Here is a 72089-nt window from a genome sequence, read left to right on the forward strand (position 1 = left end):
TTTTCGTACCATCCGAACGACTAGACAGCTGTCCTTGTCAGCTATAATTATTCAAAAATAAATGACAAAAAAAGAAAATTTTGAAAATTTCAGTCAAATTACTTTATTCTACGACAATTGCCGATCGTTTGATTGACAGACGATAACGCCACCCACATATTCTCGATTATCAAGTAACATCCTCAATGGCTACGGTACCCGCGATTGGTAAGCTTTCATCGGCGGTCTCCGGTAGTGAAGCCAGTGATTAACAGTAAATGTTAGCTTGGTCAGCCATCCAAGGGGCTACAGGGTTGATTTTGAGCTTGTCATGTAAAAAAAGGTCTAATTAATATTTTGTATTACATCTGAAGCCTAAATAAAGACTTGCAATAGGCAGATTTAGCTCTTTCATAATATATATTTAATAAGCTATATGGAATTTTTTGCAATCCTAGTGATTCTATGTTGTTTTTTTCCCTTATTTCGTTGGCTATTAGTGGCTATGACTTATCTAATTAAATTCAAAATAGACAGCAAGACCAATTAGTCACTCAGATACGATTACATGTTTTCACACAGGGTTGCCAGCAAACGAAGAAACACCAACCAGCAACATTTTAAACGTTGGCTGTTAAAGCCACTGGTCTTCATTTGGAGGGGAAACTAGACACAGACAGGCCCGTAGCCAGCTTGCTAGCTTCGGAGGGGAAGTGAAGTTGTCGGGGGGGGGGGGGGGGGCACACCCCGCACAGTCTACAGTAGGTATTTTAGAGCTATCGTCGGCAATTTTATTTTCGGGGGGGGGGGCAAAACATTTTTTCGGGGGGGGGGGGGGCTACGGGCCTGGACACTGACCAGGTCATTTCGGGACTAACGTATGGTTAGGCAACCCTACTCATTGTCACCACGCCAGTTAACTCAATGATAGACATTTTGATACAAATGACCATATTTGGAATCTCTTAATGGAATAGCATATAAACGGCTAATGGTCAAACTAACACGGTCAAATATTTGGTTATCATTAAACATAAATCACAGGTATGTAAAAAAATCATTATGTGAGATTTGGGGTTTAACGTCCACTCGACACAAATCAACCTCATGGGTTTTCTCCGGGTCCTCCGGTTTCTCCCCACTGCTAAAGACCCCCTTACGCGCAAGCGATTTAATGCAATAAAATTGAACCATGTGTTAGTCCCGAAATGACTTAGTTTGTGTCGAGTGGACTTTAAACCCCATCGCTCTCTCTCCCTCTCTCTCTCTCTCTCTCTCTCTCTCTCTCACTCACACACACACATTTAATAGGAGCCGAAAAACATGACGGTTATGTGGATTGTCTCGTAGTATTTGAACTTGTCAATGAATTAGACAAAGAACAAGGGTTCAGTCCTTCGAATGGAACGACAGTTACTACAGAAAAGTAGGACATTTCATTTATTAATGGAACCGGATCTTACGATATTACGTCGGAATTTTAAAACATTTGAGAGAACTTTTTTCAAAAAATGTGGAATCAACTTTCTGGTGCCAGCAATTGACCGCACTGGCTAACCCGCCATAACTTTCAGACCATTTCAGAGAAATATTTGTCAATAAGAGTGGACTTAACTTTCTGGTGTCAGCAATTGTCCGCACCTTTTAACCCTCCATAACAGCAGTTTGTTTTAAAATGAAGTACTACGAATAATCAACAACTGGACGTCTTCCGAAATCGATTGTTTTGAGACAATTGACAGGTCAATGATATTGTTACAAGTGATTATTTATTGTCTCGTGAGTGGGAATCAATTTTGAATTATATTTACATAATCCTTGGTCTATAATTATAGGGTAACACAGTACAATAGAGGGAAAACACGCTAACAAATGAACTGTCCAATAGAGAAACAGACGCTAAAAATAACCTGTTCATTGTTTCTCAAAGAAATGCTTTGAGATGGGGTTTCGGGGGGCGGGATGTGAGAGGGGGGATGACCGAATTTTTAGCGCGTGCGCGCTGTATTATAAGGTCTGTTATTGAGTTAACTGGCGTGGTTATGATTACCAAGTTGTATGTGACAAGGAGTAGGGTCGCCTGTCCAACTTCGTGGGTTTTCTCCGAAATAAAATAAAACTATATGTTAGTCCCGAAATGGTCTATTTTTTCCCTCTCTCTGTAATGGGGTTTAAAGTCCTACTCTTCTGCTCCGACTGGGCTAATGAAGATAGACATACGCCATATAGTTTGCTATGATGGACATTTCTGCCCGGACAGTGGCGCTACAGCCTACTCTTATATCGATTTTTTTATTTTTTTAACCGGGAACTGGTTCCATGCACATGGTTTTCTAAGTCTTGTTTTTCTTCATATTCTTTGTCTTCTTTAATTCAAAAATGCACAAAATTTCAACCTTTACACCGAGGCTGTTCACAACTCTTTTTTGGAGAGGGGTGAGGGTGGGAGAGCTTTACTTGACAGAAGTATTTGCAAGGTCTTCATATAAAGGTCGCTCTCAGGGATCTGCTGGCGATACCACTTCGGGGGAAGCGGGCGTTAAATAAAGCTGTTTCTCACACATTTGGAATCGGTTTTGTCTTCACTTGAGAAAGCCTTTGCGCAAAGGTTGAAACATTGTGCATTATCAAATTAAAGAATTGCCATAAAAAGTTTTTATAGTTCGGACGTAAAGGACAATATTAGTGTCAGTCATTATCACATATGCGATAGAACTGGTTTAACACGTTCCAAATATAACGTAGTGAAGGTTTCTACAAAAGGAAGTGACGAACATAAAAGATGAACACGAGATATAACTGGACACAGGTCACCAAAAAATTCCTACTTTCCTCACCCACGACGAATGTAGTTCTGATCTAAAAATAGCCTAATTTTTCCTTATTTTTTCTCTCCCTTTTTCAGGCGTTTTTGGTTTTTTGTTTAGATGTGTAATTGTTGGGAAGGTTTTGAATTTTGAATATTTTGCCAGTTTTGGTGGGAAAAGAGGATATTTGTGCGGAAGAATAACATGGGTAAAAGGGCTAGAAAGACGTCTCACATTAAACCGGAAGTACAGAATTGACCCCAGTCTACTTTAACTTTTCCTGATTTGAGATTTTCATGGTGAACCTTATACATGCTTCGGAGGAGATGACTGCCAGGTGTTGTACTTTATGCCTTGTGAAGGAATTAGCTGAACGAATATTGTGGAAAGAGTTACAGCTTGTGACATAAGCGTGAAATAACATTGAAGTCAATGGGACAATAATTGGACAAATTATTGAATGAAGTGACGAGTGATAATAGATTCACGGGCGAACTTCTGCTCACTAATAATTCCTTCGAATTAGATTAACGTCCACGCTACACAAACTATGTCATTTTGGGTCTAACATATGGTTCAATTTAATTTCAATAATTCGCTTGGGAGGAAACCGGAGAAAACCCACGAGGTTGGACAGGCGACCCTACTCCTTGTCACGTACAACCGCTGAATCGAAACCACGCCATATGACTCAATGACAGACCTTATGATACAACGAGCACGGGCTAACCATTCGGCACCCGCGCCCCCTCCGCACGACATAAGAACTATTTTCTGGTTCCATGAAGTTCATTAAATGTCAAAGTAATGAACACACTGACTAAATTACTTACGAATTCCTTTCACTGACACAGTAAATTACTAACGCCATTTATAGAGTTCTGTGTGATAGCCGACCGGGGATATCGATGGGACCAGACTCGATTCTAGCTCTAATTATTTGGTGTAATTGTCAGGTCAGGGTTATGTACGAAACGTCTGGAATGCAATGAGACTGGAAATGAACTTGGTACTTTTTTTGCATTATTCAGGATAATTCAATCTGATTAAAGTACAGATTTATATTTCGTTTCGTTTTTTTTAGCCTTTGGATGGCTCCCACCTAGTGTAGTTTAGACAAGTAACGGGAAATTTTGCACTATAAAAAAAAAACGAAACGAAATTGGATTTGTGTTTTTCTGGATAATGAAGACGGTCATGCGCCACGCAGAGTGCTTTGAGAGAAATTATGCCTACTCTACACCGAATTCCAATCGGCAACCAGTGTCAGTTATAAAAGTTAAGCCCATGGCGAATTTGGTCAAAGGTCACGAGATGTAAACAGGACTAGCTCTGTATGACTTAAAACCTATGACTAGCACCGTAGGAGCAGAATCGTCTGCCTAACCTCGTGGGTTTACTCCGTCTTTTCCTGTTTGTGTGACTCGGATGTCCTTAGAAAGAGCAAGCACGCCTCGCGTACCATGGATAATATTCATAGATTACATTAAATGTCAATCTGAAAAACAACAATGGCCATGAATGCTATTATTTCCGTTTTACTTCCTGCTTTGTATATAAGATCCATACATTTTCTGTTATTACTCAGTTAAAAAAAAATGAATTAATGACGCGAATGGATCGATTCGTCTTAATAATTTACACAACAAAGCTAGTTATATAATAAACATATACAATATGTGACTGTAATAAGGCTAATTGTCAATTTATCTCGCTCTAGTTTCTGTGTCTTTCTGTTTTATTTTATATTAAACCCACACAATGATTTAACGTCCACTCCATAGAACTAGGTCGTTTCGGGACGGGGGAATGGGGATGTATCATAAGGTCTGTCACTGAGTCATCTGGCGTAGTTTCGATTCCCCGGTTGTACGTGACAAGGAGTAAGGTCGCCTGTCCAACCTCGTGTGTTTTCTCCGGGTCCTCCGGTTTCCTTCCACTGCTAAAGACCCCTACGCACAAGCGAATTTTTGAAATAAAATTGAACCACGTGTTAGTCCCGAAATGACCTGGTTTGTGTCGAGTGGACGTTAAACCCCATTTCTCTCTCTCTCTAAAGCCACACAATGATTTAACGTCCACTCCATAGAACTAGGTCATTTCGGGACGGGGTGGATGGGGTTGTATCATAAGGTCTGTCACTGAGTCATCTGGCGTGGTTTCGATTCCCCGGTTGTACGTGACAAGGAGTAAGGTCGCTGTCCAACCTCGTGGGTTTTCTCCGGGTCCTGCGGATTCCTCCCATTGTTAAAGACCCCTACGCGGAAGTGAAATTTTGAAATAAAATTGAACTATATGTTAGTCCCGAAATGACCTAGTTTATGTCGAGTGGACGTTAAATCCAATCTCTCTCTCTCTCTCTCTCTCTCTCTCTCTCTTAATGCATTCTTTACCTACATTGATGTATATTTTATTTAACTTTAATCAGGCACAGTAAACTTACGTCTTTGTAATCAGACAAAAAACGTCTAAAAAAGATAAAAGTCAATTTCCGCCTCGTGCTTGTTCACAGCTTAATCAATGCTGAATTAGTTTGTCTTTCTTGAATCTGAAGAAAGCCCACGAAAAAAGCAATTTGCAAACACAGGACTGAGAAATGATGTTTAACGTACATTCGACACAAACTAGGTCATTTCGGGATTAACATATGTTTTAATTGTTTTTCAATAATTTGCTTGCGTTGTGGTAGGAAACCTGAGTACCCGGAGAAACGCCACGAAGTTGGGCAGGCGGGGAGTCGAATTCAAGATAGAAATGAAATGAAATGGGGTTTAAAGTCCTACTGTTCTCCCCCGACTGGACTAATGAAGAGGGCATACGCCATACAGTGTGCTATGAGGGAAATTTTGCCCGGACTGCAGCGCTACGACCTACTTATATCGAATTCCAACTGCCAAGGGATATATTACGTGCACGCCAATATATATACGGGACCTCGGATTTTCGTCCCATCCGAACGGCTATACGTCGTCCCTTGCCAGGCCCTCGGTCCTGCATCACTGACAAGGAGGAACCACGCCGGAAAAACCCGATGAAATTTCTCGTCCAATGCAGGGATTGAACACGTGACCTCCGGGTTAGCGAGCCAACGTCTTTCTTACTGAGCCACCGTGGAATATATGGGTCACAGAGAATTACGAAAGTCTTCTAAAATCTCTGTAAAAGATGACTACATGTACCTTCAACACATGACGTTATATCACGCGGCGTCAATCACTGGCTCATTGGCGCGTGCATTGTTTACATATGACGTTACTGATTCGAGCAGAATGGAGCCTTTTACTCATTTTAATACCCATTTACACTAAAATAAGAAATAATTTTTACCTACAAATACTTCAAACGTCATTATTTATTTATTTTAATACATAAAAAAAAATGTTTTAGAATTTAATTTGTCGGAGGAAAAAAGTTAATATTTGTGGCTCAGTAAGTCGCATCGATGTCATCCTTATCAGTGATTGTCGCGGCCTCGCGAATATTCACTGTGGATCAGTGTGTACCATCTGCAGACTGTATAAACGATTTTGATTGACTGATGTCATAAGTTCAGACAGTTTATCGACCTTAGCCGATTAGTTCCACACTAGGCCAGTAGCACGTGGCTCAAGTCTACTAAACACGCCATTTTATTTATGATAAAAAAAATACGGGAGCCATGGTCTCTCGGAGGGGTCTCGGGGTCACGAAAGGTCCTTAGAACGGAGTGCCTGGCAAAGAAATGAAATGAGGTTGAACGTCTGAGTCTTCTGCTCCGACTGGGCTAATGAAGACGGATGAAATAAAAACCCACGTAAAAAAAACAACATTGACTGTAGGAATTCGACGAAAAGTAGATTGAAACTTCACTGCCCAGATTTTAGCAGAAAGTCGGACGTGAAAGATATCCATGCGCATTTCAAGATCTTCATTCAATAGTATGTCTGTTCGATTATAGATCTAATTATAAAAGGTTAAAACTAAGTGTGAAACAACAACATTTTATATGTCAGTATTCTCAATGTCTTTATTCAACAAGGAAGTATTGCGTCTGTAAACTTGAAAGGGGTTAAAGGGCTAATCCCGATATTTTTTGGAAAATAAAACTGCTTAATTTTGTGTTAAAATCCCTTAAAATCCCCTACCTAAGGGCCGAACAACTAACTTAAACCCGTCAGTCTTCATCTGGAAATGGAGATGGGTGTCCCAAGCTGTATTATGCGATGTCTGGATAAAACTAGACTTTTATTTTATAAATAATAACGTGTAGTTGAAATTTACTTTTCGTTATCAAGTACAGCACATGGGTCATTCACTACATAGATCTCTCAAGGAACGGGAATCGATTATCAGGTCACCCAACGAATAAAATGACCCGAAATCTTAAACGGGTTACGTGTCCGGATAAGCAATTTTGACACTCGCGTCCAAACGACTCAATATTTTGAGCTGGAATTTTGAGAGAAGGTAAATACCCCATTCCTCTATATTTTGGCGCTTACATTTCATACGTACTCCGACTTTTATTTTTGAGACTCTCTTGCTATCGAGATAGTTCCTTTAACATAAGGTATAATTTTATGGATACACAATTACTGAGTTTAATACTAAGCGATGTTTTGACGAGTATACTCTCATCTTTATCAAGTAAATGATACAGGTATGTGAATAGTAGACAAATATATACACAATATGCAACAAAGATAAGAATAAATTGTTACATAATCTAATATACTGTCTTGCCCTTTGATTTTACAATCTGGTTCATTAAAGGGATTTATTAAGGGAGAAAAACGGAGAAAAACCCACAAAGTTGGGCATACGATCCTATTCCTTGTCACAAACATTGTACAAGCTTCGGATTTGACAGACATTATGATCCGAAGAGCGCGCACCAGACCACTCGACCACACCCTACCCTGTTTATTATTACTGTATCAAATAATTGTAATATTATTGTTATTAAACTTATTGGCTATTACTTACTATATATATCATTATTATTATTTAAAGTAATTTTTATTACCTTATCAAATAATTGTAATATTATTGTTATTAAAACAGTTAATTAACTTGTTGACTTGTAATACTATTGTTATTAAACTTATTGGCTATTACTTACTATATATATATATCATTATTATTATTTAAAGTAATTTTTATTACTATATCAAATAATTGTAATATTATTGTTATTAAAACAGTTAATTAACTTGTTTTTTTGTAATACTATTGTTATTAAAACAGTTAATTAACTTGATCTTGAAGATGTTTATTTGATCACAAGTCTTTTTTATTTGATGGTCACTACAGATGATAAATGAAATGAAATGAAATGAAATGGGGTTTAACGTCCTACTGTTCTGTCCCGAAACTGGCTAATGAAGACGGGCATCCACCATACAGTGTGCTATGAGGGAAATTTTGCCCGGACAGCGCCGTGGGTTTACTCCGGCTTTGTATGAATCGGATGTCCTTAGAATGAGCTGCCACGCTTCTCGTACCATGGATAATAAATGAAATGAAATGAAATGGGGTTTAACGAACTTCCTACTGGTCTGCTCCTAAGCTGGGCTAATGAAGACTGACATACGCCATACAGTGTGTTATGGGGGATATTTTACCCGGACAGCGGCACTACGGTCTACTCTTATATCGAATTCCAACTGCCAAGGGATCTTTTACGTGCACGCCAATGTGTACACGGGACCTCGGTTTTTCGTCACATCCGAACGACTAAACAGCTGTCCTTGTCAGGCCCTCCGTCCTGCATCACTGAGTAGGGGAAACCACGTCGAAAATCTGGATGAACTTTCTCGGCCAATGCAGCGATCGAACACCCGACCTCCAGGCTAGCGAGTCAGCGTCTTACCCACTTAGCCACTGTGACTACCCGATAGTCGTTATGATCTAAAGCGCACCCACTTAGCCACCGTGATCCCCAGATGATAAATGAAATCTGTAGGATTTTTGTTAAATAAATAACGAAAAATATGTCAAAGTTAATCAAACATCAAAACGTCACTTGAATAATTAATTCCTGATGACAGGTGAAACGATTGTTGATTTAATCCATTAGGTAAGTAAATCTGATTAAAAAACACAGATCCTATTTCGTTTCGTTTTTATAGTTCAAAATTTCGTTTTACTTATCTTTACTACACTAGGATCTGTAAGAGTTGTTATCATTGACGTGTTCTGAATGGTGTGAGGGATTAGCCAATGAAACGCTCAGTTACGGCGAGCTTTAGGCGTGTTTTGCACGGAACTGCGGGTAATCCACTAGTAACATCAATGCTGATTGGTCAATCAAATGTTTGACGTCATAGGGTCAAAAGCCGCTAGTATGACTTCTGACGCGATCTATCGCTACAACCGGTCAGGTCTTCATGTAGTGAAGGCCATCGAATGTATAAAAAAACGAAACGAAATATAGATCTGTATTTTAATAAGATTGTAGCATCATCATAGCCATCTTAGAATTGTGACGTCATAGTATCAAAGGTGGCAAGTGGGTACGCAGTAGTCGAAGGCACATAGATGTCACGTTTCATGTCAATCGTACATGAATTGGCCGGGCCTTAGGTTTTTTTCGAAGAACATCACCCCCAAAACCACAGGGTCAGTTGCTGGGACAAACAATAAAATGAAACGGGGATTAACGTCCTACTGTTCTGTAGCAACTGATCTGATGAAAACGAGAGAGAGAGAAAGAGAGAGAGAGAGTGATTAACTGGGTTATTTCGGGACTAACACATAGTTTAATTTTATTTCTATAATTCGCTTGCGTGAAGCGGTCTTTCGCAGTGGGCGGAAACCAGAGGACCCGGAGAAAACCCTACTCCTTGCTACGTACAAGTGGGGAATCGAAATCACGTCACTTGACACAATGACGGACCTTCTGATCCAAGGCGTTAACCATTCGGTCACCCCCCCCCCTCCCCAAAGGAGAACGGACATACGCATGCAGAGTACTATGGACGACTTACTCTTATTCGCATTATAACTGTCAAGAGTTATTTTACGTGCACGGAAACGAGTACACGGTACCTCGGTTTTTCCTCCCGTTCCTACGTTGACAAATCTCGAGGAACTTTCTCGAAAACACCGGGATCGAACCCTGACCTCCTGATTAGTGAGCCAGTGTCCAACTCACCGATCCTCCGTGGATCCCTGTCATGACGACACAACCACATTCCAGATCATTCCATGCTTGATTCCTTTAGGGTCGCCTGTCCAACCTCGTGGGTTTTCTCCGGGTCCCCCGGTTTCCTACCACTGCTAAAGACCCCCTACGCGCAAGCAAATTATTGAAATAAAATTGAACCATATGTTAGTCCCGAAATGACCTAGTTTGTGTCGAGTGGAAGTTAACGCCCCCCCTCTCTCTCTCTCTCTCCCTCTCTCACACTCTCTGAACCGACTGGGGTAATGGAGACGGCTCTCTCCCTCTCTCTCCCTCTGTATGGGTGTGTGTGTGTGTGTGGGTGTGTGTGTGTGGGTGTGTGTGTGTGTGTGTGCGTGTCTCTCTCTCTCTGTCTCTCTCTGTCTCTCTCTCTCTCTCTTGATTACTTTAGACCATATCTTATTGTTATTATGGATTTTCCCCGGTTGTACGTGACAGGGAGTAGGATCGCCTGTCCAACCTCGTGGGTTTTCTCCGGGTCCTCCGGTTTCCTCTCACTGTTAAAGAATTATTGAAATAAAATAAAACCATATGTTAGTCCCGAAATGACCTAGTTTGTGTCGAGTGGACGTTAAACCCCATTTCTCTCTCTCTCACTCTTAAAGTTGTGAATCTGTACTAATCTATAGCTTTCTGCTTTAACTGTGTCGAGTGGACGTTAAACCCCATTTCTCTCTCTCTCTCTCTCTTAAAGTTGTGAATCTGTACTAATCTATAGCTTTCTGCTTTAACTGTGTCGAGTGGACGTTAAACCCCATTTCTCTCTCTCTCTCTCTCTTAAAGTTGTGAATCTGTACTAATCTATAGCTTTCTGCTTTAACTGTGTCGAGTGGACGTTAAACCCCATCTCTCTCTCTCTCTCTCTCTCTTAAAGTTGTGAATCTGTACTAATCTATAGCTTTCTGCTTTAACTGTGTCGAGTGGACGTTAAACCCCATTTCTATCTCTCTCTCTCTCTCTCTCTTTTATTGATTTATCATACAAATCTAGCGTATACTGTCAATGTTTAATTACTACAGTATACGTATAAATGACGCAAATACTACACGCTGTGATCTTAACAAATTATGATAGCAAGGCGTGTCTCTAAATAATATCATTTTAGAGAGAGAGAGAGAGAGAGAAAACCCACGAGGTTGGACAAGCGACCCTACTCCTTGTCACGTACAACTGGGGAATCGACACCAATCATTTTATATATACACACACACACATATCGTCAAATCCATATTTCTATTGTGTTGGCGACATTGTTAGAATTTATATAAGGCCAACTTCAAGTTTGGTCAAGTATCATTCATGATATGTAAACAGGGCTTGCGCTAATCCCAACCCACAACCGAACCCAGGATCTATCCCAATGCTTTCCCTAACACTAACCCACAATCTAACCAACAATCACGTGCCCTAACCGTATTTATATCTCAGCGGCCTTGTGGAAAATTGAGCTGGCCTTAATAAATAGATATAGCCATCAATACCTAGAACTTGTCGTGTTTAATTAGGATCCGAAACCACACCTCCATTAACGACCAGTCGGTTATGGATAGTCATATCTCTCACCTAATTGGCATTGATTAATAAGTATATATTGTCCCTGACAGCGATAATGAACCTAGCACTGTTTATTACTATTATGCTAATTAGTACCTAATAAACCGTTTGTTGGTTTGCAATGACATTTACCGTTATTAAATAGGACCCGGATAATGATCGAATATATAGCCAATACGTTAAGATGAGACGTGATCTATTCAGCGATCGATCCCCTGATTAAATTATGATTGGTCATCATCATAGAAGAAAATTATCGGTTATTCCTTGTCATTCTAAGCCCATCTCCAAGCAAACTCGACAGTGATCACGTGATGGATCGATGATGCCAGAATGGTGCTAGCACTGACGATTGTATGGCTCGGGTGAGTGGACGACATATTGTACTCTCCGGGGGATCTTACTGGTGTCATTATCGCTGCCACTAAACGACAATTGCTTCTCGTGACAGAGACAACCTTCGTCATAACCTCGACATTAAACAGGTACTATTCACCAGGAAAGGTAAGTAGTTATTTCATAGTTTGAATTGGTTATTGTTCATTGTATGTTATAAGATTGGATCAGTTATATATGGTACCGCCGTGGAAATCGATCTTGGCGATTCTTTCCCATTCAATCACATCTCTGGGTTAGTTTCAACCGGTGAAATGTAAATTCCCAGCTTCTACCGTTATGTTATGTCGTAATAGGGTGTGTGTGTGTGAGAAAGAAAAACATGTGGTTGGGGGTCCACTCGACACAAACTAGCTCATTTCGGGACTAACACACGCTTCAATTTTATTTCAATAATTCGCTTGCGCGTAGGGGTCTTTAGTAGTGGGGGTGGGGGCGGAGGACACGGAGAAAACCCGTAATGGAATGGGTGTGTTTGTGAGAAAAAATGGGGTTTGCGGTCTTCTCGACACAAACTAGGTCATTTCGGGACTAACGCACGGTTTAATTTTATTTCAATAAACCGTTTTTTAGCAGCAGGAGGAAAAGCGGGAATGGGACTAGCGAACCCCTATATACTTCTTGTCACGTACGAACGGGGAATCGAAACCACGCCACTTAAATCAATGACACCGAGTAAATTGTACACGTGCCTGGTGATATTTTTTTGTTTCTGTTTTTTTCTGTTTTTGTTTTTGTTTCTGTTTTTGGCGTGGAATAGAAAAAGTCACAAGGGACAAACTGCTTGCAGTTGATTGGGGGGTGGGGGACGGGGTGATGGTGGTGTTCGTTATTGGTATTGGAAGGGAGTATGGTATCGTATTTTTGGCCTGGCAAGGAATAGTGTCTAGTCCTTCGGATTGTACAAAAACTGAGACCCAATTTACACACTGACGTGCAAGTAAAAGACAGTTTGAATTCGTAATAAGAATAGGTAAAATTTCCCTCATAGCTCACTGTATGGCGTATACCCGTCTTCATTACCCCAGTCGGAGCAGAACAGTAGGACGTTAATACCCGGGGGGTTGGATGGCTGAATGGTTAGCGTGCGCGCGCTGTATCATAAAGTCTGTCATTGAGTCGACTGGCGTGGTTCCGAATCCCCGGTTGTACGTGGCAAGGAGTAGGGTCGCCTGTCCAACCTCGTGGGTTTTCTCCGGGTCCTCCGGTTTCCTCCCACTGCTAAAGACCCCTACGCGCAAGCGAATTATGTAAATAAAATTAAACCATATGTTAGTCCCGAAATGACCTAGTTTGTGTCGAGTGGACGTTAAACCCCATTTCTCTCTCTCTCTCTCTCTCTCTCTCTCTCTCACGTTAATACCCATGTCATTTCATTTTTAATACATCAACCGAGAGAGAGAGAGAGAGAGAGGGAGAGAGAGAGAAGAGAGAGAGAGAGAGAGGGCGGTAACGTCCACTCAACACAAACTAGGTCATTTCGGGACTAACGTATGGTTCAATTTTATTTCATTTACTTCCACCATCGGAGGGCCTGGCAAGCGACAACGTATAGTCGTTCAGGTGGTACGTTAAACCTCATTACAGTTCTACTAGATGTATTTCTTAAATTACATATTAATTGTCTAGCATTGAAATCAAAACTTCATTGAACAGCAATATGGAAGACCAAACAGCTCTTTATTCAGTGTTCTTAATTCTTAGTTCTTAATTCATAGTCCTTAAATCTTATTTCTTCATTTGTTGTCGTATTTTCTATATTTGTGCACTAAAATTAACATTTGAATCTTAAAATCAATATTTGTTTTACAAATCAGCCATTTGTCATATCAGATTTAGTTTTGTAAAATTGTATTTTAATTGTATTTTAATATAAATATAACATTTTTTTAAAAGAAACTAAAAAATTAGCCTACATTTACATTTCATCATAGACATACAACAAAAAACAAATCTGGAACAACAAATTTCTAAATACAATTCTCCAAATACAAATCTTACAAAACATTTCTCCAAAAACATTTCTTCAATAACATTTCTCCAAAAACATATTTCTCGAAATTCATCGAACCGGAACATTATGACGACATAAGCGGATATCAACCTGGCATACACACTGATCAGCAGTGAATATTCGCTAGGGCGCTACAATCACTGATAAGGATGACATCAATGCGACTTAATGAGTCTCAAATATTAACTTTTTTCCACAGACAAATTAAATTCTAAAACATTTTTTGGGTGTATTAGAAAAATAAATAAAGACGTTTGACGTATTTGTAGGTAAAAAGTATTTCCTATTTAGTGTAAATGGGTATTAAAATGACTAAAAGGCAGCATTCTGCCCGAAGCAGTAACGTCTTATGTAAACAATGCATGCACCATTCAGCCAATGATTGACGCCGCGTGCTGTTGCGGCACGTGTTAAAGGCAGTCATCTTTTACAGAGATATTAGAGGACTCGTAATTCTCTGTGAAAAATATTGCACTAAATAATGAGCTGTTTGGTCTTCCATACAGCAAATGGTAATTGAAACGCGTGTTCATGTAGCCATTAGTAGGCAATCATGATACCGCCATTTGATTATGTACCCAATTAAATTAAAGATAATATAAAAGGATAATAATACACTGGGAAAGCCATAATGATTTGTCTATAGGAGAAAATAAATAATGTGGCCATCATTTATAAAGCGTTAAATAATAAAAAAAAAACAAAAACAAAAAACCCAGAGGTGCTAATGGCGGATGAATATCTGATTATAATGTATCGGGGTGATTCAAATTTAAAAATAACACATCTCTCTCCATATGAATACGCGAAAAACCAATGAGAGAGAGAGAGAGAGAGAGAGAGAGAGAGAGAGAGAGAAATGGGGTTTAACGTCCACTAGGTCATTTCGGGACTAACATATGGTTTAATTTTATTTACATAATTCGCTTGCGCGTAGGGGTCTTTAGCAGAGAGAGAAATGGGGTTTAACGTCCACTCGACACAAACTAGGTCATTTCGGGACTAACATATGGTTTAATTTTATTTACATAATTCGCTTGCGCGTAGGGGTCTTTAGCAGTGGGAGGAAACCGGAGGTCCCGGAGAAAACCCACGAGGTTGGACAGGCGACCCTACTCCTTGCCACGTACAACCGGGGATTCGAAACCACGCCAGTCGACTCAATGACAGACTTTACGATACAGCGGAGAGAGAGAGAGAGAGAGAGAGAGAGTAGGACATTTCGGAACTAACATATGGTTCAATTCTATTTCTATAATTCGTTTGCGCGAAGGGGTCTTTAGCAGTGGCCGGAAACCGGAGGACCCGGAGAAAACCCACGAGGTTGGACAGGCGACCTAGGCCATTTCGGGACTAACATATGGTTCAATTTTTTTTTCAATAATTCGCTTGCGCGTAGGGGTCTTTATCAGTGGGGGAAAACCAGGGTACCCGAAGAAAACCCACGAGTTTGTATAGGCACCACTACTCCTTGTCACGTACCAGTGATGAATCGAAACCACGCTACCTGACTCAATGACCGACCTTAACCCTTTGGCCATCCCATACCCGTATATTTTAGCGATGACTAGTCACATTTGAACGATTTATAGTTATATGAAATCAAATTGTAAATATTTCTTTACTAACCGACACAGAACCCAAGAAAGCTAACACATCTTTACAAATAAAGCGTTATTACTTATTCCAAATTTCAAACTCACAGGTCATCCTAGGAAACGAGTTAATATAACCAGTCTCGTGTACGATACCCATCGCAAAGTGGTGCTATTGTGATTGTTCGGCAATAAATACGGTCTAACCCAGTCCTTCAATTCCATATAGGGGGGTTGGCTGGCCGAATGGTTAGCACGTGCGCGCTGTATCATAAGGTCTGTCATTGAGTCAACTGGCGTGGTTTCGATTCCCCGGTTGTACGTGACAGGGAGTAGGGTTGCCTGTCCAACCTCGTGGGTTTTCTCCGGGTCCTGTATCATAAGGTCTGTCATTGAGTCAACTGGCGTGGTTTCTATTACCCGGTTGTTCCTGACAAGGAGTAGGGTCGCCTGCCCAACCTTCTGGGTTTTCTCCGGATCCTCCGGTTTCCCACCACTGCTAAAGACCCCTACGCGCATGCGAATTAATGAAATAAAATTAAACCATATGTTAGTCCCTTAATGACCTAGTTTGTGTCGAGTGGACATTAAACCCCATTTTTCTCTCTCTCCCCTAGGAAACGAATTAATATAACCTGTCCCATGTACGATACCCATCGCAAAGTGGTGTTATTGTGATTGCTCGGCACGAATACGGTCTAACCCAGTCCTTCAATTCCATACATCTCTTGTTAGGAAAATTTTCCAGCGTCTTGCGTTTACAAAATTTACAATCTTGCCCATGATTACTTTGAGATCTCGGCCTACGTGATTAACTCATGAAGTTGTTCAGAATGCAAGTCTAGTAAATGACGTCTAAGGTTAATTTGTCGGTTGCCCCCGCCTTTCAGATTGTTAATGGAATTGTCTATGACGGAACTTGCTTTCGTGATGCTCAATTGTCAATTATGTACATAACTCGTAATCAGATATGAGGAAGGTTTTGTTTTTATTATCTTAGATCTTGTCGGTCTTCGCTTAATTATTTATTAAACTTACATTATCCAAGAGCTAAATCTGCCTATTATAGGTCTTTCTTTAGGCCTGAAATGTTATATAAACTATTAAACATGCATTATGTAACAGCTAAATCTGCCTATTGCAGGTCTTCCTTTAGACCTGAAATGTTATATAAACTATTAACAATGCATTATGCAAGAGCTAAATCTGCCTATTACAGGTCTTTCATTGTGCCTGAAATGTTATAATAATAATATATTTATTCGTACTCAGAGTACAATATAATACAATACACTTACAATAATAAATATATGAAATGAAATGAAATGGAGTTTAACGTCCTGCTGTTCTGCTCCTAAACTGGGCTAATGAAGACGGGCATACGCCATACAGTGTGCTATGAGGGAAGGCACTACGACCTACTCTTATATCGAATTCCAACTGGCAAGGGATCTTTTACGTGCACGCCAATGTGTGCACGGGACCTCGGTTTTTCGTCCCATCCGAACGACTAGACAGCTGTCCTTGTCAGGCCCTCCGTCCTGCATCACTGACAAGGGGTCTATAAACTTATTTTGTACACAAGTATTCTAAAATACAGTTTAGATGTTCTTTATTTTCATAACTTCTGTCATTAAGATAAATCATATCAGAAATAGTACCAGCTGTCATAGAAACATCAATGTTAGCATCATTTTCATCACATCGAACAACTTTGGACAGGATGCAATTAATGTTTGCAACAGGATATCATATTTACAGAGGTTTTATTTAAAACAGATTAAATTTAAAGTATTACAAGTGCTAGAAAAACTTCCGTTGAGGGCTAGTACATTCATTATCACTTTTGGAGATATTTTTAAAAAATTTAAGGAATCTTTTGAAGAGTTGGACATCGACGTTAGAGTCGTTACATATAAAATGTAGCAGGTTGCTGTGTGCACGGGGTGCAGTGTGTATAGGCGTTTTATTGATTTTCTCCATGCACAATAGAAATTTTCACTGCTATTGTGAGACAAGTCCCACAACTGACAACCGTACGTACAGAGGCATACAAAAAGTTTTAAACAGCTTATAACGAATATGGAAACTGGAAAACACTATGTTGAACCTGGTTAAAAACTTACTTATACATTCATTAATTTGGTCATTTTTGTTAAGAACATGAATATAGTTACCTTAATATAAACTATTAATTAGGCATCTATTAACATGAAAAAAAACGCTAATCAACTCTCGATGGCATCGTATGAGTCGGATATTCACTGGATTTGAATCCGATTTTCTGCTCAACGCTCATTGATGATTTAATCTAAAAATGGATAATAGAGACTATGATTTTTTTTATTGTACCGACTTTAGTAATGATGATCGAGGACAGGCCTAAAATTCAGATGCTAATATCTCGGTTCAGGGTGGAGCAATTTGACTGAAATTTTCAGCATATTTCCTTTACGTAATATAGTTTTTAACTATTATTGTCTAATCTTCCCTAATGCCCATTTAAATGGACACAGGACACAATTCCTGCTCTGGTTACCAGCGAAGTTAGCGCCAAAGTTATTTTTAATACCCCCCCTCCCGTTACCCTTTGGCCCCCTTTTGCAGGGCTATTTTTGTTGACACTTTGGTGTAGAATCGAAGAAAGGGGTTTGAATTCTGCCAGGTTTTGGTGAATATTCATGATTGTTTTGGCGGAAAGATAAGAGAGTTAAGATGTTGTCAACTGATTGTGCTAATTTCAGTTTGTGCATCTTAATATTTCCATGGTGAATCCTCATACATGCTTATGAGCAAGCGGTTGCCACATGTTGCTCTGTCAACGGGATTTTCCGACGTCAGTGGTGCAAAATGAAGGGTCTATCTAACCGGTTTTCTCCCTCTACTAAAGACCCCAACGCGCAAGTGAATTATTGAAATAAAATCGAATCATATTTTATGTTAGTAGCGAAACGACCTAGTTTGTGCCGTATTGACGTTAACCTTTCTCCTTTGAATATTTTAGCACTTAGAGAAATGTCAGGAGAGACAGTATACAAACTGTACCGCCAACGTGATCCCAAAGGAGTTACAGATTTGACCAGAATGATTTTATTGGTTTTGTCAGATTTCTTTTAACAGCTTTAGCTTTATTTATAATAAAACATGTTCCACCCAGTGGCTACGGATTCTGAAATCCACGTCCTAATTATACGTGTGTGTGTGGGAGGATGGGGGCGGGATTGGATGGCGGAATGCTTACCGCGTGCGCGCTGTATCATAAGGCCTGTTATTGAGTCAACTGGCGTGGTTTCTATTCCCCGGTTGTACGTGACAAGGCGTAGCGTCGTCTGTCCAACCTCGTGGGTTTTCTCTCACTGCTAAAGACCGCTATGCGCAAGCGAATTATTGAAATAATTAGCCCCGAAATGACCTAAAATCCATTTCTCACTCTCTCTCCCCAATTATGCGTACATGTAGTTCTGTTAACGACATGTAATGACACGTACCATATATTCACTGTTCTATTTCCAATTACCAAGCCTTTGTGAACATGGATGTACCTCGGTGCTATGTTCTATTCCAACGAATAGGCATCATCCCTGATTCGAACCCATTACATATTGTATATTATAGACAATGTCCTGTCCGTGGGTTTGTTTTCTACCTCTGATTCGAACCCATGTGCAGGGTGACCTCCCCAAAAAACAGAACCCATAAAATTTTTATTAAATCCTTCAATGAATTTGCTGGACTTAAACTTCAGTATGGGTACGATCATTCCCCAAAGTTTCAGTTATCGTGGCCCCTTTGCATAAACATCATGGTCTTTCCAAAATATGTTCAAAATGGCCACCGCGGCGTTGGAGCTAGCCAAACTTGCATACGTCGCGCAAAAATATCCAATACTCGAACACATTCCTCTTTGTGGATGTTCCTGGTTTTTGCTGTGATTGCTGCCTTCAGTTCACCAATCGTTTGGGTGTTGTTCTGGTAGACATTATCGTTGAGATAATCTGGCAATATTTTTAAGGGTTCTGTTATTTTGTTATGGGGTCACCCTGTATATTACTGGAAATATACGCATGTCTCTTGTCCGTCATATTCCTGAAGCAATGGCTCTAGACATCCCTCTCAGGCCATTGCTGGATTGACTTCTGATACCTAAGCTTTTGAGGGAGTTTGTCTATTCTTCAACATGACAGCCCTTCGTTTAATCTGGGTCTTCCCTAAAACTTTTGACAGTGATTTAAGGTATTAAAAACGGTGAAAGTATGTTCGTCTCCAAACAGTATTGTTTACATTGTTTTCGATTTGATAGCCTTGTTTTTCTGCAATATTTTGCTATGCACTGGTTAATTGGGCATAATAAAATCGTGAGTCATGACGTAACGTTACGTAAACATATTTGGTCCGATTTGGAGCTCTGTTCTAAGCGTGATGCTTTTGTAACGCAGTTAGCTATTTGTTGTTAATCGGACTATTGACCAGTCAAAATTTGGAACAGAAATTTGCCTTCGTTAAAGCCGTGTTTAGTGGGATTAAGTATAATCAAACAAAACACTGCTAGGAGTATGCGTGTCCGTGGGATTGTTAATGCGTGGCGGGGATCTCCTGTACTTACTTATAAGTGCGGCTGTACGTTTGCCATAGATAATGACTGGTCTGATAAACTAGTAAATAGATTATAATGTCTTCAGGATGTATAGGGATAATGATAACCAAATTATAGGCTATACGTTCAAAATTTTATGGGAATGTGATTATGTCGTCTGGCCTTTCCTGGCCAGCAGCATTGTAGCTATATGTTAAACTGCGCATGACAGATTTGTCTAGTAATTTTGTATGAGAAGGCCCAAATAGATAAAACGATTAAGCTTCTGTTACTGGTGGTATCTCTTACACGCGAATTATCTTTTGTTGATTCTTGTTTAAGCCTTTGATGGAAGTCAATATGTATAAACCAATCAACGTATGGGCGTGCGCTTAACTACTCGTCCAAATGTAATAATGAAGGTGATAGGGTATTCTCGTGCACGATAATATTATCGCTAACGAAATGGTGGGTCCAAATCCATGTTTTATATCTATCAGCCACTTTACTGTGTATGAATATTTTATGTGGTTCTATACTCTTCAGAAACAATACAAAACTGCGGATATGCACTGCTGTTTTTATTAGAGGTAACCAGTGTATGTTAATAACAGGCCAATTACCTACACATGAACACATGAACAGTTCATATGGGCGGCTTATCTGACGGCCCCATTTCACTCGCCCAAAAATACACCGTCAAAAGTGAAAATGGACGTTTTTGATTTTTGTCTTAATAATGTGTAATTGCTCCACCAATCCTCAGACATTCAGCAATTCGTCGTGGCATGCTCCTAATCAACCGTCCAATCAGGATTTGGGGCAATCTGACCGATTCCTCTTGCAGGGCCACTGCAAATTCTTGCAATGTTGTTGGTTGACGTTGACGTCGACGAACACGTCTCCCGATCAAATTAAACGTAACACACTAAAGCAAAGATACGCTAAACAGTAAATATTATACAAGAACTGATAGGAAAGCAAACATGGATAGATAAACCAGCACGCGGCAGTTTTCATCAACTCTTCATCAATTTGACATTGAACCCCTCCCACGTGTATGGCGCTATTGAGTGTCGCATGTGCAGCTCAGTGGTTCTGTTGGGCGATAAGCTCTTCATCTGCGAACATACTCTCAAAGCATGTCAAGTGTCCATGACTATTTATCATATCACAACCTGCACAGGTATTTGCATTTCAATATCCCCTTCTTTTTTGAAGAGTATATAATAGGAAGTTATATTTTATAGAGGGTCCCCTGTCCAACCTCGTGGGTTTTCTCCGGGTCCCACTGCTAAAGATCCCTACGTGCAAGCGAATTATTGAAATAAAATTAAACCATATGTTAGTCCCGAAATGACCTAGTTTGAGTCGAGTGGACATTAAATCCCATTTCTCTTTCTCTTTATATTTTACTAGCAGGATACCCGGCTTCGCTCGGGGGTCATAACTCCGAAACCGGAAGTGGTAGACTAACGCCACCTGGCCTATGTTACTCCCCGGTCCAAGCTACCCCTATACCCCAAATTTCAGACTCGGGGCAGACATAGTGTAGCCGCCAACCCAGACCGGCTTCGCTCGGGGGTCATAACTCCGAAACCGGAAGTGGTAGACTAACGCCACCTGGCCTATGTTACTCCCCGGTCCGAGCTACCCCTATACCCCAAATTTCAGACTCGGGGCAGACATAGTGTAGCCGCCAACCCAGACCGGCTTCGCTCGGGGGTCATAACTCCGAAACCGGAAGTAGTAGACTAACGCCACCTGGCCTATGTTACTCCCCGGTCCGAGCTACCCCTATACCCCAAATTTCAGACTCGGGGCAGACATAGTGTAGCCGCCAACCCAGACCGGCTTCGCTCGGGGGTCATAACTCCGAAACCGGAAGTGGTAGACTAACGCCACCTGGCCTATGTTACTCCCCGGTCCGAGCTACCCCTATACCCCAAATTTCAGACTCGGGGCAGACCTAGTGTAGCCGCCAACCCAGACCGGCTTCGCTCGGGGGTCATAACTCCGAAACCGGAAGTGGTAGACTAACGCCACCTGGCCTATGTTACTCCCCGGTCCGAGCTACCCCTATACCCCAAATTTCAGACTCGGGGCAGACCTAGTGTAGCCGCCAACCCCCAACAGACAGACAGACAAACGACAGTCACAAATATATATATAGGCAGATAGATAGTCCTCCTCTGATACAAATGTAAAAACAATTTCTATTAATTAAGTTAATTTTGCCATTCGCTTTGGTATTTGGTATTAAACATACATGTACATTATACAAGAGCTAAATCCGCCTATTGCAGGTCTTTTTTAAGGCCTGAAATGTTATATAAACTGTAACCGTGAGGTCTGTCAGATATTACAAGAGTCTGGAATGGTTCATCAAATCTTTAATACTGGAAATTTATAATAATACATACACTTACAGGACCGCGGATAACCGACTAGTACCTTATGCTACTAAGTCGGATAGACCTAATTGACTAACGTATCAAGTACAATCACATATTTATATAGAATTACTTCTAATCATTGGCTAGATCAAATGTTGACATAAATAAGCATTGATGTAATAATGTACAATATAAGAAATAAAACAATGGTAAATAAAACAATTAATAGATTAATCATACGATTGGCATGTTCACCAGACATGCCATATTGTCAGTTACTTTCTATCTATAACAGTTTTATAAACAATAAGGGATTCTAATAAATTGACATGTCATTTGAATTACGTAAGATTTCACCCTTGGCTATAGTCACCTTTCACAATGTTTTGAAGAAATAGAATAATTATTGTCCTTAGAGTTTACATGTATACAGAATTCAATTTGATGACTTTCATTTTTAAAATTAAAGTATTATCTGAAATATTCTAGATTTAAATAGACCTACTATAACCAGCACGGTTATATAAACTATTAATTAGACATTTATTAACATGAAAAAACCTTAATCAACTCTCGATGTCATCGCTACCCTGCGATATTTACTGGATTGGAATCCGATCTGCTGCTTAACGCTCCTTGATGATTAGATCAAAAAATGGATAATCGAGACTTTCGTATTTAGTAAAGATGATCGAGGCTAGGCCTAAAATTCAATCGTTAAAGTCTCGGTTCAGAGTGGATCAATTTGACTGAAATTAATGTCAAATTAATAATTTAGATAACATTTCAGGCCTAAGGAAAGACCTGCAATAGGCAGACTTAGCTCTTGCATAATGTATGTTTAAAATTATATATACATTTTTACCCAGACAAATCTCTGACTCTGTGCATCTCCTCTTTCACGGACATTAATATCACCGTGGGGATGTCTGAAAACGTTCTCGGTTAATGAAAGGCGATACCCATTAATGGAATAGTTTCAATAGCAGAGACTGGATTTAAATCTCAATCCTTTTGTCAAAGAAAATGAAAGCTCTCATACATCTTAAAATTTCGATTAAAGCCGTCAAATCTGGAGATTCTATTGGGGTATTTCTAAGCACATTAGAGAGAGAGAGAGAGAGAGAGCGAGAGAGGGAGAGTTAAACGTTCACTCGAAACAACAAAAAAATAGGTCATTTCGGGACTAACATATGGTTCAATTTGATTTCAATAATTCGCTTGCGCGTAGGGTCTTTAGCAGTGGTAGGAAACCGGAGGACCCTGAGAAAACCCAAGAGGCTGGACAGGCGACCCCACTTCTTGCCAAGTACAACCGGGGACTCAATGACAGACCGACCTTATGATACAACGCGCACGCGCTAACCACTCGGCCACCTCAAGGCTAATGACATAATAAAGTCACTGATTTGCATTTTCTAACATTTCTTGATGCAAAATGTACCCAAATAGATTATTTCACAATCTGATTAAAATACAGATCTATATTTCGTTTCTTTTTTTTTATATACTTTCGATGGCCTACACTACACGAAGATTTGACCTGTTGTACTTTAAGGTCGCGTCATGGGTCGTACGAGCGACGTTTGACCCTATGGCGTCAGCGATTTGATTAATCAATCAGCGTTGATGTTTCTAGTGGTTTACCCACAGTTCCGCGCACCTCATGCCAAAGACTCGCCGTAACAGACCGTTTGATTTGCTAACCCTTCACATCATCCAGTTTGCAAGGGATTCATATCGCTTAAAATAACGCATCGAGACTTTAAATCTAATGATATAAACTCTGTTTCATTTCTTAAACATACATAGGTTGTCCCGGAAATGGAAAACTCGATTACGTCCCTTGGATATCAAGGGAGTTAATCGACTTATCGGAAAGGGCAATTATACAAGAGCTAAATCTGCCTATTGCAGGTCTTTCTTTAGGCCTGTAATATTATATAAACTATTAATTAGATATTTATTAACATGAAAAGACCATAATCCACTCTCCATGCTATCTTATGCACGGATTTTCACTTTATTTGAATCCGATCTGCTGCTCAACGCACATTGATGATTAAATCCGAAAATGGATAATCGAGACTATGTTTTTATCGTACCGACTTTAGTAATAATGATCGAGGCTATGCCTAAAATTCAATAGCTAATATCTCGATTTAGAGTGGAGAGAGAGAAAGAGAGAAATGGGGTTTAACGTCCACTCGACACAAACTAGGTCATTTCGGGACTAACACATAGTTTAATTTTATTTACATAATTCGCTTGCGCATAGGGGTCTTTAGCAGTGGGAGGAAACCGTAGGACCCGGAGAAAACCCACGAGGTTGGACAGGCGAGTCTACTCCTTGTCACGTACAACCGGGGATTCGATTTAGAGTGGAGCAGTTCGACTGAAATGTTCAGTATATTTCAATTACATAATTTAATTTTTAAATATTTTCATGAGAACTACCAGCTCTTCATGTAATCTTACATAATGCCCCTTTAATTAGCTTCATTAACTCCTTTAAAGCCAAACTGTCACCAAGAAAATGCCAGGCAGACGTGTGGGCCTATGAAGAAGAACAAAGATGGAGGATTATATCTGAGATAAAGCGACGTGAGTTGTTTGCTAATACCCGACCTGACATGAAATCTAATACGCCATTCGGTGACAAGTTCGTTCTCTTTTGTCTTCCCAATGTACGGATGTTGAATATACCCTGAGCTATCTAAATGTTTCCCAGACACGATGACTAATTACGGATTCTGTTCATGAGAGACACGGACATCGGTAAGCTTACTGTATGTATGTTTAATGAGATAGACAGTGAATGGATTTAATATTTATGAATACAGACCAATAAAACATACAGCCTGTCAGCGTATCGAGAAGATCTATTGCGAAATACGTATACAATACTTAGCTATTAGGCCAAATTAAAAAAAATATCCGAGGTTTGTGTTTGCGGTTACTTGACAACAAAAAAAATGCGGTCGGTCGGACGGACGGACAGACGGACGTCCGGACGAGCGGTCGGTCAGGAAGTATTTTTCCTTGTTTCTCCTTTTTCTTTTATTTTTTATTTATTTATTTTTATTTTTTTGATGCAGGGCAGGCTGTCTGGCAAGGGAAAATGAAATGAAATGGGGTTTAAAGTCCTACTGTTTTGCTCCGAACAGGGCTAATGGAGACGGGCATACGCCATACAGTGTGCTATGAGGGAAATTTTGCCCGAACAACGGCACTATGACCTACTCTTATATCGAATTCCAACTGTCAAGGGATCTTTCACGTTCACGCCAATGTGTACATGGGATCTCGGTTTTTCGTACCATCCGAATGTCTAGACAGCTGTCCTTGTCAGGTCCTCCGTCCTGCATCACTGATATGCGGTTTGAAATTAGAGTAAAAACGGAAAGGATTGAATGTAAATCAGTTTATATACATTCATATTAATTACATTATTATATGCGTTGCGACCCATTTGTGTTATTTTCTAGGTCCCAAATTTTAGCGATTTAGCTCCTTTAAAGGGATTGGAAAAAGAGAGTAAAATAGTTTAAAGTCGGTTATTTGGGCCAACAAAAATTATGGTCAGTCGACTAACTATAAACAGGGATATTAATTTGTTGGCCTAAGATGAAAGTGGTATTGCGACTGAACTGATAATTGACTTGGGTGCATTGCAATGTTTTATGTATATGTGGTAATAGCGAACCGAAAGATTAATATTAAGTAACATGCTAAATTAATTAATCTGTCGGAGAAATTCCCTGAGCTTGATCAACACTTCATATAAACACTAAATCAATATCAAAGGCAATGAGCGCAATATGTCAGATCGAAATTAACGAAGAACATTACAAACAATTGCGCACTTTTTTTAATTTTTAGCTAATATACTTAAACAATGAAGGACCTACTATTCCGATCTAACCGGGCTAATGAAGACAGTCATACAGCGTGCTATGAGAGACATTTTGCCCGGACAGCACCAGAATCCCAACTATCAAGGATTTTTTACGTGAACACCAGGGTGTACATGGAACCTTAGGTTTTCATCCCATTCGCACAAGGGCGCAGGGGGGGGGGGGGTGAGAGGGCCGAATGGTTAGCACGTGCGCGCTATATCATAAGGTCTGTCATTGAGTCAACTGGTGTGGTTTCGATTCCCGTGTTGTACGTGACAAGGAGTAAGGTCACCTGTCTAATCTCGTGGGTTTTCTCCGGGTCCTCCGGTTTCTTCCCACTTCTAAAGACCCCTAAGCGCAAGCGAATTATTGAAATAAAATTGAACTATGTGTTAGTACCGAAATGACCTGGTTTGTGTCGAGTAGACGTTAAACCGCATTTCTCTCTCTCTCTCTCTTCTCTCTCTCCTCTCTCTCTCTCTCTCTCTCTTTCTCTCTCTCTCTGTTCCTTGCCAGAGCCCATGTTCCTGCTGTAAAATGCCGGATAACACGCTGGGCTAACACCGGGATGAAACCCGGACCTCCTGGTTGCTGACTGAGTCACAGCGGTTTCCGATATATTTAAAGGCTACACACCATAACTTGGAATTGTGCTCGCAACGGGCTTTTAATATATGATGGCTGGCTGAAAAGTTCTAAGCCTGACAAGGATAGATCAACTGGGTTGAAACAAAGTTTTGCCACCAACAAGCACAATCATTGAATGGATCATAGACATAAAAACTGCAACTGTAGTGTTGTTATTGTCTTTGTACCAGACCATCTTGTGAACCTACCCATTGAAGTCACCCACCAGAAATGGACAAAACTGGCTATAGGGCAGTCATCAAGTGAAAGAACTAACCCCAACACAGATACATGCTGACATGGTCTCCACTTTAGGGAATGACGCACCTTCCTTCTCCACAGTAACGAAGTGGGCTGCGGAATTTAAGCTTGGCAGAGAGAGCCTTGACGGCAATAAACAGCAACCATTCAAGAAATCATTACCCGGGTGCTTGACATGGTGATTGCTGATCGACGATTGACCACTCGACATAATGCCAGTGTTGTGGTCATCTCTAATGAGAGGTTTGAGTACATTATCGCCAACGAATTAGGAACGACAACAGTTCCTGCAAGATGAGTGCTAAATCCCTTGACTGTCAGATTCTTGACGTCCCGTGACAAGCGGGGGATCACGTGGCTAAGTGGCTTTATCGCGTGTTCTTCCAAGCTTTGGGAAAGGAATAAAGGTTATACCCCCTGTTAGTCTCTCCGGGTATCTAATGTCCCAATTAAACGAACCCCAAGCACATATCTTTGCCATTATGACCGGTTGATGGTTAACGCCTGCTGGAAATACCTTTATTTACGTCTGACGGGCCAAGTTGACGGGCACAATGGCGGATAAAATATAGCGGTTTTTTTTTCTCATTGGTTGATTTATTATTTTGATTGACAGCTGCGATCGGTCCATTCCCTACCCTGAACATAAATGCATTCTAGTGTATTTAATAACCTCATCGTCTTGTGTATGTTTCATAGAGGGTGGGGCGGGAGGGACAAATATGTCTTGCTCCTGTACAACATACTAAACTTAGGCTGCCTGGCTGCAGACACTAAGCTATGTGACCGACATTTTAATTCATAAATCGACGAGTTTAGCCGTTGTCTGTGTGCGGAATGCCTAAACACAATGCTGTTGGTTTAGGGCCATGGTGGCTAAGTGGGTAAAATGCTGGCTCGCTAGCCTGGAGGTCGGGTGTTCGATCCCTGCATTGGCCGAGAAAGTTCATCCAGATCTCCCGGCGTGGTTCTCCCTTGTCAGTGATGCAGGACGGAGGGGCTGACAAGGAAAGCTGTCTAGTTGTTCGGATGGGACAAAAAATCGAGGTCCCGTGTACACATTGGCGTGCACGTAAAAGATCCCTTGGCAGTTGGAATTCGATATAAGAGTAGGCCGTAGTGCCGCTGTCCGGGCAAAATTTCCCTCATAGCACACTGTATGGCGTATGCCCGTCTTCATTAGCCCAGGTTAGGAGCAGAACAGTAGGACGTTAAACTCCATTTCATTTCATTTCATTTCGGGACAAGCGTCGACCGAATGATCTAATGCACACGTGTTAAACCATTCGCCTGCCCCCTCTCTTAACATGGTTTCGATTCTCCGGTTGTACGTGACAAGGAGTTGGATCCCCTGTTCATCCTCGTGGATTTTCTCCGCGTCCCCAGTTTCCTCTCACTGCTAAAGACCCCTACGCGTAAGCGAGTTACTGAAATAAAATTGAACCATATGTTAGTCCCGAAATGACCTGGTTTTTATCGAGTGGGCGTTAAACCACATTCTCTCTCGCCCCGTTTCCTGTACAGAAATTCAGTTAATTGGCATTGCTAAATATTCCTGGACGCTACTTAAGATTTTAAGTCTGCACTAATTTATGTTAATAGAAATGGCGAATCTTCCGTTTTTCTTTGTATTTGTCAGTGGAGTGTGAGCTTCTAATTTCCTACAAATGACAATTACGCTGTTTGAACTTATCACGGTTGACACTTCGCCATTGTAGTCGACATTACTTAATCTAATATCCCAGCAGGGGCGGGTTGAGTAGCGCTGGACTCTCGTACCAAGAGAGAGAGAGAGAGAGAGAGAGAGAGAGAGAGAGAGAGGGGGGGCTAGATATAGTGATATACCTGAGAAGATCTACTTTTTCTAGACCAGGAACTGGTCGCTAATCTCTCAATCCGTCTTGTTCTTTCTCTTGGGGTGACGCTCTTCGAACAAGACTGAGGCTCCGTCAATTCAAGTCAATTCAAGTCCGATCGACATGGGAATTGGCATGCGTGTTCTTTGAACAATTCTGCATCGATGTTGTGTGAATTAGACTTTATAATTTCATCCAATAACATGGTCAGTTTCTGGTCCATAGTACGATCGTACTTGTTCTTCAAATCCCAACGGCTAGACGTGTTAACCTGAAAGCATCCCGAGGAAACGTCTTGGTTAACACTTGCATAGAACCCGAGGCCTAAAGGCAGGTCCAAGGAGAGGGGGTGCATCTGGTACATCATCGCTCCGGCGCCCCTGAACCCTCGTGGGGTGTATAATTATCTATCTAAATGTCGGTATTAGTGCCACAGAGTCGCCAATCCGTTATTAGTGCACACAAACAGATGTTTGGCCTTTCTGCACTCACCCCGTATCTCTTCGTTTAACTGCTCGAAAGGTTGTACCATCATACCCATCGTCTGGCTTTATCGCGTGTTCTTCCAAGCTTTGGGAAAGGAATAAAGGTTATACCCCCTGTTAGTCTCTCCGGGTATCTAATGTCCGAATTAAACGAACCCCAAGCACATATCTTTGCCATTATGACCGGTTGATGGTTAACGCCTGCTGGAAATACCTTTATTTACGTCTGACGGGCCAAGTTGACGGGCACAATGGCGGATAAAATATAGCGGGTTTTTTTTCTCATTGGTTGATTTATTATTTTGATTGACAGCTGCGATCGGTCCATTCCCTACCCTGAACATAAATGCATTCTAGTGTATTTAATAACCTCATCGTCTTGTGTATGTTTCATAGAGGGTGGGGCGGGAGGGACAAATATGTCTTGCTCCTGTACAACATACTAAACTTAGGCTGCCTGGCTGCAGACACTAAGCTATGTGACCGACATTTTAATTCATAAATCGACGAGTTTAGCCGTTGTCTGTGTGCGAAATGCCTATACACAATGCTGTTGGTTTAGGGCCATGGTGGCTAAGTGGGTAAAATGCTGGCTCGCTAGTCTTGAGGTTGCGTGTTTGATCCCTGCATTGGCTGAGAAAGTTCATCGGAATTTTCCGGCGTGGTTTTCACTTGCCAGTGATGCAGGACGGAGGGCCTGACCAGGACAGCTGCTCCATCCGTGGTAGAAAATGTTCTATCCAACGAAAATTTGGGAAAAAGTTAGAGCCGGTCAAAGAGACGAGAATTAACATTAAAGTCAATGGGAAACTCATTGTGATCTGTGGCCGTATGTTATTGAGTCAGCTCGACATCGAGCCACCATGATTCCTATATATTTATATAGTAACCCTTTATATATAACTTGTATAGCAGCTTTTCGCCCACTGACATAGCTTCCATTAATATTGGACATTGACGAGGGAAAAAAACGTTGTTTTGAGAGTATTATGATTTGAATAGCAGACTTATTTCGCAATATTTCTTTTCCGATTTGTTAAAAAAAAGAAGTATTGACATGCAACATGGTGACTCATAACTGTTATAATTAAAGTGGGTGTCTGCTCGAGGTCTGTCTACATATTGTTGTTTTTCCATTAAAGCGGAAATTGCAAATTTTAAAGTTATATTTTTAAAATTTATTAAAATAAAGCCTGAAAATAGATGGTATCCATAAACAGTCCCACCTTGTTAAAGAATAATCCTATTAATCCTATAATTCACTATTGCCAGCTGAGAAATTGGCAAAAATATCATTTTCCCCTTCATTTTCAAACGTTTGAAAAAAGCTACTCCATGGTGGAGAATAGAAAACAAGGGAGGTAATTGGGAGGTAATTGTGTTATTATTTCCTGTGTAAATGAGTTTTAAGTGTGAGAATGACACCTATGATCGTATAATTGTGAGTTGACAACCTATTGAGCAAAAGACATAGAAATAATTACGTTTTGACTTTCTTAGAAAATTTTCAATTTCCGCCTTAAAGGGGAATTATCGCAGATTAGATAAAGAGTTGACAATTCTCGCTGTAATACTTAAAAAAATAAATAATGAATGTGAAGAGGATATGTTGAAAATTTCAGTCAGATTGATCCACTCTGAACCGAGATATAAGAGATTAAATTTTAGGCCTAGCCTCGATCATCATTACTAAAGTCGGTACGATAAAATACATAGTCTCGATTATCCAGTTTTTTATGTAATCATCAATGAGCGTTAAGCAGCAGATCGGATTCAAATCCAGTGAAAATCCGACACATAGGATGACATCGAGAGTTGATGTTAATTTTAATAAATGTCTAATTAAATAGATAATGTAAAGGGAATATGTTGAAACTTTCAGTCAAATTGCTCTACTCTGAACCGAGATATTAGAGATTGAATTTTAGGCCTAGCCTCGATCGTCATTTCTAAAGTTGGAACGATAAAAAACAAAGTTAAATCATCCATCAAAAAATAGATCGCAGGCTAGTGATTATGGTTTGGATAAGTTAATTAATGTCTAATTAATAATTTAGATAACATTTCAGGCCTAAAGAAAGACTTGCAATAGGCAGATTTAGCTCTTACATAATGTCTGTTTAATATGATTAATACATGGACGTCATTATTAATGTGACGTCATAATATATGTTTAATAAGCCCAGTCGATGCAACACATTAAACTCAATTTCATTTCATTTCTTTTATATTCCTAACAAATTAAAGAAGAAGATTTCACAACATTTAAAACTTGCTCTTATTTATTTATTCAGCAAAACAGTTAGACGCCATTTAACGACCTGCTGTTCGGTCCACTCGACACAAACTAGGTCATTTCGGGACTAACATATGGTTCAATTTTATTTCCATAATTCGCTTGCGCGTAGGGGTCTTTAGCTGTGGGAGGAAACCGGAGGACCCGGAGAAAACCCACGAGGGGAATCGAAACCCCGCCAGTTGACTCAATGACAGACCGTATGATACAGCGCGAGCGTGCTAACCATTCGGCCATCCAACCCTCCGGTTCCATACAGTGAGCTATGAGGGAAATTTTTCCCGGACAGCCGCGCTGCTCTTATATCGAATTCTATCTGCTACGCCAATGTGTACACGGTACCTCGGGTTTCGTACCACCGGAACGACTAGACAGCTGTCCTTGTCACCACTTACAGGGAGAAAACAGGCCAGAAAACCACGATGAACTTTCTTGGTCGACACCGGAAGCGAATCTGCGACCTCAAGGCTAGCGAGCTGGGCTTTATAAACAATTGAACTTACTCTCGAAAATTCTCTACAAAAGTTTATGTTTACAATCTAATGTTAACTCTTTCATCATAGGCGTACGGGGAAATTTTTGACTGCGGAGGGGGGGGGGGGGGGCGGTGGTGGTTGGTGCCCAAAAAATGTAGTTAGGTTCTTAGTATGTTACATAATATTAATAATAAATTCGCTGTTAAGTTGGATACATTCAAGAACGCAATATTATTTTATACAACTTTTACAAAGTACAATTGTGGGCCCAAATTTTCCTAGCCCCCCAACCCTCCCATCTCGTACGCCTATGTCTTTCATTAAGGATGCATTATGTAAGAGCTAAACATACCTATATCAGGTCAGTCAACTGGCGTGGTTTCGATTCCCCGGTTGTACGTGACAAGGAGTAAGCTAGCCAGTCCAATATCGTGGGTTTTCTCCGGGTTCTCCACCCCCTCCCACTGCTAAAGACCCCTACGCGTAAGCGAAATATCGAAATACAATTGAACCAAATGTTAGACCTGAAATGGCCCAGTTTGTGGCTAGTGGACGTTACCCCCCCCCCCCCCTCTGTCTGCAACATCTTGTCAAAGTTTAAAACATTGATAACTTTGCTGAATGAAATTCCGAATATATTTTTGAACCATTATAACAAGAACGACCATGCATGGGGAGCCACGGTGGCTAAGTGGGTAAGACGCTGGCTTGCAGGGACGCCGGAACCCGGGTACCAGGGTATACAAATGGTACCCTGCACTTTGCTGGGGTATACATGTATACCCATGCCCTAATGATGAAAGTTTTCAACCTTTTTACTAGTCTATTCCATTTTTAAATGACAAATATGTAATTGCTCTCTGGTCGGTCGCGAACCGCTTCTAGCACTCTCATTATCAGCTATCAGTGCATGCCTTGGCCAGTTGTCTATAGATGAATTGCTCATGATACGAAAATTGTGAATAATCAGACTTTTGTCTCTTTCATTATCATGTATTTGAAAGGGTTTTGTGTTGGAATTTGGAATGCTAGAGGCGCTCTAAACAGCGTTCTCGGAATTAAAAAAATTCAAAATTTTCTAGAGGCCGGGGGGTGAGAACCCCCACCCCATTAGCCCAGTCGGAACAGAACAGTAGGACGTTAATCCAATTTCATTTACATAATGCATCGTTAAAGTGGGTTAAACGTAAGACTTTACAAGCCAATGTAATCTGTTGTTATTTGTCGACCTTCCAGACTATTTTAGAAATATTAACACTTTAAGCTCCATGTAATGCCCATTGTTCAATTTTGTAAGTCGCTTACTGTAAGCTAAAATAATTTGGGTCGCCAGCAAATTTAAGAATTAAGTTTTATTTGAGAAATTTAGAGGTTTGTTAAGCACCTACGCGCAAGTGAATTATTGAAATAAAATTGTATCATATGTTAGTCCCGAAATTACCTGGTTGGTGTCGAGTGGACGTTAACCCCCCCCCCTCTCTCTCTCTAAATCTTGCATAATATATCTTTAATGAAACATACTGGCTTTCAATATATTTGTTTTTCGCCAAAATGTATGATAAATTTTATATAACAAAATGTTCATATTTTTTTTTCGCCAACTGCAATATTTTATCTGTCCAAAATGTATTCTTTGGGAGGCTTTTAGCAATTGACATACTTAATAATCACAAAAAAAAACATAATATGGAACACAATTACTATTTTAATTAAAGCAACGCTTCGTTGAGCGTTCTCTCAACGTTTGCTTGAAAACGATGAGAGAACGCTCAACGAAACGTCGCTTTAATTAAAATAGTAATTGTGTTCCATATTATGGTTTTTTGTGTTTAATGCTAAAAATGTGTTATAAACAAGACAACAGGTAACAAATTTATGTCTCAGGTTAATATATTATAAAACAGGTAGGTATATTATAAAACTGATATATACAATAACTTAAAATATCTGAAGAGCCCCGGGGAAGAACGATCTAAGTCACTTTTTCAACGAACCTCCAGTTAATGGAGCCATCTGGTAGCAAATTGTATAAGGTTTCTGTGGAACAATCAATTTCCGGTAAAAACGATCGGAGTCATATCGAACCAAGGCCTTTCTGAAATGGCCTCCCGGACAAATCCGTCCATCGTACCCTTTATTTGACCTTAATTTGGCTGAAAAGTGGAAGTCAATTGTTGTACTGGTAATTATGATTCGTATTAAACATCATTTTGAAGTTGTAATTAAACCCACTCGTTGTTCTGTTCGCGTCAAGCATCCTCGTCCAAAAGTATGTTTGCCTTTTATGCGAAAAGACAAAAATGTGACTTAGATCGTTCTTCCCCTGGACTCTTCATCTGTCTTTACAGAATACATTAGCACAGTTTTGATTTACTACGATCAGATTTCAATGGGGCGCCCATACTGATATGGGCACGTTGGGCTTCGTATTGCGTCCAATGGAAAGGGCGCCTTGCTCCCATGGGCACGTTGGACTTCGTATTGCGTCCAATGGAAAGGGCGCCTTGCTCCCATTGCCCTCTTCCCCACTAGCTACGGACCTGCTTTGTCTGTCTCATATTATCTCTGTCGACGATCACACATTAAATTGTGCAGGGGTGGTCCTTTGGTGCGGGATAACTACAGACAATTTCACAGCCATTATCTTTAATGTGTGGAGTGAAACTGTTCGTGATAAAATCTCTGACAGACTAATCCTTTATACAAATGGAAAAAACAAACAAAAAAAATAGAACGAGAAGCCGATATTCGCCTCGGGGTATCCGAGTAACTGTCATATGATAGCAGATAATGGGAGAAAGCCGTAATGACCAGGAAGTCGTATCATCAACTAGGACACATCCATTTATAGAAGTACGAAGGGTTACGAATGTATTTTCAGATTAAAATGAAGTAGACAAATGGCTTGTATGGAAAGCAATGAAATGGGGTTAACTGTTCTGCTGCGACTGGGTTAATGAAGACGTGCATACGCCATACATTGTGCCATGAGGGACATTTTGTCCGGACAGCGATGCTACGGTTTACTCTTATATCGAATTCTAAATGCGTACACGGGACCTGGGTTTTCGTACCATACGAAGTACTAGACAGCCCTGCAACACTGACAAGCGGAAACAAGGCCGAAATCACGATGACCTATCTCGGCCAACACCGAGGTCGAACCCGCGATCTCTAGGCTAGCGAGCAAACATCTTACTAACTTAGCCACCGTGGCTCCAGATGAATGACTTGTAATAACTGATGATCAAACTCTACCACTCTCCCTTTCCTTGCAATACTAGGGTGCCCCGTGCAGCGAAAATTGTCCCTACAGAAAGTTTAACTCGACAGCTTTAGAAATTACGTTCTTTTTATTTTTTAAATTGCTTTATCATTAACTGTACGGGGGGTTGGGTGGCCGAATTGTTAGCACGCGCGCGCTGTATCATACGGTCTGTCATTGAGTCAACTGGCGGGGTTTCGATTCTCCGGTTGTACGTGACAAGGAGTAGGGTCGCCTGTCCAACCTCGTGGGCATCTTTCGGTTTAGTACAATAGTATCTCTGAAACACTCGGATTATGCAAGAACGTGATACTAGCAGTAGTTTCATTTTATTTTTACAAGATTCTTAAATCAATGGTTGAGTGGCCTAACGTGTGGGTTTCTAAATGCAATTTCTTGTTCCAGCTTTCTGTTATGTTTCGTAAAAAAGTAATCTGTCAATTAGACGTAGAATGGTCAGTAGACTGGTTAAATGACTAATTTCAAAACAAGGGCACGTAACCTATTTTTTTCTCAAAAGTGTCGGGATGTTATGGCTGACGCTCGTAACCATCTTTCAGTGTATTATTTATGGATGGTTAAATGGTCATAGCTTATTAAGATCAGCATGACCGTTTACTTGGTGACTATAAATGTGCGAAACTGATTAAAAGCTTGGTGTATATATAAATATTGTCGTGTAATTGTCGAGATATTTATTTATGGTGGGGCACCCTATCAATACAAATATAGGCATCTTTGAAATGACGTCGGGCATACGCCATTCTGTCGTCTATGCGGCACCTCCTTTATTCGTCCCATCCGAACAATGCTATTTCCAGCTTGAACGTGACAATGGGTATGGTCGTCTGTCCAACCTGTTGGAATTTCGGTGGGTCCTCCGGTCCCTCCCCTTCCCACTGCTAAAGACCACTTCGCGCAATCGAATTATTGAAATAAAATCTTTCATTATGGAGGGGGGGGGGGGAATTGCTGAATGGTTAGCACATGCGCGCTGTATCATAAAGCCTGTCATTGATTCAACTGGCGTGGTTTCGAATCCCCCGTTGTACGTGACAAGGAGTAAGGGTCGCCTGTCCAACCTCGTGGGTTTATTGAAATAAAATTAAACCACATGTTAGTCCCCAAATGACCTAGTTTGTGTCAAGTGGACTTTAAACCCCATTTCTCTCTCTCTCTCTCTCTCTCTCTCATTATGAAAGAGCCTAGTAGGTATTTATTAGGCCTTATATTAGGCTAATATCTTAGCTTTCGTTAGATCTATTTCTTTGTACAGAAAACTGAACCGTGGAAACTGTCTATTTATTTTATATTATTAATATTTATCTAAAGAAGTTAAAGATGCAAATGTTGTTGTGTAATCAGTCCTGAAAAAATAATCCGATTTCTGTATTATCACGCGATTTTATATAATCTGCTTTCTATTGACAGGTGAAGATGACTAGATGATGTAACCTATAGTCTTATATATCCAGTGCAGATTAATTAAGCCAATAGAAGCCAGCGACTATTGTTGAACGAGTGTTGTGGATACACGATTTTCTATTGATACGTTTCTCAGTTGTATTGGCGGGGCTTCAATCGCCTTCATATCATTGACCGACCCCGTCTAACAAGTTTCTTTTGCGCGATCAATAGTCGCTCCGTTACAAAAAGAATGCGGACTATCCTTCGCGTAGTCAACGACTTTGGTTTACAACACGAGGAACCGGTGTAAGTCGGGAGTGATAAGAATATTGGAAGCGCTGTAATCTGCTCTAATTGATCGAGCATTCTGAAAACAAGTGTATTGTCTGGATGACGTTGTCAAGTCATTCTGTCCAGTAGCCACACTCCAAGTCTTATCCAAGACATTAATTATGAAGATATGATGGAACCGGGAACAAATTGAAATTCAATAGTTTCTCTGTTGACATAGTTTCTTCCTACGACTTCCAGGCAAAGGTTAATAATATCATAATGTTTTTCCCTTAGATCAATAGCCGTCATTGTTGCCATGTGTTTTAAACTTCTTTGGTGAAACCTTTGATGGATGATTTCACGACTCAATAGGATTTATCTGAAAAAAAAGAAAGAAAAACTAGAATTGAGTTGATCATTTGTGTACAGTTAACGGGGTCTATACTGTGAACAGCGATTAAACAGTGGTTTTAGCTGACTGATCAGTTTCAATACGAATCAATTTTTAATTATAACAGAATACACATTATCAACGTCCTATTCATCGAGAGCTATTATTGGTGCATCACTGCGATAAATTACTAGAGAGTTATCGAGGTGGAATTCATCCTCTTATAATAAAATACAGCATCACTTCGATAAATTACTGGTGAGCCAGCGAGGAGGAATTCATCTTCTTATTAAAAAAAATACAGCATCACTACTGCCGTGGGTTTTGTTTTGTGGATTTGTGTAAAGTGTTTTGATACAGATATGTGACCGATCGAATTTTTATTTATATTTACAAGGGTGTTTATTTCAACAAGGTAATAAATCAACATGACGGAATCTGAAGATACCTACATAGGATTGATTTTAAACTGGTTAATTAACAATAACAGCACCCCCGGTGTCGATTTCACTCAGCCATTTGTGAGGCGTTCCCTGCAGTACGTTTATCCGCTGTTTATGTTCATACATGCTGTAGTGGTGTTAGTCGGAGTGATCGGTAATGTCGGAATGCTTGTTGTCATCGTTAAAAGACGCTTATACCACGACCAAACCTACTTCCTTATGTGCAACATGGCTTTGTCCGATCTCATCAAATGTATTTTTGTCCTGCCGATTACGTTAGCTAATCTTCTCATTCAGAACTGGCTGTTCGGCAGTTTTATGTGTTTCTTCTTACCGATGATGCAGTGTTTTCCATTCCATGCCTCCATGTTGACGTACCTCATGATCGCCATTGACAGGTACCGATTGATCGTTCACCCATTTAAGTCACGTCTGCCGGCCGGTTTGTGTGTTATTGGTGTCTGGGTGGCCGCCGTCTGTGTTGTTCTCCCATACGCTGTGTACATTAAATATATCGATCTGGGAGCCTCTCTTGGTAAAAACTTTGATGGAGTCGGCATCTGTTATGTAAACGTTGAGAAACGTATTGAGGAGTACATTCGTGCCATTTTTGTGACACTATACGCCATGCCCTTGGCAATAATCGCCTTCCTTTATGTGAGAATATCAGCCGAACTGAAATCACGCGAGGGATCCTCGGTATCCATTCATTTTGACGGAAGTGAGGTGATGCAAAGTATGACGGGACGACCATACGACACCAACATCACGTGGTCGAGTACAAACGGGGCTACGGCAACAACAAGGCTCGATCCAGACGCTGGTCCCAGTGAGTCAACAAGGGTCAAATCCTATAACGAGGCTGCTACCCAGGATAGTGACGATGACCTCGACCTTGTGAAAGAAAAACGCACACAAAACTATCTGATAGCCATGACTACGTTATTCGCTATGTGCTGGTGCCCGTTACAGATACTGATATTAGTGAATTATTTCGTTCATGAGAATGATCATAACGAAGGACATTATGACATAACGTATATAACCTTTTCGTGGTTCGGTTTTCTGTCCACATGCACCACTTCGATTTTGTTTGCTTCTTGGCGCATGTCCAGCGCGACCAAAGACCGTCTTAGGGGCTACTTCCGATTTAGTAACAGACGGAGAAGTTCGCTACAGGTAAGCCGACGTCACGAGCGTGCCCCTTCTTCACGCACACCTTCCACCGTTACCACCTGTACAATCCAAGAACACAGTCCTCGCCAATCTCTTACTCCTCACTTTTAGTGAAAGCTTCCTGCTGCTTCAGTATCTTCATCTGCTATCTGCTTATCTTTTCCATCTTTGTGTAGATTAGATGAAGCACTACGCACACTCCCCAGAATACATATCTTTATATCGACCGCATTTGCTAAAACGGTATCCCATTTTGTTTCAGAGAAGACGATACCAAACACATTATCTTAACGGGGCTACCCGAACGAACTTTGAGGAAATTGTTGACGCCAAAACTGTTCGAGAAGCTGCTTCGGTTTAAAACCAAATATTTATTATGTGTTTTCAATGATATATGAAATGCCAATATATAATATAATTTTGTAAGATAATTTATCTATTTATTTATTTATTTATTTATTTGACCATATAACCAAAGTTTATGAATATAATACTGTACAATCTGGAATTGTTGCAGATATTCTTGTATTTATTACCCATGAAAACCTCGTCCCAAAAGAGGTTTTACTGTTTTAGCTATGATAGGTGGTGCGTCAATCGTTCGTGAAGCTTTTTTTTAAAAAACCAACTCGAATGCGTTACCCATGAAGACCTCTTCCCAAAGGAGGTTTTGCTGTTTCAGCTATGCCATGTGTTTGCACCAATTCCATGGAACAATAATAATTATTATTATCTGTTAAAACGAATCAGACACAGCAATGCCAATATGTAATATTAAAACCAAAGTTTATGAAATGTAATACTCTAAAATCTTGAATTATTGCAGATATTCTTGCATTTGTTATCCATGAAAACCTCTTCCCATAAGAGGTCCTACTGTTACAGCTATGATTGGTAGTGTGTCAGTTGAATAGAAAAATCATTCGTGGAGCGTTTTTTAAAACTTAAAACAACTGGAATGTGTTACCCAATTTGTGCATCAATTGCATAGAAAAATCTTTCGTGAAGCTTTTTTTTAAAAACAACAGGAATTTGTTACCCATGAAAACCTCTTCCCAAAGGAGGTTCTATTTTTACAGCTATGATTGGTGTTGCATCAATTGCATAGCAAAATCATTCTTGAAGCTTCTTTAAAACAACTGGAATGCTGCAGTAGTTTCGCCTTTAACAATATTATAATGTTCTTGTTGATGTTACAATAATTGCCGTTGGTCTTCATTAGAACATGAATCCAACATATCGTTTGATTTATCTCCCAATAAATTGTGTGTTTATTACTATTATTTTAATTAGAACTTCTATCACTGAGTCATGTAATTTACTTCTAAAGAATCAAATTGGCGTTGATAAAACAAAGCTGATTAAAACACATATCCTATTTCGTTTCGTTTTATATAGTTCAAAATTACGTTTTACATGTCTTCACAACACTAGGATCTGGAAGAGTTGTTAATGTGAGGGATTAGCCAATGAAACGATCTGTTACGGCGAGTTCTTGGCGTGCGATGCACGGAACTGTGGGTAAAGCACTAGAAACGTCAACGCTGGTTGATTTATCAATGTCTGGCGTAATAGGGTCAAAAGACCTCTGACGCGACCTCCCACTACAACCGGTCAGATCTTCTTGTAGTGTAGGTCATCGAAAGTATAAAAAACGAAACGAAATATAGATCTGTATTTAAACAGATTGTCTTTTATTATCTACAAAGATAAAGATGTTCCTTTGTTCATTAGACAGTCTTGTACCGGGTTTTATTTCTGTAACATTGGGTTCTAAAAGGAATTGTGCGTTCTGTTATTTGCAGCGGGGAGTCGTCAAGAGGGACAGAAATGTGTCGAGATGGGGACGAGAGAAATGGGGTTTATTCGGGACTAACATATGGTTCAATTTTTTTTTAATAATTCGCTTGCGCGTAGGGGGCTTTAGCAGTGGGAGGAGAACTGGAGGACCCGGAGAAAACCCACGAGGTTGGACAGGCGATCCTACTCCTTGTCAGGTACAAGCGGGGAATCAAAACCACGCCAGCAACAGGAGCAGGTACTAATAATGCCCCCCCCCCCTACGCGCATGCGAATTATTGAAATAAAACTGAACCATATGTTAGTCCGGAAATGACCGTGTTGTGTCGAATGGATGTTGACCCTATATATAATTTGAACGGTTAAGAGATATGATCCGGGGAAAAAAATCGGGACGGAAGGACACCAATTCACTATTTCTCCATAACCTTGGAATAATAAGGGCTAAATCTATTTGTTAAGGCCAGCTCAACGTTTGTCAAGGCCGCTGAGATGTAAACAAGATATTGTTTAGAAATCGAAAAATAAATAAATCATGTCGGAGTTCTTATTTTATGCTTCGTAGATTTGTCATATTCGATCCAAAACACTAACAGAAGCCTTTCATGGACAACAAAACCAAACAGTTTATGACGTAACTTTCCAATTAAACCATGCGCTACATGTCGGCAGTGACGTCAGCAAGTCTGTTTTAATTGAATTATAAAAGATTTTCTTTGTAGTATAATGACGTACTGACATATTCAAACAATGTTCTTTTAACAATTAAGAGGGCGTGTAATTGTTCTTCTGTCTAACATGGTGTTTTGATTTTGTTTTTAAAAGAGTGAGCAAAAAAAAAAAAAAAATCAATGCGCGTCACTATTATTATACTAATGTAGGTTCTGATAATGAGGCCGGCCATTGGAGACATTAGAAACTAGTATAACACAATCCGTGGAAGTGCGTCATAAAATTGAACATGGATTTATCATTAACACTCGAACGCTTCTACAATATATTTACTTTTTGTTAAGAAAACCGGATTTCACTACTCTGAGAGCGAATCGATTATAGCGATGTTCGCTTAGTAAAGAGGTGCGCCATCCTACTAAATACCACCCAGTTAAAACAACACGGTCATTGTTTTTAATAAGCATTATGTTAGAGCTAAATCTGCCTATTGATGTTTTTTTGTCTATCTTCAAATGTTATATTAACTAATATTTAGTCATTTCTTCACATGGCATGACCATAATGAACTCTTTAGATTATCGGATGGCACAGATTTGAATGGATTAGAACGCCCGCGAGATTAAAAAGAATTTAACGATAACGATAAAATGGATAATAAACAATCTGCCCTTCGTCTTTATACACTGATAACTTGGCTCAGAATAAATTAATTTGAATCAAATTTTCAATATATTCATTTTTCATTATCTATTTTTGAACTATTATGTAGTATAAACGACCAGTTCTTTATCTAAAGCTTACCCCGTCTTCATTAACCCGATTGGTGCAGAACAGTAGGACGTTAAACACCCATTTCATTTCATAAAATCTTACATAATGCATTTTTAAACCGTGACAAATTAGACATTGTCTGTGTTATGAACTAAAAAACTATTATTATCATATTTCTAATTCGTTTAAATCTCTGTCGTCCGATGGTCTAGAGAGGGTTGATTATAGGCTTGTCATGTTAATAAATGTCTCAATAATAATTTATATAACATATGAAGCCAAATTAAAGACCTGTTATGGACAGACGTAGCTCTTACGTAATGTATCTTTAATAATAATAATAATGGTACATCATTAATTTCACAAAGCAAAGTTTATGTTCACATTACGCATCCCCTGTTCTTGAAAATTTCGTATTGAAGTAGGGTATATTTTCATATATAATTAACATACTTCTACAATATTAAATAAATTATACTTAAAAGTATAAAAATAATATACAGCAAAGGACGCTTCTAGTGTCTCTTTAATACGTCAACATTCTTATATAACAGAGTTAAGCTGTTATCTATCAACGTCAACAAGGAAATGTTACTTTAGTTTTAAAATAAAATATACAATTTAAATTTTATTAATTAAATTACGTATGCAAATTATATATGAAAATATACACTACTACAGTATACTATGTGATAATTTTACATATTAAAGTCTATGTTTGTCATTTGTGTTTTTTTTTTTTTAGAGAATATCTAATTTTTCACAGGTTAATCCATGCTAAAATTTACTTATTAAAATCAACACTTGAAATGGCATTAGATTAAGATTAGATAAAGAGCTGTCTGTTTGCGCTATAATAGTTACAAAATGTATAATGAAAATAGAATACGCTGAAAATTCCAGTCAAATTACTTCACTCTGAGCCGAGAGTAAAGAGAGTGTCGGATATTGGGGAAATTTGCAACTCACCATTTCTTTGTACATACTGAACGGAAACATTCATTCCTATAGCTTCAACCTTCACAATATTCTAGACTGCATATCATTCAAAGTTCCTCAATTACTGACGGTCGATGACATTCATATTTCAATTGTGTTAACAGGGTCTTCTATTCTATCAAAATAAAATTATTTATGTCGAAAGTTTTCATAATATTTTGATACTCTGTCATGATTTACTTACATTTTCCCAAATATATATTTTTCAAAATGTAAATGAAATGTTCTGACTGAAATTAGATTTTATTGTGCAAAATAAATGGCATTGGTGCCAATTAGCACATAACGCTGTAGGCGTTTTTTATTCGAATGACGGAAGTCTATATCAAAAACAAAAATTAGAAACCGTTAGTAAGAGTTGATATGAATCTCAGATTCATCTTTAGATGGAATGTCTTGCCATGAGCATAATAATGAGATTCATCTATTTCACCACCAGCGTTAACAAGATCCTCTGTCCAATTATGTTGCTTGTACTGAATATAATCCTCTAGATAGATTAGAGCGGATTTTAGATACCTAGTAATTTACTGTTTGTGAGAGATTGTTATTTTAGGGGCATTTATAACAAGTAGCAATTGTCGAGAGTTCAGTAATCTGAGATCATATTGAAGCAGCAAGTTGATATAATCAATATTTTATTCAAATACGACCCATTTTACATTTTAGAAAAGAATGTAAGGATTTAAAAAAAAACATACCAAAGGCTTATACTGTTATTAATTCGTCAGTTTGTCAAACATATGATAAAATCTGTATCATAGGGAACAGCGTGGAGCTGGGGTGGAGAGAGAGCGAGAGAGAGGGAGAGAGAGAGAGCGATGGGTTTAACGTCCACTCGACACAAACTAGGTCATTTCGGGAATAACATGGTTCAATTTTATTTCATCAATTCGCTTACGCTTAGGAAACCGGACCTACTCCTTGTCACATACAACCGGGGATTCGAAACCTCGCCAGTTGGATCAATGACAGACCTTATAATACAACGCGCACGCACTAACCATTCGGCCATCCAATCCCGAAAGAGCTGGGGTGAAAAAGGGACTTTACGGTTGTGGAATCTTTTAAGCTTTAAACCATACAGAATCGTATCACTGGAAGGGTGGCAGTTGAGAAAACCTGCTAAAAGGGAGCCAAGATAGTCCCCATAACAAGCCATCTTAATATTACAAATTATGCATTAAACAGGCATCGTGTAAGAGCTAAATCTGCCTATTGAAGGTCTTTCTTAAGGCCTGAAATGTTATCTAAATTATAAATTAAACATCAATTAACTTATCCAGGCCAAAATCAACTCTCGATGCCATGGGATGGTTCCGATTATAAGTAAATTAGAACGGTTGGACCATTTTATAGTTTAATTTAAAAATGGAGAAGCGAGGCTAAGACTCGAATGGCTAATACACAGGTTACGATAAATATGCACACATCTTGTCAAAACTACAAACATTGATACCTTCGCTCAAAATAAAGTAATTTGAATGAAATTTTCAATATATTCTTTTTGCATTATCTCTTCTTGAAATATTATAGAAAGAACCACGAGCTCTTTATCTAAATCGTAAATAATGCCCCCCTTTAAGATACAATGAAATTGGATTTGTAGGAACTCATGCTTTCGAGACTGGGATTAATGCCAGAGAATAAGGAGATTTTGGAATTTATTATTATGGTTGTTGAAAACAAAACAGACACGCTCCTTTAGGGACCATTCTAATCCCATTAGACAACAGAAGTGTCATTCTGTTAATAGTGTTTATTTTTGAAACATATCTGATCAACAGCTTATAGATAATTTGGGTTTTTCAAAAGCTAGACAACAGACGAATGGTTGGATTATTTCGATAATTGATTAAATATTGATGGGCTGAGCTGCCAGCTTCAAAAATAGGACGCCCACGATTTCTTTCAATTAATCAATATCAGGCATTGTACACTGCGCTAATATAATTTTACTTCTTACAGTCAGTCAGCTCTAACAACACTCGAGTTCATAATTAAATTGCTTGTTATCCACCATTTCAAACTATAGAAACACGTCTCAGCGGCTTTACATGTAACACAGTTTGAAGGTTTCGAGGATTCGGTATCATTTCATATAGGCAATGAAGGAACTCTGTGCTTTTCAACAAGGCAGACACAAAATGGCCGTTTTCGTTAATCGGATGTACTGTTTATTCCGGTGGGTTGCCAAAACGACCAAATGCCGAAAATGCGTCTTTTTGATCGGGATTGAAGGCTTTGTTAAAATTCGGAAATGTACGGCCAGATTTACTGCAACGAAATAAAATTTATTCTTTTTATTTGAGCAAATATGACCGTCCTCACTCTATTGTTCTACTATGTTTTCGCTTCCCCGCCATTTCCTGTCCCGAAATGACCTAGTTTATAGTCAATGGCCGTTTAAAGCCCATTTATATCCCTCTTTTAAACATGAGAGCGAGAGAGAGAGAGAGAGAGGGAGAGCGAGAGAGAGAGAGGTGTGAGCGAGAGAGAGAGAGAGAGAGAGAGAGAGAGAGAGAGAGAGAGAGAGGTGTGAGCGAGAGAGAGAGTTTAACGTCCACTCGACACAAACTAGGTCATTTCGGGACTAACACATGGTTCAATTTTCTTCAATAATTCGCTTGTGCGTAGGGGTCTTTAGCAGTGGGAGGAAACCGGGGGACCCGGAGGAAACCCTCGAAGTCTTTTAAACATGAATCTAGGAGACTAAATGTTAAATGGGAAGATTTAAAGATTAATTTGAATATCGTTAATTTTATACCTAGTTTTATAATTGTATTTTAATTCCAAACATAAAAAACACAACCAATGTCGAAACAGAAATAGAAGTTTTACGTCCGCCCCACCCAATTGATATCGCAGACACCGCCAAGTCTTCTGTCCGATTTTATACTAGGGAAGAATTAGCTATCAAATCAATATGAATTTATAGTAATACTTTTGACATTTTATGTGTTAACGTGTAAGTTTAAGTTAAAGGGGCTAAATCGCTTATATTTTGGACCTAATGGGTAGCAACGCATATAATAATGTAATATAAATGTATATAAACTGTTTTACATTTAATCGTTACCGATTTTACTCTAATCAGCTATATTCGGCAAAATACGCCGAAGTCTCAATCGAATGGCAATCTCTAGCGTCTGGTTATTCCAGTCTACACCGATGGTATTTATTGCACATGCTCTCCAGATAAGAATATGGCGTCACCGTTTGACATGACTTGTGGAATATGACTAGCCTCGTTCTTCGAGTCCCTTGTTACAAATGACGCTGAAACGCGTTATGGTACATGATTCGTGTACCAATGGTAAACTGTTTATTTTGTTTTAAATATTTTATATATCAGAAGCCCATCTTCTCCCGGTAAGGTCACAACATCAATGTTGATTTAAATCGACAAATAATTCATGTTTTCAATGTCGAAGACTTTGGACGATATTGAGTTATAGACTTAGCTCCTTTAACCAGACAAAACGATATGATATTGATTTTAAAAGATAACCAATTCATTTTTCTATTAGCACACTTAGCGTAGCTCGTGTTAGATTATTTCTAATTAATTTACACGACGACAGCCTATATAAGATCGACTGTCGTAAATTGAGTGATGTTTTATAGCATCGCTGTCTATTTACTGTTAAATTTGATTATGTTTTTCAAACTATGCTTCTTTGGCTGTTCAAGGCTATTCCGCTAGCTGTCTAGCCGTTCGGATGGTATTAAAAACCGAGGTCCCAGGTACACATTGGCGTGCACGTAAAAGATCCCTTGACAGTTGGAATTCGATATAAGAGTAGACCGTAGTGCTGCTGTCCGAGCACTATTTCCCTCATAGCACACGCTATGGGTATGCCCGTTTTCATTAGCCCAGTTCGGACCAGAACAGTAGGACGTTAAACTCGATTTCTTTTCATTCCATTTCTTTGGCAATTCAAGGCTATCTATTTATAGATAATGTCTTTCTGGGGGGGGGGGGGCTGAATGGTTAGCGTGTGCGCGTTGATTCATAAGGTCTGTCAGTGAGTCAACTGGCGTGGTTTCGATTCCCCAGTTGTACGTGACAAGGAGTGGGGTCGCCTGTCCAGCCTCGTGGGTTTTCTCCGGGTCCTCCGGTTCACTCCCACTGCTAAAGAACCCTACGCGCAAGCGAATTATTGAAACAAAATTGAACCATAGGTTAATCCCGAAATGACCTAGTTTGTGTCGAGTGGACGTTACCCCCCCACACTCTCTCTCTTCTTCTCTCCCTCACCCCCCTCTCTCTCTCTCTCTCTCGCTCTCTCTTTCAGTTATCGACCACTATACAATAAAGACCCAATTAAAATAATTGGCAATTTATTTGTTGTTGATCGTATTTGAAGGACATTGAGATTGAGTTGGATATTAAAACCAGTATCTGCTATATATATATATATATATATATGAAAAGTTAAAGATAACTACTCTTAGGTATTAGATACACAAAAATATAAAAGTTTTTGAAAAAAGAACTACATTATTTGTCGATTACTAGCACTTTCGCTAAATGCAAGTAATCGACAAATAATGTAGTTCTTTTTTCAAAAACTTTTATATTTTTGTGTGTATATATATATACATATATATATATATATATATATATATATATATATATATATATATACTTAGTTAAAATAGTATTAAAATACAGATGTGACGTCAAATAATGATACAGGCAATGTGCCAAGCGTACATTATTATACTAGTTAAAATTTTGGACCCGTGTGACGTATTTCATTGCAAAGCACTTGCGAGTGTCTGTATTTTAAGTTATTTAATGGTCTCGAGCTTAAAGGAGCTAAGTCGCTAATACTTGGGACCTAGAAATTGACACAGATGGGTCGCAACGCATACAATAACGTAATATGAATGTAAATAAATTGATTTACATTCGATCGTTTCTTTTTTTACTGTAAATTTTAATCAGTTAGGTTTGGCGAAATACGCCAGTATTCTCAATCGAATTTCAATCTCTAGCGTCTGGTTATTCCAGTCTACGCCGATATTTTTTATTGGGCTTGCTCTCCACATAAGAATATAGCGTCACCGTTTGAATGACTTGTGGAATATGCCTAGTCTCGTTTTTAGAGTTCCTTATTACAAATAGCGCTGAAACGCATTATGGTACACGATTCGTGTACCAATTGTAAAATGTTTATTTTGTCTTAAATATTGGATATCAGAAGGCCATCTTTTCCCGGTAAGATCACAACATCAATGTTTTCAATGTCGAAGATTTTGGATGATATTGAGTTAGAGACCTAGCTACTTTAAGACATTGCGTATAATAGTGTTTCAATATATTACTTAATGCCTCGCTCTCGACCATTAAACTACACTTAGTGTACGAGTTTGTTGATTATCGGTGTAATGCATTTAATGTCACTAACAGTTTGGTATTAAAGAAAGTTTGATATCTGTTGTTTACAAATAGCAGTTTTATCAGTTTGTCCATGGACTAGAAACTATTGACATTTAGATCAATGTCGTTTACATGAAGAGCTTAATAAAATAAGCTATAGTGCTAGTAATTGACAAATAATGTAGTTCACTTTTCAAAAATTGTTATTTTTTTGTGTATCTAATACCTAAGAGTAGTTAACTTCAACTTTCCATATATATATATATTTATATATTTATCAAAAACGGAATTTATATTTTCACTCCTAAAGACGGTGGTGGGGTTGGGTGTGGCCGAATGGTGTGTGTTGTATCATAAGGTCTGTCATTGAGTCAACCGGCGTGGTTTCGATTCCCCGGTTGTATGTGACAAGGAGTTGGGTCGCCTGTTCAACCGCGTGGGTTTTCTCCCGGTCCTCCGGTTTCCTTCCACTGCTAAAGATCCCTACACGCAAGCGAATTATTGAAATAGGATTGAATCATATGTTGGCCCCGAAATGACCTCGTTTGTATCGAGTGGACGTTAAACCCGTAGGATGTTATGTTACACAAAAACCTGGTAAAACCAATGTATAGTGTCTAGGTGCTAGATACCCAGTTATTATTTTAAGTAATAGCATGGTAAAACACATACACGATATGTAGTGCATTTATAATATACTACAACATATATACCACACTGATCAGCAGTGAATATTCGCGAGGCCGCGACAATCACTGATAAGGATGACATCGATGCGACTTAATGAGGCACAAATATTAACTTTTTTCCTCCGACAAATTAAATTCTAAAACATTTTTTTATGTATTAGAAAAATAAATAAAGACGTTTTAAGTATTTGTAGGTAAAAAATATTTCCTATTTTAGTGTAAATGGTAAAATGGGTATTACAATGAGTAAAAGGCGCCATTCTGCCCGAATCTGTAATGTCTTATGTAAACAATGCACGCTCCATTGAGCCAATGATTGACGCCGCGTGATATGACGTCATTTGTTGAAAGTAGTCATATTTACAAAGCTATTAGAAGATTTTCGTAATACTCTGTGAAACAGATTGCATATATACCTACAACTAACCGTACTTATTACGTCATTGAATAAAGGAACATCTTTCTTGGCTAAATCTATTAGTTAAGGCCAGCTCAATCAATTTTTGTCAAGGTCGTTGAGATGTAAATAAGGCCAGGTCACGTGATTGTTGGCGAGATTGTACATTAGGGTTAAGAATTTGGGGGGGGGGGGTGAGTCTCGACATAAGCACAAAAGTTGTTTTCGCTGTTGTTGGTGTTGGTGGCGCTGATGGTCTTCCTTAGGTGGTGCTTGAAAATTCAGTTGGGATTAGCGCTAGCCCTGTTACATCTCGTGACCTATGGCTAAAAACTGAGCTGGCCTTATCATTTAGCACTAACCATCTTTCTTGTTTATGTATGAACATAATTAGAGTCCTAGACCTATTAGAACTTCGTTTTTCGATTTGCAAACCTTCTGGCCGAAACATTAGCCGAATAATAATATTATAAAAGGCGTCTTGAAAAGTTAAATATGATTAATATACAGATCTCTATTTCGTTTCGTTTTTTTATACTTTCGATGGCCTACACTACATGAAGATCTGACCAGTTGTAGTCAGAGGTCGCACGAACGACTTTTGACCCTATGACGTCAGACATTGATTAATCAAATCAATCAACGTTGACGTTTCTAGTGGTTTACCCATAGTTCCGTGCATCGCAAGCCAAGAAGTTGCCGTAACAGATGCTTTCTTTGGCTAATCCTTCACGCCATCCAGAACGCAGTTTATATAACAACTCTTCCACATCCTAGTGTAGTAGAGACAAATAAAACGAAATTTTGAACTATAAAATACGAAACGAAATAGGATCTGTGTTTTAATCAGACTGTCAAAAGTTATTGAAAATTCTAATTTTATGTAAAAACGCACAGATTTTGTGAAAACTATTAATATATATAACGTCTATTGTTTCGCAGTAGTGCGCCCCTTCATGTAACATTTTCAGGGGCACTTTACAAAGTGACAATGTAATCATAAATAAACAACAAGATTATGGACATGTTAACGATTGTATACAGAGTCAGTTAAAAGCCTGATTAAATAAATATGTTTTAAGTTGTTTTTTTAAAAGAATATAGAGGTGTATATAGAATGTCATTATTTGATATTTATTGATGTTTAGTTTCTTATGCTATAATAATATACATGTACATAAAATAAAATGTTAATATATTTAAAAAAAAGTAAACATTATATATTATTATTATATTTCATCTTATATTAAATATATTTTCTGATTTGCATGGTAGATAATATATGTGTATATTACATTCAGAAATATCTTTTTATGTATACGCCAAAAATAGTCCCACCTGGTCAATTACAAAATGTATACGCCAAAAATAGTCCCACGTGACCAATTATGTAAACTATGTGTCGGGCTATACAATTATTTCTAACAAGAATTAATGACATGTTTATGTTCTTCCAATATTCTCATAATTATATAATAAATTACCTTCACGCGGTCCATTAAAAATACATTAAATAAATTAAACATACATTATGACGTCACATTAATAATGACGTCATTGTATTAATCATATTAAACATACATTATGCAAGAGCTAAATCTGCCTATTGCAGGTCTTTCTTTAGGCATGAAATGTTATCTAAGTTATTAATTAGACATTAACTAACTTATCCAGATCATAATCAACTCTCGATGTCATCGCTAGTCTGCGATATTTACTGGATTTTAATCCTATCTGCTGCTCAACGCATTGTTGATTTTATTAAAAAATGGATAATCGAGACTACTTTTTTTTATTCATATCGACTTTAGTAATGATGATCGAGGCTGGGTCTAAAATTTAATCGATAAATTCTCGCCTAGCCTCGATCATCAATACTAAAGTCAGTACGATAAACAGCAGGAAAGTTATGCAGTAAAGATTGCAGGCTAGCGATGCCATCTAGAGTTGATTATGGTCTGGATAGGTTAATTAATGTGTAATTAATAATTTAGATAACAATTTAGGCCTAAAGACAGACCTGCAAAAGACAGATTTAGCTCTTGCATAATGCATGTTTAACTACAATCTTCAGTACCTCTAACAAACAACTCTAGCCAAAATATAAGCAAATGTGTTTGTGTAATGCACACTATTAAATACCACTAATATATATATATATATATATACACCCTTGTTCGAATTAATTAATTGATTAAAAATAACCACACTTATATGGATATACCACATACAGGTATCGTTATCAAGCAAAACCTTGTGTGTAGCATGTTAATAAAATTCCGAAGTAGTATATCCATATAAGTGTGTTTATTTTTAGTAAAATCTATTTCTATATGTCTTATAAGGATTAATTAATTGATTGCCGCCCACAATTCGTCAATTTGCGACACCGAGACTTGTCCAAATGATTCTTCAAAGTCATTACAGTACTGCGCGCCCGCGTTGTGAGGGCGGTTGGTTGACCGAATGGTTAGCGCGTGCGCGCTGAATAATAAGGCCTGTCATTGAGTCAAATGGCGCGGTTTTGATTCCCCGCATTATTGAAATAAAGTTGAACCTTTTTTTGGTCCCGAAATGACCAAGTTTGTGCCGAATGAACATTAAACACCATTCCCCCCTCCCCCCTCGCTCTCTCTCTCCCCCCTCTCTCTCTCTCTCTCTCTCTCTCTCTCTCTCTGACATCCATGACGCACGACGATCAAATGGGCGCAAACATTATTCAATAATCGATAGAATCTTATTGTATCATCCGGCTGTGAAACGGCGTATGTGCACCGCTGCACATTTATTAATCAACTTCCTTTGAATCAGAATAATCGTATATATTGTTGACGACATTTGAACTGATTCTCATACTGTAAAACGGCCTACTGTTCTGTTCCTACTGGATGAACTTTCTCGGTCAATGCAGAGATCGAAAACCCGACCTCCAGGCTAGCGAGCCAGCGTCTTACCCACGTAGCCACCGTGACACGTCCCTCATAGTGAAAACAATGAGGAATATAACCCAGAGAAACCATTGTGCAATGCCAGCATGAGTCATGATCGATAGCCTATAATCAATGAACAATATGGCCGATGCAATTAATCATTCCGTACACAGTAATCTTCTACTCCATTCTCCGAGGGGGTGGCTAAGTGGGTAAGACGCTGGCTCGCTAGCCTGGAGGTCGGGTTTTCGATCCCTGCATTGGCCGAGAAATGTCATCCGGATTTTCCGGCGCGGTTCCCCCTTGTCAGTGATGCAGGACGGAGGGCCTTTCAAGGACATCTGTCTAGTCATTAGGATATTACGAAAAACTAAGGTCCCGTGTACACATTGGCGTGCACGTAAAAGATCCCTTGACAGCTGGAATTCGATATAAGAGTAGGCTGAAGTGCCGCTGTCGGGGCAAAATTCCCTCATAGCACACTGTATGGCGTATGCCCGTCTTCATTAGCCCAGTTTGGAGCAGAACAGTAGGACGTTGAACCCCATTTCATTTCATTTCATTCTTCGAGAATACGAGAATAGATCTCTACCCTAAAAGGCCGCCATATCCAAAAATTGTATACTGTTTTGTAGTGCACTTCTACTCCGTTTCACATCTGTCATACACACAAAGATTAAATAAACTTTTTAAAATTTATTAAATGGAAGCATAATAAATACTTAACAACATTCACCAAGTATACTTAAAATGTCGGTCAACTAGCTAATACACCCGTCAGACCGAGGCGGCGCACTTACGGCGCTGCTAAGGCGACGGAAAATGGTCTCAGATCGTGTCAAGATCGCCATAAGCGCGCTAAAAGCGTGGTGGAAACGCTAGATATCGTGTTGTGGTCTCCATGGTCGACAATGATCGCCGCGTCACGGCGTTTGTTTTTAGCATGATCAAAACAAATGCCAATGTTCTGTGATCTGACCTAGAAAGCTGTAAGAACGCGTTTTTTTAAAAGTTTGTAATTTTTTCGGACATGTTCACATTTGCCGGCGACCTTGTGCATATTCTGGTTGCCGTACGGTTTAACGGGTGCATTAGTGTCTGTACTCAAGCAGAGCGGGGGGTGGATGGCCGAATGGTTAGCACGTGCGTGCTGTATCATAAGGTTTGTCATTGAGTCAGCTTGCGTGGTTTCGAATCCCCGGTTGTACGTGACAAGGAGTAGGGTCGCCTGTCCAACTTCGTGGGTTTTCTCCGGGTCCTCCAGTTTCCTCCCACTGCTAAAGACCACTACGCGCAAGCGTATTATAGAAATAAAATTAAACCATGTGTTAATCCTGAAATGACCAGTTTGGGTCGAGTGGACGTTAAACCCCATTTCTCTGTCTCAAGACAGCCTAAGTTTCGCATGGCAATTAATTTGAACAGGGGTGCATATTCGCTGAATACTGTTTTGTTGAACCCCTTGTGATATGAACCTGTATTGTACAGTTTTGTTGCATCTACTATCAATCTGATTAAAACACAGATCCTATTTCGTTTCGTTTTTATAGTTCAAAATTTCGTTTTACTTGTCTTTACTACACTAGGATCTGGAAGAGTTGTTATCATTGACGTGTTCTGAATGATGTGAGGGATTAGCCAATAAAACGGTCTGTTACGGCGAGCTTTAGGCGTGTTTTGCCCGGAACTGTGGGTAATCCACTAGTAACATTAATGCTGATTGGTTAATCAAATGTCTGACGTCATAGGATCAAAAGCTGCTCGTGTGACCTATAATGCGACCTATCGCTACAACCGGTCAGATCTTCATGTAGTGTAGGCCATCGAAAGTATAAAAAACCGAAACGAAATATAGATCTGTGTTTTAATTAGACTGCATCTACTATGTGCCTTCTTGAAACCCTTATATGATAAATATACGTACCAGCACAATCTCAGGGGTGTGAGATATTGAACATTTGTGTCAGACCCCTGTGATCTTTATGTATATGTAGTCCCTATTATCAAGTATACTTGTTCTATTATTAATGTTATTACTGTTGCTATTATTATTATTATCATATTACGTCATGTATTTATTGTTTTTATGTATAATACCAAGTCTATTGTTATTAATTGTTAAGTATATGTTGCCATGTATTGGTGTTTAGCAATTGAATAAATAGTTTTACACAAAATCAGTCAGATTACATTTGGTTATTTCGACATTGGGAGCCACGGAGGCTAAGTGAGTAGGTCGCTGGCTCGCTAGCCTGGTGGGCACGGGTGTTGGCCGAGAAAATTCATAGGGATTTTCCGACGTTCTTTCCGCTTGTCAGAGGTGCAGGGCGGAGAGCCTGACAAGGACAGCTGTGTAGTCGTTCGGATGGAACAAAAACAAATACGAAGTACCCTGTACACCGTAGACCGTAGCACCGCTATCCGGGCAAAATTGCCCTCAAAGCACACTGTATGGCGTATACCCATCTTCATTAGTCCAGTTCGGAGAAGAACAGTAGGACGTTAAACCCCATTTCATTTCCTGGTGTATTATAATCAGGTTGTATTCTACTATCTAGTCTATCTAAATATACAACATGTACGTTAAATTGTCTACAGTGATACTCTGGCAGTGTGCTATTGACAGGCCAGGAAGCAGGTAAGAAACTTGAGAACTGTGTTTTTCTGCATGTGAGAATTACATGTTATACCATTTCTTTGGGTCGTAACAGTTCAGATCATGTAATGACAGATTTCAGAAGAACGAACATGTGACCTTAAGGGTCAAGGTCAAATTTAGCCAACCAATTTTAGGTTGAAATAAAAGTAGTATAGTTTAACTTAAATTAAATTACAGCGTATTATTTTAAATCGAAAGATATAAATAGAATGGGGTTATCGTCCTACTGTTCTGATCCCGGTGTTGGCTAAAAAAAAGTTCATCATTTTCCGGCGTGGTTCCCCCTTGTCAATGGTGTAGGACGGAGAAGAGCTGACAAGGGACAATTATAGTCCTTCGGATGGGACGAAAAAGGTGTAACGGCGAGATAATTGAACGGTGTTTAAAACCCAAATAAAAATATTTTGCCCGGATAGCGGCACTGCGGCCTACTCTTATATCGAATTCCAACGCTAATGTGTACACGGGACCTCGGTTTTTCGTCCCATCCGAACGACTAGACAGCTGTCCTTGTCAGGCCCTGCATCACTGACAAGGGGGAATCACGCCGGAAAATCTAGATGAACTTTGTCGGCCAATGCAGCGATCGAACACCCGACCTCCAGGCTAGCGAGCCAGCGTCTTACCCACTTTTAGTTTAAAATTCCGTTTTACGTGTCTTCACTACACTATGATCTGGAAGAGTTGTTATAACCCGCGTTCTGGTTTATGTGAGGGATTAGCCAATGAGTTGCAGTTAATCAAATGTCTGACGTCATAGGGCCAAAGGCCATCGTAAGTATAAAACAACGAAAAGAAATATAGATTGGTCTGTTTAAAGTAACTAAGTCTCTAACTCAATATCATCCAAAGTCTTCGACAGATATCCAATATTTAAGACAAAATAAACATTTTTACCATTGGTACACGAATCGTGTACCATAATGCGTTTCAGTGCCATTTGTAACAAGGGACTCGAAGAACGAGCTTAGACATATTCCACAACTCACGTCAAACAGTGACGTCATATTCTTATCGTGCGAGCATGTGCAATAAATACTATCGGGGTAGACTGGACTAACCAGACGCTAGAGATTACCATTCGATTGATACTTCTGTCGCATTTCACCGACCATAACTGATTAGAAATTAGAGTAAAAAGAGAAACGATTGCATGTAAATCTGTTTATACTAATTCATATTACATTATTATATGCGTTGCCCCCCAATTGTATCAATTTCGGGGGGTGGGGGTGGGGAGGAGGGGGTGGGGGTGGCTGAATGGTTAGCGTGCGCGCGCTTTATCATAAAGTCTGTCATTGAGTCGACTGGCGTGGTTTCGAATCCCCGGTTGTACGTGACAAGGAGTAGGGTCGCCTATCCAGCCTCGTGGGTTTTATCCGGGTCCTCCGGTTTCCTCCCACTGATAAAAGACCCCTACGCGCAAGCGAATTATTGTGTCGAGTAGACGTTAAACCCCATTTCTCTCTCTCTCTGTATCAATTTCTAGGTCTCAAATATTAGCGATGTAGCTCCTTTAAATCAACCTGTCCATAATATATTAAAATGTATTGGACGTTACATTAATAACACACCAACAACGAGCTGTAAACAATTAGGTAACAAATTAATTAATACCATAGCTAGGTGATAATTAGCTAGACAGGTAAAGTTTTACTAGACAGGTAAGGTTTTGGTGTCAACTTAATCAAATCTCTTGATAGTCGACATGTCATAAGTTCAGGACCCATGATGTAACTGCTATTGTAGATAGTTTCATCTTGTATCGTCATTATATCGTCTGACTACCCTCAGAGCAATCTGAAATATCTTCTGTCCAGTTATACAGCGATTACAGTCTTTCAACCATGGGGAGAGGGGGGCGAATGGTTGGCGCGTTATATCATAAGGTCTGTCATTTGTCATTGAGTCAACTGGCGTGGTTTCGATTCCCCGGTTACGTGACGACGAATAGGGTCACCTACTGTCCAACCTCGTGGGTTTTATCCGGGTCCTCCGGTTTCCTCCCACTACTAAAGACCCATACGCACAAGCGAATTATTGAAATAAAATTGAATCATATGTTGATCCCGAAATAACCTCGTTTGTGTCGAGTGGGCGTCTCTCGTTTGACGTCAATTTTTATTATGAATTAATACAATGACATTGTGATTCAATTTCATGGATGCAAAACATTAATTGTGATATCACATAATGTCTATATCATTATCTCGTGCTTTGAGTGCCCATCCTATCCCACATCTGACGATAAAGGATAAAGCACACGACCGAGAAACTTTTTTCATAAAAATGTGTTGATTTACAAATTTTTTTATGTAGCTGAGCAAATTGGGGGGGGGGGGGGTGGCTGAATGGTTAGCGTGCGCTCGCTATATCATAAAGTCTGTCATTGAGTCGACTGGCGTGGTTTCGAATCCCCGGTTGTACGTGACAAGGAGTAGGGTCGCCTGTCCAACCTCGTGGGTTTTCTCCGGGTCCTCCGGTTTCCTCCCACTGCTAAAGACCCCTACGCGCAAGCGAATTATTGAAATAAAATTAAACCATGTGTTAGTCCCGAAATGACCTAGTTTGTGTTGAGTGGACGTTAAACCCCATTTCTCTCTCTCTCTCTAGCTGAGCAAATGGGGAGGGGGTTCGACGGGGAATCCCCCCCACCACCACCACCACCACCACCACCACCCCCTCCTCCTCACTTATACATTGTCTTAGGTACCGGGCAAAACCTCCTCCTGCAGAAATTTCTGGATCCGCCACTGCAATATAGATTCTTTCTTTGACACCAACAACCCTTGACGACGCAATTAATTAATGACAAATCAAGCAACGTGTTGAAATAAATATTTTCCTGGATATTCGGAGCTATTTTTACACGCGTCTGGAAGACTGAAGTGCTATGATTGTGACATTGGCAGCTAGCATCGTTCCCATGGCGAAGTACTTCGTTCAACACAGCTAATTTCATAATAAATAGAGAATCTCTTACGATCAAAAAATATCGACACAAGTCGATAAAGTAAAAACAAAAAATCGGGGCTTTGCCGAGTTTCTTTTTACTGTATCGACGAGTGTTGACATTTTTTCAATCTGATTAAAACACAGATCCAATTTCGTTTCGTTTTTATAGTTCAAAATTTCGATTTTACTTGTCTTTACTACATGTAGTATAGGCCATCGAAAGTATAAAAAACGAAACGAAATATAGATCTATATTTAAATTAGATTGATATTTTTGAATATCAAACGACACTCGTAGGAGATTCTGTATCTATCAACCAGCCCTTTTTTACATGCACAAATAAATAAATATAATTCTTTGCTGTAGATTCTATTTTACGGAAACTTATTACATTACGGCGTAGTGATACATCATCTTTTGGCAGCAAGTCACCCGTTGCAAAGTCTTATATATTGCCCAGGTATTCGTTGTCCAGAAAGGTCAACTGAAACTTTGTCACCAGAGTGAAAAACATTAATGGTTGCCATGTTGAAATATAAACTAAATAAAAGTAGTTCCTTTTTTAAAAAGAAAAAGTAGTTCCTTTTTAATTGACCAATCAAATTCATGTAAGGCGATATCTCCTAAGGAAAATGAAATGAAATGGGGTTTAAAGTCTTACTGTTCTACTCCGACTGGGCTAACGAAGACGGGCATACGCCATACAGTGTGCTATGGGGGTAATTTTGCCCGGACAGTGGCACTATGGCCTACTCTTATATCGAATTCCAACTGCCAGGGGATTTTTTACGTGCATCCCGTGTATACACGGGTCCTCGGTTTTTCGTCCCATCCGAACGACTAGACATCTGTCCTTATCAGGCCTTCCGTCCTGCACCACTGGCAAGGGGAAACCACGTTGGAAATCCCCGACGAACTGTCTCGGCCAATGCAGGGATCGAACCATACTCCTCGCAGTGATTCGTTGTCATAACTGACAATTTTATTACGCCCAATTAACCAGTACATAGCAGAATATTGTAGAAAAACTAATTGCGTGACAAACGAGCCTAGCAACACGGATACAATGTAAACAATACTGTATGGAGACGAATAATCCTTTCGCCGTTTTTAATACCTTAAAACACTGTCCAAAGTTTTAAGGAAGACCCCAGATTAAACGAAAGGCTGTCCTGTTGCTGTACTTGGGATAGATTTGATTGAACGGGAAGAATAGACACTCCCCCCCCCCCCCCAAAACTCAAGTATTAGAAGCCAATCCATCAATGGCCAGAGAGGGATTGCTTCAGGAATATGGGATCGAACACGCGAGCCAGCGTCTTACCCACTTAGTCGCCGTGGCTCCACTATCTCCTAAGGAGATATCGCTCAGTAGAATATGAAATCTACTGTAGAATATGTTATTGGGTGTGATAGATACAGTCTATCCAACTTGCAGTACATTTAAACATGATCATTCAATTTCACTCTTGACCCTTCATGGATTTTATCGGTTCAACATCCTTTAAATGAAGACAGTTCAATTTGCAATAAATAATCTATATGGATTCAGTTTATTGTACAGACAAAGTCTCTAAGCACCCATTTATCAGCAAACACGCAAATATTGACTTTCCGTATTACGGAAATTAATTTTCATGTTAGCTTCACATGTGCTCGTGGGAACAATAAAATGCCTGTGTATTTCTATTTGCAAAAGTTGCTAAGATAAACTTCACATGTAAATGGTTTGACATCTTCGTCATATTAAGAGAATAATCCCTGCATGCTCTTCAGTCCGTTCCGCCATTCAGAACATCTCTGAATAAAACCGTGATCTAACAAATATTAAAGATACATTATGGGAGATTAGATCAAGAGCTGGTAGCTCTCCTTATAATAGTTAAAAATCAGATAATGTAAAGGGAATTTTCGGAAAATTTCAGTCAAATTGATCCACTATAAACCGAGAATTTAGCGACAGAATTTTGGGCCTAGTCTAGATCCTTATTACTAAAGTCGGTACGATAAAAACATAGTCTCGATTATCCAGTTTTTATTTAATCAAAAGCAACAGACTGGGTTATAATCCAGTAAATATCGCAGACTAGCGATGCCATCGAGAGTTGATTATGGTCTGGATAAGTTAATTCATGTCTAATTAATAATTTAGATAACATTTCAGGCCTAAAGAAAGATCTGCAATTGGCAGATTTAGCTCTTGCATAATCTATGTTTAAATGCTATGGTCCGGCATGTTCCATATTCTAACACTGTTTAAATTATAATGACGACGTAATGATTTACTGGCGTCATCCAAAATCAATATGGCCTCTTCAAGCTTAAAATGTTACCATTTTTAGTTTACCCATCAGATTTATTTGTTTTGTCAACCTGATTACACCTTTATATTCTAAGAAAACCTAAGCTAAAAACTTCTATTTCGTTTCGATTTTTATAGTTCAAAATTTCGTTTTACTTGTCTTTACTACATTAGGATCTGGAAGAGTTGTTATATAATCCGCGTTCTGGATGATGTGAGGGATTAGCCAATGAAACGGCCTGTCTCGGCGAGTTTTTGTTGTGAGGTGCACGGAACTGTGGGTAACCCACTAGAAGCATCAACGCTGATTGGTTAATCAAATGTCTACTGTCATAAGACAAAAGCAACTGGTATAACCCCTAACGCGACTTCCCAAAACAAGAGGTCAGATCTTCATGTAGTAGAGCCATCGAAAGTATAAAAAAAACGAAACGAAATATAGATCTGTATTTTGTATGCAGAAATTAATTTCCAGTCGTATTTATATTCTTTCCGTTTGAAAATTTACTAGTGTTGATTTTGCCATGGTAGCGTCGGTGGCTCAGTGACTACGGCCCTAGCTAGCTAACCAAGGTGTAACGGGGTTGATGTCGGTGTTGACTAACAAAGTTACCACGTGGTTTCCCGAAATTAGTGACGCAGGACGGCACTCAGCAAACCTCGGCAGATTCCAGTACCCTACATCTAGCTTCGACTGTATGACGGTAAGTGATATACAATTGCGATGTGGCACCGGTTTACCAAATAAGTAATCTTGCCGCTTTTAGAAAGAAGTTCTAACAATTGCGTCGTCGAAGAGTGTGTAAAATGTTCAGTGCAAACTTGTCCTTGTCTAAAGAAAATCGGATAAATTTGAAAGAAAAACAGCTTCAGACTTTGAAACCTTTGTATGATAAAGCAGTCTTCAAAGTCGTCGTCATGGGCAACACCGTTGGTAAATCCGGGAACTTGAAAGTAGTTCCAATGGCGGACCTCGTCATACAGTCGAGGGTGCTGGAGTCTGTGGGGTTCGGATGGGATGAAACAGCGAGATTTCAAGTATAATTTTGAGAGCTCGTAAAATATCCTTTGGCAGTTGGAATTCGAAATAAGAGATGGTCATATCGTTTCTGTCTGGAGAAAGTTTTCATCATAACCACTGCATGGTGTAAGTCTGTCTTTAGGCGTACGAGCCCGTGTGGGGGGTGGGGGTGGATTCGAGCATTCTGATTTTTCGGACAGACAGGTACATTGCGAAAAAAAATGTTTTATATCATCTAGTTGGCAAAGGTGCCCCAAATCCAATTAAACCCTGGTTTGACTTTTCTGTGAATTGAATACCGTGATTATGTACTGAATGGATTAAAACATTTCGTCTGTTTTGTACGACATTTTTAGGTATAGATTATTATTTGTGAATGCAGCTGCAATAGCCTGATTAAATACCCTGGGACGGCCGTGGAGTAACGATTGATTCTCTATTTGGAATTCAAGTCAGTCACACAAGGTTAGGCTACATTAGACCACTTTGCAGTTGTTGTATGCTATATTCGTGGGCTGGATACTTAGGAAAACGCGTTTATGCGGCTGTCCTGTATACGGTAATTTGTTCAGGTATTTCAGAGAGAGAGAGAGAGAGAGAGAGAGAGATGATGTGTAACGTCCACTCGACAAACCAGGTCATTTCGAGACTAACATGTTTTAATTTTATTTCAATAATTCGCTGAAATGAAATGAAATGTGGTTTAACGAGCTGAGCTAATGAGGATGGGCATACGCCATACAGTGTGCTATGAGGGAAATTTTGCCCGGACAGCGGCACTACGGCCTATTCTTATATCGAATTCCAACTGTCAAGGATCTTTTACGTGCACGCCAATGTGTACACGGGACCTCGGATTTTCGTCCCATCCGAACGACTTGACATGTATCTTTGACAGGCCTTCCGTCCTGCATCACTGACAAGGGGGAACCACGCCGGAAAATTGTTTGAAGAGTTCGTCACCGCCATGTTTAATCATGTGACGTGAAAGGTGACGCAATCGACTAGTGAATCGGGCGAAACTTTCGCCTAGTGTGTTCACCCATTCGGCTCAATAAAATTCAGCGCCGATTGATTCGACCAAACGATTCGGCCGAATCAGTCGGCTAGTGTGTCCACTGCATTAGCCCAGGACGTTAAACCCATTTCATTTCATTTCATTGCATCATCGGACATAATGACAGATGTTATAGACGCTTCGTGCCATCTTGAAACGTGAAAGCGGAACTGATTTTAATATCAACCTGTCTGCTATCGACACCCATGGTGGTCCTGGTGGTATCATTAGTCATTTACATAATATAAACTTATGGTTGGCCTGTTTTATTTAATTTACTTTGTCTTATAAGCAAATTGTACTGAATGTTAAATCTGATATGATGCAGTAGCCAGATGTGTAATGAGATCCTTTGTCTAGAAGGCTTTATAAACCCAGAATGGAAACGAGATCGGCAGACGAGACCAGACGAGACGAGAGGAGACTAGGCGAGGGCGTCTAGAAGTTAACTTGGGACCAGGCAGGTCTCGAGTTAAGACCGGACAGCGGCCATGCGAGTTAGTTGGGAGTTGGCACCCAATGGTGTCAAGCCAAGCTAGGACTATGTCTCCCACAACACAAGCTAATTACGAAGTCTTAAGTTTTGTTTAAAGAAGAATAAAAGTATTATATGACGTTTAAACCAGGGTTGTCGTCAAGAACCTGACTTAAGGATACATTATGGGGGATTCCATAAAGAGTTGGCAGTTCTCACTATAATAGTTACAAACTAGATAATGTAAAGGCAATTTGCTGAAAATTTCATTCAAATTGATCCACTATGAACCGAGAACTAAGCGATTGAAATTTTCGCATAGCCTCTATCATCATTACTAAAGTCAGGACGATGAACAGCATAGTCTCGATTATCCATTTAATCGTTAAATCGTGAAGGAAAGTTATGCAGTAAAGATCGCAGGCTGGCGATGCCATCTAGAGTTGATTATGGTCTGGATAGGTTAATTAATGTCTAATTAATAATTTAGATAACATTTCGAAAGGCCTGCAATAAACAGATTTAGCTCTTGCATAATGTATGTTTAAATACTCGATACTTTAACAGATAGACTAAGAGCAAACACTCTGATTTTAGAAATGTTGGTAGATTTGTTATTGTTTGGGGCAAGGCAGTTTTTTCTTATTTTTAGAACTAAATTACATAGTGGTTGACTTATTTGGTCTAATTAGAAAAATAATATGTACCAGATCAGACATAATAATTGTGTAGCAATAATATTTTCAGTAAGCTGAACGTCAATCAATCAGGAGGTAATTAGTAGATGAAATATTGCTAGCCGGACGTGGATATTGTGTTTGACAAGGCATATACTGGATGTGGGCGTTGTTTTTGAACTTAGTGTTTAACGTCCGCTTCCACCGAAGGTGATATCGCAGACAAGTCTTTATGTTTTTTATTTTTATTATCTTAGCGCACGCGCAGGGATCTTTCCTGTGGGAGGAAACCGGAGTACCCGGAGTAAACACACGAGGTTGAGAAGACGCCCCTATCTCCAAACCACATACGCTCACACCAGGAATGGAAAACACAGCCGCAAGCCAGAGGTGACCGGCCAGCTAGATGTGGGCCTGGCCTGACTCTGTTTTTATACGTCGTAAGCAATGGCCATGTATGTTCTACAAATTGATAACAAGTATGGCGATTGTTTAGGGCGTTAACTTTTTTTAATTTAATTATTTCTTTAGTTTTGTAATCGGAGTTCAGCTTAAATACCTTTCTGTAATCACGAATATATGCCGTAATCTGAGAGAGAGAGAGAGAGAGAGAGAGAGAGAGAGAGAGATGGGGTTTAACGTCCACTCGACACAAACTAGGTCATTTCGGGACTAATATATGGTTTAATTTTATTTCAATAATTGGCTTGCGCTTAGGGGTCTTTAGCCGTGGAAGGAAACCGGAGGACCCAGAGAAACCCCACGAGATTGGACAGGCGACCCTACACCTTGTCACGTACAACCAGGCATTCGAAACCACACCAGTTGACTCAATGAAATGCTTTACGATACAGCGCGCACGTGCTAACCATTCAGCCATTCACCCCCACCCCAAACTTCTTAGAAAGATTGTCACGTGGTTTTAGGATGTTAATGAATCAATGAAGAACTTCCTCCGTCGTACGCTACATTACGGTTTGAACAATATACAACGTAAAATTCTTTAAACATAGGGGGTTGGATGGTTAGCACGTGAGCGCTGTATCATACGGTCTGTCATTGAGTCAACTGGCGTGGTTTCGATTCCTCGATTGTAAGTGACAAGGAGTAGGGTCGCCTGTCCAACCTCGTGGGTTTTCTCCCAGTCCTCCTGTTTCCTCCACTGCTAAAGAACCCTAGGCGTAAGCGAATTATTGAAATAAAAAATTTAACCATGTTTTAGTCCCGAACTGACCAAGTTTGTGTCGAGTGGACATTAAACCCCACCCTCTCTCTCCCTCTCTCCCTCCGTCTCTCTCTCTCTCTCTCACTTCAAACACGTGTAGTCACCATGATTCACTCCCTCAAAGACCTTATCATAGAACAGTGTATGCAGCTGACTTGAACATAAGAATGGATCTACTGGTGTTAATTGGTAGTATTAATAGACGGGATTCATTGATTTTTGACAGGGCGGCCTACTTGGTTTCAGTGCTTCTTAAAGCGTTAGATTATAAACTATTGATAATATACCCTCTGGGACAACTCGTCTCCATGCTAACCAATTTTAGCATTACTACAATAGATAGATTGAATCTAGATTACCCAAGGCAACCATCTGAATTTAGACAGTTTACGCTATTTTAATATTAATACTAATGTCAGTATTTAAAGATGTATTTTTCAATTTGCCTATATTGCGGTTCCCCCTTGTCAGTGATGCAGGACGGAGGGCCTGACAAGGACAGTTAGAATTCGATATAAGAGTAGGTGATAGTGCCGCTACCCGGGCAAAATTTCCCTCATAGCACACTGTATGGCGTATGCCCGTCTTCATTAGCCCAGCACAGGAGCAGAACAGTAGGACGTTAAACCCCGTTTCATTTCATTTCATTTTGCCTTTATTGCAGGTCTTTTACTGGCCTTAAAGTAGCTAAGACCCTAACTCAATATCATACAAAGTCTTCGACACTGAAGACACGACCCTTAAATCAACATTGATGTTATGATCTTACCGGGAAAAGATGAGCTTCTGATATCCAATATTTAAGAATATGCCGTCACCGTTTGACATGACTTGTGGAATATGTCTAGCCTCATTTTTCGAGTCCCTTGTATGGCGCTGAAACGCATTATGGTACACGAATCGTCGTGTACCAATGGTAAAATGTTTATTTTGTCTTAAATATTGGATATCAGAAGCCCATCTTTTCCCGGTAAGATCACAACATCAATGTTGATTTAAATTGACAAATTCGTGTTTTCAATATCTAAGACTTTGCCTGATATTGAGTTAGAGACCTAGCCCCTTTAAAATGAATATCAGCCCAGAAACGATTCAATTCCGTTTAGTATTAACAAAGATATTATAAACAGAAGATTCTCGACATATGGCACAAAACACACTAGAAATTGTCAAAACACTCGTCGCGAATATCTTTGTTGGGTCTCTTTTTTGATCCGACTAAACCCAAAGCCGGGGATTATATAACGATTAATCTAATGTCTGGCGTCATAAGCCAAAAGCCGCTCGTATGACCTCTGACGTGACCTTCCATTACAACCGGTTAGATCTTCATGCAGTAGAGGCCATCGAAAGTATAAAAAAACGAAAAGAAATATAGATCTGTGTCTTAATCAGATAACGGCGAGGGGGTCACGGTGGCTAAGCGGGTAAGACGCTGCTCGCTAGCCTGGGGGTCGGGTGTTCAATCCCTGCATTAGGCGAGAAAGTTCATCCAGATTTTCCGGCGTGGTTCCCCCTTGTCAGTGATGCACGACGGAGGGCCTGACAAGGACAGCTGTCTAGGCTTTCGGGTGGGACGAAAAACCGAGGTCCCGTGTACACATTGGCGTGCACGTAAAATATCCTCTGACAGTTGGTATTCGACATAAAGGAGGAAGAGAGGGTACTGGATTCGACAAATAAACTAGGTCATTTCGAGACTAACATATGGCTCACTGACAAGGGGGGGGGGGGGGCAGCGCTGAAAAAAGCCAAAACAACTTTCTCGACCAACACCGAGATCCAACCCTGGGCCACCTGGTCAGTGAATCAGTGAGCCACCGCAATCTGATTAAAATACAGAAGACCGGTTGTAGTGGAAAGTCGCGTCAGAGGTCATAGAGCGACTTTTGCCCCAAGAAATTAGTCATTTGAGAGAGAGAGATGGGGTTTAACGTCAACAGAAACTAGGTCATTCCGGGACTAACATATGGTTTAATTTAATTTCAATAATTCGCTTGCGCGTAGAGGTCTTTAGCAGTGGGAGGAAACTGGAGGACCCTGAGAAAACCCACGAGATTAGACAGGCGAGCTTACTCCTTAGCACGTACAACCGGGGAATAAAAACCCCGCCACTTGACTCAATGACAGACCTTATGATACAGCGCGCACGTGCTAACCATTAGCCCCCCCCCCCCCTCCTGTCAATACGAAAGATTAATGTTATATCGTGAGATATATGAAGCAGATTAATAACCAGTCTTACAAAAAATCATTATCTTTCACACCTGAGGTCAAAAATAATAATATTATATAGCATGAGATTAAAAGATGTCAACAACACCTGGTCGCTCATATTTGTAACACTATCTTAGTTATAACAGACATCAGTTTAGTAAATATATCAATTATTTACATCGAGAACAGGAACATAAAATACACAGGAACATAAATCAAACAGGAATGAAACTACATCAGGAATATAAACATAGATCGGTTTTGTATATATAGGATTTATTTACATACACAGGGACATAAACCAAAATATAATACATCAGGGCCCTTATTCACGAAAACTTAAACTAAGTTACAATCGAAATTTTAAGAAATACTGCAACTTCATTGGATATATGCAAATTGATTTTACTGGTCAGCCAATCGAATTGCAGTATTTCTTAAAATTTCGATTGTAACTTAGTTTAAGTTTTCGTGAATAAGGGCCCCGGAATATAAACAATAACATTAACATGGTACATTAAGACAACCATACATACACAGTAAAATAAATCAAACTACACCAGGAATATAAACAGAGATCTGTTTCGTACATATAGGATTTATTTACATCGGGAATAGGATCATACATACACAGGAACGAAATGAAATGAAATGAAATGGGGTTTTACGTCCTACTGTTCTGCTCCTATACTGGGTTAATGAAGACGGGCATACGCCATACAGTGTGTTATGAGGGAAATTTTGCCTGGACAGCGGGACTATGGCCTATTCTGATATCGAATTCCAGCTGTCAAGGGATCTTTTACGTGCACGCCAATGTGTACACGGGATCTCGGTTTTTCGTCCCATCCGAATGTCTAGACAGCTGTCCTTGTCAGGTCCTCTGTCCTGCATCACTGACAAGCGGGAATCATGCCGGAAAATCTGGATGAATCTTCTCGGTCAATGCAGGGATCGAACACCCGTGCCAGCGTCTTACCCAGTTAGCCACCAGTTAGCAGAAACTAAACTACATCAGGAATTTAAAAGATCACAGTAACACGGTACATTAATATAATATATGACTATATTTCAACCATTCCGCCTTAATGCCTTAGATGATCCCATTCGCCGGTCTTCGCTCTCCTCTGCTGCTCTCCGGTCGTCTCCTGCCCCTCTTCTCTCCTAACTACAGAAAGCACAAGGTCTTATATACATACCTTCGTATATCAAAACCATTGTCACTACATGTGGAAATTATAACGTCCATAATTAAACACGTGTATATATGTAGTGGACGTGGTGGACGTGTATGTGGGGTTCAATGGGTTCACACATGTGGGGTTCAAATTAGTTCTAAGCATTTAAATAAATACTTTACATGTATATAGTCTGGGGGCTCGGTGCGGGCTTGCGGGGGGGGGGGGAGGGGGTCCATCAAATAGACACAAAATCAAACCCAACCTTTCTACAGTAAATTTTACGTACAATACGATGCCGAGTGGTAGCCTAATCAGTCTGCCATTGGGGCGTTTTCGAGTTAATCGGGGTCAAAGGTCAAATGAGTTCATTTGCACTGAAAGTGAATGCGCAGCCATTCTTGTGTCATGAAAATATGCTGAAAATGATCGAAAGTAATCACCCTTTCCATAAAAATGTAAAGTTGCTAAATTCACCTTTGTTCTTAGTGACCCCGGAGGTCAAAAGGTCTAATTTTCCGTTTTTGCACTAGGAAGATTTAAAGCAATGTAATCTTATAATAAACCAGATGAAACCACGACCAGTTTTATTAGTATATCCTTTGGTACTATGTCACACCGGGGTCGAACCCGTGAGCCAGCGTCTTACTCACTTGGTCACCGCGGCTCCACAGATCACGATTATAGATATTTTCCATAGGCTGTCATTGTGTGCTTTAAGTTGTATAATATGTCTTACTTATATTTCTATTTTTCATCCGGTATTTGACAGATTTGACATTTGTTAATGTGATGTGATATTTTGTCTGGTAGCCAGCTCAGTAATACTACACAACTGACAGATAATTTTTGAAATTAGCCTTTTATATTGTCAAAATGTAAGTTTTAAAAACAACCTTTTTATATTGTCTATATTGTCAAAGTGTATGTTTTAAAAACATCCTTTTATGTTGTCAAAATTTAAGTTTTAAAAATAACCTTTTATGTTGTTAAAATGTAAGGTTTAAAAACAGCCTTATATAAGAAAACAAAATACCATTCATACGACTGATCACAATATTTTTATGATAGGACCTGATGGGATAACCACGATATCTCCATGATTAAAACCACGATTTTAATCGCGGCGCGAACCGTGATAGTGAGAACCCAGCACAACATCGTTGAACCATCGAATCTAGAAAAATGTGATGGGATTTAATTCCTGCAGGGTCAACTCCTGATGGTTCTTAATTCGCAGAACGCATACGAAAGTGGCTTCACGGACATCGTTGACCCAAACAATCTGGAAAAGTTCTGGGATTAAACACCTGCAAGACTGAAACATAATATTCTCAGTAATGCAGTGGATCGAGTATTTAAGAAGCCTTTCGTATGTCTGAACTCTATAGGACAATAAACGTATAAACTAAATCTGGAAATAAAATAAAATGAAACGTCCTACTGTTCTGATCCGACTGGGCTAATGAAGACGAGCATACGCCATGCAGTGTGCTATGGGGGCCCCTTTTTCCCGGCCAGCCGCATTACGGCCTATTATTATATCTACAAAAGGATGGTTTACACGTGCACGCCAATGTGTACACGGGACCTCGGTTTTTGGTACCACCCGAACGTCTAGACAGCTGTATTTGTCAGGCCCTCCTTCCCGCACCACGATAAAAATAGCACAGCCATCAAGAGCAGATAATTTGAATACGTGTCTCCCCCGTGAATGAACCCAGGGTATAAAGGAGTGGAATGAGATCACTGGAGATACCGTGGCCTTATTCAAATCACCTGAATCAAAGGGGGGGGGAGAGAGAGAGAGAGAGAGAGAGAGAGAGAGAGAGAGAGAGAGAGAGAGAGAGCATTGTCCACTCAACTCAAATTAGGCTATTTTGGGACTAACATATGATTCAATTTCATTCTTATAATTCGCTTGCACTTAGTAGCGGGAGGAAACCGGATGACCAGGATAATGAGCAACGAGGTTGGACAGGCGACTCTACTCCTTGTCACGTACAACCGGGGAATGGAAACCACACCAGTTGACTCAATGACAGACCTTATGATGCAACGAGCAGGCTCTAACCATTCGGCCATTCACCCCACCCCCAGTAATAAAGTAAAAAGCATTAATTCGTGTAACTTTTAATATCTTAACAATTAATTTAATATAAGCTCTTATCTAAATCTCCAATATTGACCTAATCCGATGCTTTCGTTATAATATTTCTAAGAGCCTTCGGTAATTGCTCTAGTTATTAAAACGAAAGGTTTCATTAATACATTAAGCCCCGTTATCGAATTATCATTACGCACTGAACTCCTGGTATCCTCTCTTCAAAGCAACTGACGCATGTACAAATTAGATTAAGCTCATCTGTAATACGTGAATATATTGAAGGATTATATGGAGTTAATTCAATAACGGTCGACGTCTTAGGTTTAAAATGATGTGTAATCTTTTATTATACGGCGAATCAATCTTCCATATTTCACATACATAATGGGAATTAAATTTTCATCATTGCTATAAATATATTTATATCCAAACATAACTGTATGATTATTTTCATATTTTACTTGTATGTCCATTAAATTATCATCGTTGCTATTAATACATTTATATTCTAAAATAACCGTATGATTATTTTCATATTTTAATTGTATGTCCATTAAATTATCATCGTTGCTATTAATACATTTATATTCTAAAATAACCGTGATTATTTTCATATTACGACATATATGCGGATTAAAGTTGCTATATAAATTCTGCATTGGTTGAGAAAGTTCATCCAGATTTTCCGGCGTGGTTTCCCCTTGTCAGTGATGCAGGACGGAGGGCCTGACAAGGACAGCTGTCTAGTCATTCGGATGAGACGAAAAACCGAGGTCCCGTGTACACATTGGCGTGCACGTAAAAGATCCCTTGACAGTTGGAATTCGATATAAGAGTAGGCCGTAGTGCCGCTGTCTGGGCAAAATTTCCCTCATAGCACACTGTATGGCGTATGCCCGTCTTCATTAGCCCAGTTCGGAGCAAAACAGTAGGACGTTAAACCCCATTTCATTTTATTTCATTTCTATATAAATTCATGATCCGCCATATTAAAGATACATTACGTAAGAGCTAGATTTGCCAATTAAAGGTATTTTCTGGCTTCAAATGTTATTTAGAGAGGTTCGGTGGCCGAATGGATAGCGTTGTATCATAAGGTCTGGCATTGAGTCAACTGGCGTGGTTTCGATTCCTCGGTTGTACATGACAAGGTAGTAGGGTTCGCCTGTCCAACCTCGTGGGTTTTCTCTGGGTCCTCTGGTTTCCTCTCACTGCTAAAGACCCCATGAGC

At 39.6% G+C, this 72089-nt stretch overlaps 1 protein-coding gene across 2 annotated transcripts; it reads left to right on the forward strand.

Annotated features, from left to right (window-relative positions):
* The first annotated feature begins 11875 nt into the window (after positions 1–11875).
* On the forward strand, positions 11876–40552 carry LOC126815924 (neuropeptide Y receptor type 1-like). Of its 2 annotated transcripts, XM_050542031.2 has the most exons (3): positions 11876–12009; positions 37076–39337; positions 39597–40552. In XM_050542031.2, exons 2-3 carry the CDS (start codon positions 38144–38146, stop codon positions 39693–39695), a joined length of 1293 nt encoding a protein of 430 aa, XP_050397988.1. In that variant the 5' UTR covers positions 11876–12009; positions 37076–38143; the 3' UTR covers positions 39696–40552. The 2 variants fall into 2 exon arrangements, with proteins under 2 accessions (XP_050397988.1, XP_050397987.1); XM_050542030.2 differs by having other exon boundaries at positions 37076–40552.
* The last annotated feature ends 31537 nt before the right edge of the window (positions 40553–72089 follow it).

Source organism: Patella vulgata, chromosome 3 (genome assembly GCF_932274485.2).
Source record: "Patella vulgata chromosome 3, xgPatVulg1.2, whole genome shotgun sequence".
NCBI lineage: Eukaryota > Metazoa > Mollusca > Gastropoda > Patellidae > Patella > Patella vulgata.

Excerpts from the sequence above, each read along its gene's own strand:
- LOC126815924 (XM_050542030.2), top strand. The coding sequence starts at position 38,144 with ATGACGGAATCTGAAGATACCTACATAGGATTGATTTTAAACTGGTTA.